Below are 70,495 nucleotides of genomic sequence, written 5' to 3'. Positions count from 1 at the left end.
GTGACAGAGAAACTAAGATCTTGGTAACCTCATAAAATGTCTAGAGTGCCTGATAGAGGCACTGAATTGTCTTTGAAAACTGTGAATTGCGAATGATCTCCCATGATGCAGTACAAAAACAGTATAAAATTGGGATAAGGATGGGAGAGAAGTATGTATTTTGCATAACCATAGTGGAAGAGTTCGTGCTTAGGAAATTCATATGGAGGTGTGTTTTCATGCTTCTCGGGAGGGTTGACATTTCTTGGCTGAATGTAGCATAGACCTGTGGATCACAGTTGAGATGGTGTCAACAGGTTGCTTGTTGTGTGGACAAGCTTCGTGTGCATACACTGACAGTACGAGTACATGGGTGGCGTTGTTCAAAACAGAAAACATTCTTAAGAGCTGGTACGCTCAGTATATAAAATTAGTCACTGGTTAAAAAAAGCAGCATTCGGCACCAGTGTCGCACTAGATCTCACCAAGGATTTCTCTGCCTCAGCATTAATAAAATACTGGAAATTGAAAGGAAAATAGAACAAAAGTGGAAGCCATAAACTGACTTCACATGGGCAGACAGATGGTTTAAGTGTTTTAATGTATTGCAGGATGTGAAATGTGGAATTAGGATCAGGAATTTTATAGATGAAACTTTCCGTTTGACTAGTCCTCCTGGGTCACTGATTAGATGCAGAAAGCATTTATCGTGGGGATCAGTTTTTACAGGAAATTTCATTGACATATCAACCACTAATATGTCTGCTGATAAATGCTGAAGACTTCATTTTTCCTATTGTTTCAGGAATAATATGAATTTCCTAATGGGATCTTGGTGGCCAAACTTGGAAGATTTGTATGAAGCCAATGTCCCAGTTTATAGGTTTATTCAAAGACCAGGGGATTTGGTGTGGATAAATGCTGGCACTGTTCATTGGGTTCAGGCTATTGGTTGGTGCAACAACATTGCGTGGAATGTTGGCCCTCTTACAGGTATGGTTGAATAGTACCTGTGCTGAACTACGTAATTAGGTAATAATATACTACATATGCCACAGAACTTGCCATTTCTTACTAATTTACCATGCTTTACTAGATTAAAAAAATGAACGTACTGTATTTTAAAACATTGTGTTGAAGCTGTAAATAATTCCATTGGTAAGAGGGGAGGGGAAAGCAGTAAGAATGCAGTCTTTGCACTTGCCCATTTAACGGACTTGTAAAAATCCAGTTGTGTAGCAAACACCAGCAGAATAAAATGTTTAGATGAATTCATACACTCTGTCTTGTAGGCCATTTCTTAACTTTTTCTCCCAAAATTTTTTCTACCCGGCAGACTGCGCTATAGCTTGTGTATGAGTTGAGGACTTGTCCAATCTAACTTTTTTCAGAACAACTGCTACTTAATTGCTCTTCAGTGAAAGCATCAGGAAATGCCAACAGTTGTAAAATCTTGTTCGTAAAGGAATACCGGGTTTTTCAGACCTACTATTCTAGAAGTTTTTAGTTTTGAACCATGGTCTTGGAAGGTTTTTAGAAGTGAGAGTAGAAGGAAATTTCACAGCTAAAATGAGATTCTGTCAAGCATTTGAATGGAATGTACTTCCAAAAAACTCCTGTTTTCTTAAATAGTTTAAGGTGTGTCTTTATTTCATTATGATGCAATAAACAGTATATCTCCAGGATTGTATGATTGACTGATACAGAGGACACATGTTCAGTCGCAGTAAATTTTGTAAAACATTTTTAAAAAAAGGGCGGGGTGAGTAGGCTGCTTAATGAAAAAATCTGACTCATTGCAACAAATCTCTCAATGTGCAGTCTTCCTTTTCAAGACAAATTATATACCACAGCATTGTAAAATTATTATAAAGAGTGACTAGAGTGAGATGCAGACATTTCAAATTCAGGGGGTTTTTTTTGTGGTTTGGGTTTGTTGTTTTTTTTTTTTTTTTTTAATCTGAAATACTTGAAAATTTATTAAGGAACCCTTTTTGAAATATTGCTCTCTCTTCACCATGGAAATCGAATGCTTGTCAGCAACTTGTTTTCACAGATAGTTGTTGCTGCTGTGATATTGCACGTTCTTTTAGCATCATAAATACTTTAAAAGAAATTTTATAGAATTCAAGTGTATTTGGAATGAATGTGTCATTGCGAATGAAGTTTAATCTAGCCCTAAAGGGTGTAAATTTTGATTATAATCAAATTATTTTGGCTCCAGTTGATACTTATTTCTTAACTTGACTAATTGCTTCTGTACTTTTGCTTTTGTATAGCCTGTCAATATAAATTGGCAGTGGAACGGTACGAGTGGAATAAACTGCAGAGCGTAAAGTCCATAGTACCCATGGTTCATCTTTCATGGAATATGGCTCGAAATATCAAGGTCTCGGATCCAAAGCTTTTTGAAATGATAAAGTAAGTTTTACTTATTTGGACATTTACTGTACCCATTTCCTCTTCAAGCATAAAGCAATAGTTGATTTCTAAGTAATCCTTTGTAAGATTCCGTTCCTGAGAATCAAGCCAAAATTATTTCATATTGTTTTTCAAAGAATCCATTTCGGATATCATTAGTTTTATTACGTTGTATTTGATGTTATTGTGGCATAGCTTTAGAATGATCTAATTAACTTTTTTGTTAAATACGCCATAGACTTAATACAGCAGTTTACAGAAACAGTTGACTGAGATGACAGAAGCTGTTCAGAGTACATACCATAAGAAATAACAAAATTAGGTCATCAACTCAAATATTAGAATTAGAATGTTTAGTCATTTTTACAGCAAAGTTAAACTTAATTTTACATTTATAGAACTTCTAATTAGTGCTCACACACTGTCTTTTGGAGATCCAGTATAAATGTTTTAAATAAAGGCAAGTAGGAATTTGAAAGCCTCCTTCCCTTTGCTCTTTCTTCTGAATAATGAAGTAATTGATGTGTAAAATGATGCTTGAGTTTAGTGACATTTCTCATACGCATATTCCAAAATGCAGGAATATTCCAGGCTCGGAGCATCTTTAGTAATTTTCTTTAAAGATTTCATTTTCAAGCAAATATAGATCATATTGCAGCACCATTATACCTAGGTTGAGGAATGAACGGACATTTCAGCATATATTGTAGGTTTGTCCTAAAGAAAGTGGGGGGAATTCCAACACAAATGGCTCATCATGAGAATACTCTGGTAGCAGCACTCTCTGTTTTCCTTAAGCCTACCAAAGGAGCTTCTAGCTTGAGCACTTCTTAGTCTTTTCAACATACTGGATCCACAAGCATTGAATCCTTTTATAATTTGCCAATTTAAATGGACCTTTAAAAAATGAGTGGGTTAACTTGCAAAAAAAGGGCAAAGAAAAAGAATTTCTGTTTTTCCCCCAGTAGGATTTATTGATGACATCTGAGTGAGACACCTTTTTACAGTAGGAATTTAATTTAGGCTTGAACATGTTTCAGAATGGTGGAATTGGTGAAACGGTAACTTTGTAAGGACCAAGAATGTTGGAAGTTGAAGACAGGGAGGGAGGTTTGTAGTCACTGTGAAGCTAGATTTTGGAATAGCATTTATGTGTGAATACTTTCTTAAAATCTAGAAACTAATATCTAGGGTAAAGAAAATCTTTGCTGAAGGCTTGGCAGTCCTGCCCCTTTAATTAAGCTATCGGTGCTCATAGTCAGGATGCCAGCTGTCATAAAAGGGAGAGGAGAAACTGAATACTTAAAAATGAGAAACGGGGAGAAACTTCCCTCTTGGGAGGGAAGAAGCCAAAAAGTCCATATATTTAAAAAAACCAAAAACAAAAAAACCCCACAACAACCCAAACTTATTTCACAATTACCTTTCTATATCTTCTCAAGCTCAGCAGGCATCTATTGTAAAGCTTGAAACAGTTCTGGAATGTTTTTGGAAAATATGATTTCGATATTTTGGCACCTGTATTTTGCATTTGCACAAGTTCGGGGGTTTTTTGCCATGGTTTAGGCTTAAAAGGAGAAAAACATGACTGAGCATAGCATCCTTCTCCAAGAGAATCTCTTAAAATGTTGTGAAGAAACACAGAGGACAAAATGGTTGTTCCCTATTGTCTTGCTGGCTGACAGCAGCTGAGCTTTTTCTAGTGAGACACCTAAATTTTAGGTGTACATTACAAATAAAGAAAGATGCTGAGGAGCAGATACAGACTTTGGTCTTGCATGAGTTTTGCTTTTTCCAGTCTACTGAAACCACTTCCAGTTTACTGGGATTAAGCCCTCCATCCAAGTTACTTGTCAGCCAGATCTCAAGTTCCATGCTATGTGTGCGGCGGGGAAGAAGATCCAATGATGAGCTCTGGTTTGTAGCGTCTAGTAGCAGTAACCTGAGATAACTCTTCATTGTGGTCATTTCTATAGTTACGGTATAGCTGTTACTAGAAAAGGGTGTCCCCAGAATAAACAGGTCTAGTATCTGACCTTGGCTTTGTAAGCATACTGGAAATGCAGAAACCTGCGTGAATCTCCTTAAGATAGGAAAGCAGTTGCATAATTTTCCTATGGACTGCTTGTCTGCAGGAAAATGGCACCAGTTGGCAAGTAGCTATTGTCCACTGCTTCTGGATTTTATTATGTACAAAATACAGACATTTGTGTGTTTATACGTGTGTGTGTGTGCATGTGTATAAAAACACTTGAGAAATAGTGATTTCTGATACAGCTGGTTGAACTTCATCTTGAATAGCTGACTTTTCATTTGTCATCAGGAAAAAAAAAAGTATCACTGACACAGCTGTCATCTTTTTGCCAAAATGCAGGTCTTTATCTAAAATTGGATGTCGAAGATACCTGAAGTAGTTTGATTTCTGTCTCTGGGGCTTCTTAGGTATCAGAATAGTACAAAAGACCAGCTCTTGGAAAACGATAAAAAGTAGTTTGTAATTCCAATTTGAAGATAAATACGAATATGTCTTACTGGGTTATGTGAGAGTAACCACTACATAGGCAATAAACTAAAACTTAAGCATACATATAAATACATACAAATATTGGGATTTATGGTGAAAAGATATAGAATAGCAGTAGGGAAAAAAATAATAGAAGGAAACTTTGCTTTTGGAAGAAATCTGAAGCCGCCTTATATTTTTAGTTAATGTGCAACTCCGTGCTGTCTTGCAAGATAAAAGACAAAGAGCAAAAACTGAAACTTTCTCATGAAATGTTTTTTAAAGATTTGATATTAACAGTAGAATCATGAGCAGGAACATGGGCAGACAGAATGATTTAAAACTTGACTGAGGGAGCGCAACCCTCAAGAAAAGAAAAATTAACCACAATCCTCTTAGATGAAAGCTGCAAGGACTTTTACAAATGCATCTGAGGAAGAGAAGAATTTTAGAGGTAGTGGGAACATGGTAATAAAGGCTTAAAAAATTAATTCCAAAGTAACTGAAATAATAAGTTCTTCTACAAAAATAGTTTTAGAAATGTAAAAGAACATGACATGGGAGAAATGATTTTGCACAAAATCATGAAGCCAGATAAAATACATTTCCGTATCAGTAGGGAAGATACATTACTGGAAGATACAAAGAGGTCAGTTTTGCGTTGCCATTGGGATGGTCTCCACACTTCCAGAAGTTTTACTGGATATCTAAATATTCAAACAGGTTTCTCACTGCTCTTCTAGAATAAATCAGGATGATGTCCATTTTAAAATCATCTTCTCTTAAATATTTGAATTTGACTGGACATGATTTACTCGTACTCTTTATGCCATACCTGTAAAGAATTTGAGAGAGAGATATGGTCCAGATTTTCTTTCAGCTGAATTCTTACCGTACAAGAATAAAAGCAGGCCTACAGTACTAAAAGCTGACATACATTGTGACACTGCTGGACACCTTTTTGGCTTTCTTTAGGCTTCCCATACTTTAGGAAATTGTGGTGCATTTTCAAAGTGATAGATAGTATGCTTTCTCCCATTCTTTGACAGCATGAAATAGTTAACGTTTCCATTTTCAAGTGCCATTACTAGGATCTGAATTTTATCCAAGGAGGAGGAATTCACCTTCTAGCTATTGTTTTCAGCTTTGGTTGCAAATTTGGCAAACATTGCAGCAGTGTTGTATGTGAGTTACGTTTTGGGCAATTCTTTCTTCACAACTGTAACGCTAGAAAACTCTTTGAAAATAACACTTTGAAAACTCTTTGGAAGTCAAGAGTGGAGAACAATGGTGGCAAGTGTGCGGATGTGCTTCCAGTTGCTCTTTGCCATACCCAGAGATTTTTCCAGTTAACAGCAGAAGAGACGAGAAGAGAAGAATGGTAGCTTTTAAGTTTATTTGAAATCAGGCTGTATTGCATAAAAGAATGCTATACCAAAGTTACTGAACTTGTCAGAAGCATGTCTACGTTAGCCCAACACCCAAGTGAATTAATGTATGATCTATTGCATATGGTTGGCCTTAGCATCGTAAGTCCCATTAACATCAAACTTCAAAAGTGTTGAAGGAGTTACAGCTAAATGAGCTGTTTAATTTTCTTGAAATTCAGTGTATGAAAATACGATGTTGAACAGAAACACGCTTTCAGTTTTGCATTATTCTTACAGTGAGGGTATTAACGAAGCCATAGACTAGTTTTTAGTGAAGATGAACAGTCTGAGTGTAACACATCAAGAGGAGAGTATCTCAAAGTAAGCCTAAGATTCTAATAACTACTTGGAAACACATGAAAGAAACTTTAAAAAAAAAAAAAACAGAACGTATATATTACATGTTTAAGGCTTTAAAATGGGAGAAGGATCAAGTTGAAAACATTTTGATAGAACTCTTGAGCACTTTGTTTTCTGTCCAATGTTTATTCTTCCTCTTACATTTTTTCAATCTTCCTTCTGCATCTAATGAGCATGTAACGTAACCACCCTGTGGAGGAGAAAATTAAAGGCTGCAAAGGCTGCAGCTCAAATAAATAGGATCGCTGAGAGCTAAAAATTACTGTAAATAACATTGTAATTTAGAAATCTGGCGACCTATTTTGCCAGCTCTTTTTTTAGAGAACTTACGTAGCTCATACAATGCAAGAAAACAAGTTTGATTTTCTAGTACAGAAGAGGACTGTCAGAACGTGGGTTTCCAGACTTTGGATAACTGGAAGTTTAATAGTGTTGAGGAAGTAACAGGGTTTTTAGGATGTTAAAACGGTTCTTTGGATAGGCTATAGTCATTTACACAAAATGTGAACAGATATTTTGAACTTGGCAGTTCAAACTAACTTATAGTTCAAAATAAAATGCATGAATTGCTTTTGAAAACACATTGTTTCATTGTGCTTAAAAGAGCGTTCATGTGTTCCAGTAAAAAATGAAAGATACAGCCTGTTTGCAGGGCAAGGGGCAGTACTGAAATGGAACAAATCTCCACAAAGCTCCATAAGCATGTGGTCTAACTTCTGCATAAGTCATGGGTCCAGTGATTCTTATTAGCCAGCTGTTTCTGAAATCCCAGAGGAAGAGGAAACTCCAGGTACAGGGTCTTAGAAGAAATTTAAGCCTACTTGAATCTTGCTATAAAGTTGAATATTGAACTGAATATACACCTGATTTTGGTTGCAGGTACTGCCTGTTAAGAACTCTCAAACAGTGTCAGACACTGAGGGAAGCTCTGATTGCTGCAGGAAAAGAGATTGTCTGGCATGGGCGAGCAAAGGACGAGCCAGCTCATTACTGTAGCATTTGTGAGGTCAGTAAAAATGTGTTGGGCTTGTGTACTACTGTCATATTTTTTTTAAATTTTGTCCTGTCTTTTGTTGTTGTTGCTATTTTAATTTTGCTTTTAAGTTGCAGCATCTACTATATGCTATAAGCACATATATGTGATGCAGTACTGTCTTCAGAGAGCTTTTCTAGACATAGGCTGTATTTTGCTGCAGTTTCTTCCACAGTACTTCCACAGCATTGTTATTCACTAGGTCGATTTTCAATTCTCAGTTATAAAAAGTTGTTATCCCTTCCTGCATATAATTTGATCTGCTGAGCTTCATTTTAAAGGTGTATCTGTCTTCGTTTCAGAAGTCAACAGCAGCCCCAAAAGAGAGAGAATTTAAGTACATTTTTTTCACAGGATATACCTTTTTGCTGAATTTTTTTATTCTACTTTCTGTTAATAGTTCCTTTAAAGTATTGGATAATAGTTCTCATGAAGCTTAAAAGAAAATAAAATTTTCCTACCCCCTGAAAATGAGTTTCTAGTTATCTTCTGACTGAGCCTCTTGGGCAGGATGAGCATGTGACTGAGTAGTAAGGAAATAAATCATCAACTACTTTTGCAGACAAATTTTGAAAAGGAAAATAGGTATAATTGTTATAAATCCCCACCTTACTGAATAACCCCTATTCAGAGTATGAATCCTGCTTTGTCAATATTGACCAAAAGCTTTCCCATCGCGCTGTTCATGCAGACATCCTAAGTGTGATGTTAGTGGTTTTACAATATTTCACTTCTCTGCCTGAGCCTTAGGAGGATAGATTTTCCCTGAACAAATCTAATTATTCTCTTTGCATGCACAGGGTAAGGGTGTAAATCTTAAAGAAAATAGTTTTCATGGTTTAACTTTTAAAAAATGAAATTGTAACGGTTGACTTTCTGTTTCCTATCTAATAGGTGGAAGTCTTTGATCTGCTTTTTGTCACTAGTGAGAGCAATTCTCGAAAGACCTATGTTGTACATTGCCAAGACTGTGCACGAAAGATAAGCACGAACCTGGAAAATTTTGTGGTGCTAGAACAGTACAAAATGGAGGACTTGATGCAAGTCTATGATCAATTTACATTAGTAAGTCAAATTAATAAGTGGGTGCATAAATACATTATTTGTAAAGCAGTTGTAGACTGTCTTGGTACTCCATTGTATGAGTACCGTGGACTTTCTGATTCAAATGGAGGTATGGGTTGTGTGTGATATTTACAGAACAAAACGCTGAAGAGTCAGAATTATGTGAAATAGTACAGTAACTTACTGCAGAACATAACCGCTGAGTTTTCAGGAAAAGTATGATGTTACAATTCATAAAGTTGTGGCTTTAAAAATCCAATAGAGATCACCTGAAGACCATAACTGGATCAGATGGAGATGGGAAGAATCAGGACAGTGAAGCTTGGAGAAACTAGCACCAGGTTCAAGAGCATCTCTAATACATTGGTTGTGGTATGAAGTCAGTATAGCAGCAGAGCATCCTATGCACTCAGACCCCTTCCTTCCCCTTCCCCACCCATCCCCTCCCAAATCAGCACTGTCCTTCTGCTTAGCAAGTGGATGCTCTCAAAGAGTTCTGTCTTTTGGCTTGGGGCCTCCTTTGCATTTCAATTTAGAGCAAAAAGCCTCTTTGCCATTATAGCTTTGTGCTATATATGGCAGCCTCCTGCTTTGAACTGTGTCAGCACAACTGTCCTAACATTTCGCCCAGGTTTCATTGTTTCAGGCAAAGATGGCTTGTTTGTAATCACAGTGAAAGCGATGCTGGATTTATTTATAAGCCTTGCCTTTCTGTCAGAGGAGACAAACATTGGACAAAGTGTTATGAGAATTTCATGTTGAATTAAATACAACAGCCCAGAAACGGCGGTGCCTTTTGATTCATTTCCAGGTGCTGCAGAAAACGTGTGTTTAGACAATTATTTCATGTAATGCTAGCATGATAGGTTGTGACCTTTTGAGCTAAGGCCTCAAGGTTCAGCAGTAGAGGCTGTCGAGAGTGCGGGACCTTGTCCTCTGAATATATTTCTCTTCATTGGTCCTACAGAGCCTGAGGTGGTTGAACTTCAATTCATACTTCTAGGAGCCCATTGTCGTTCTAGTTTGTGAAATACTGCAATTTCGAAGTGATGATCTGTTATAGAAAAGCATATAAGTAAACACCTGTTCTCAGATACGTCATCCAGTTGAGTGGAAATGGGCAAGAACGTTTCTGTATGGAAAAAAGGGGCAGGGAGGGGTATTTTGTTGTCTGTGTTTATAACGTTATAGAGGTAACAGTGATGATACTGTCCCTAGAACAAGGGTTCTCAACCTGTGAGTAGCTCCCTCCCCGACGAAAGCCTATACCTGCAGCCCTAGAGGGCGTTAATAATTGTTCTCCTGTGAAATTGGTGTGCACATTCATTTCTTTTAAAGGGGGTACAATCTCGATTGAGAAGAGTCAGAGCCTAAAAGTGACATCTCAGATCTAGGAGAAGAGTTGAGGTTTGTTGCAAGTCACAGGACGAAGATAATCTCAGATGGCAAAGGTGCAATAGGCCTAACAGAGAGAGGCTCTGTGTTTGGGGTAAAGTATTGGGAGCAAACGTGGCGATCAGCTAGTGTTAGTGTTTCATAGGTGGGTACCATGGCATGATTTAAAGTGTCTTTAAAGACTGTGAGCTGCTTCTTGAAGGGATTCCATGTCATGACAGGACTGATGAGAGAAGGAAATGCTATCAAAGATCCAGTATTTTGATGGTAATGCCTCAAAGTGCAATGTTGGGAAATAGGTATCTTCTAGACCTTGTCTCCTGAAAGCAGGCAGGAGCAAGACATCTGGCTTACTTCACTCTTGAGGCACTCTGGTGTTGTCTTCCAGGATTAAAAATAAATAAATAAAACAAACACAACCAACTTTGTCCCCATGTCAGAGAATCTGAGACCCTTTCCACAGATATCCTAACTTCAGGGTTACATGTTACTGTTTAGGTGGGGGGGAATGAAGCCCGCAGGGCATTTAGAGGGCCACAAATGGACAATCCCCCCCATTGGTAAACAGGTTGAGAATCCCTGTTTTAGAGTATATGAAGATATATCTATACTGAGCCCACATGGAGCTCTTTGCTGCCACAGTGGGACTTGCAGCTCACGTCGTGTTAACACAGACATCCCCACAGCATACTCCAGTCTGCAGTATAGGCAAAATCCTAATGGAGGGTAGTCGTAAAATGTGCGTTATATTTGAGTAAGTTGGAAAAAAATGCCAGTATCCACTTGAAAGGAGTCCTGAAGTGTAAAAACAGTAGTGCGTGTGACTTTAAACTCTCACGGTTACAATTTGTGCAGGTCTTGGTTAAACAACTGAGTTTTACACCCTTGTAGAAAAGGTAATTTAATGTTTTCTTTTTCAGGCTCCTCCATTGCCATCCTCCTCATCTTGACATTTTTTCATGGACATTAAATGAAAACTTTTCTGATATTCAGGAAGTGACCCAGTTCTGCACCACTGATTTTTGTAGCTATCCCGTAAGGCTGCTGGCTGAAAGCTGTGTCTATGCAACCTTCCAAGTGCGGAGTGTCAACCAACTGGACAGGAGAGAGCACTGCCTCCTACTCCAGAACTCAAAAACAAATAAAGCTCATCCAGCTGTACTTCAAAAAAATAATTCCATGTTTTGTATATATCTGACAAAACTGGCAACATTATACAGACTACTGACTTGAAGACCACCTCTTTTGTATTTCTCTGTTTCTGGGCTGATGAGTTGGTTTCACCCATTTTTCCCCTTCAGAATTTCCCTTGGAAAAAGTACTAGCTTAGCTGGTCATTTCTTTGTAAGGTAGTTAGAAATTTTAAGTCTTTCTTTGGGCAACTTTTTTTTTTTTTTTTTTTTTTTTTTTAATGTGAAGAGTTAGGTGATATAAATTTTTTACTGCTTTTATGTTTTTCTGTCTTGTTTTGAAACCATGACGGTTACACTTTTGGTTCCTAAATAAAATTTAAAACAATTAACAGCCAAGTCACAAAGATAAATGGGTTGCACATAGACTAAGGAATAAACTTCAGATTTGTGATTTTTGTTTCTAATCTTGATGTAAATTTACACTATTTATAAATACATATTTATTGCTTGAAAATATTTGTGAATGGAATGCTGTTATTTTTTCCAGATTACCTGCCATTGAAATTTTAAGGAGTTCTGTAATTTCAAACACTACTCCTATTACATTTTCTATATGTAAATAAAACTGCTTAGCATTGTACAGAAACTTTTATTAAAATTGTTTAATGTTTAAAGTTTTTCTATTGTTTGAGTTTTAAAAAGATTTTATGTACAGTGCCCAGTTTTTGTTCTTTTTTGAATCTGATTATATATATTTTATATATACTCTTGTGCTTGTGTATATATATAATATATATAGAAACTCGAATATAAATATGTGTATAAAGATTTAGAGACTAAATTTTTCTCGTTTTAAGTTTTACATCTATGGTAGATTTGAGGTGTCTACTGTAAAGTATTGCTTACAAAAGTATGATTATTTTTAAAGAAATATATGGTATGTATCCTCAAGACATGAAATGACCTTCAGACTGGTTTATTGTTAAATTGCACTTTTTGCAATAACAGACCAATAAATAGTTGCTGCCAAAACGTAGTAGTAGAAAATAAGTAACGGCTAAACTTTAAAGCTCTTCAAGAAAATACCAGCTTTGACAGGAAGTTTGGCGCTAGTTTTAGAGGAGGAGTGAAAAAGGTGAATTTGAGTTTGGGGGGGGATGTTCTCTAGAATTCAACCAAATTGCAACTTATATATATTACAATATGTTCTATTAACAATTGAAAAAGTTACGACTGAATCATCTTGGCGTCATTGTTGACCCCAAAAAAGGACGTTGTTTTGTGGTATTCTGTTGTATTTTCACATATTTTGTAATACGAATTCACTGGTAAATTTTTGAAGCACTAGGTTTATTTAGGACAAGTTTATAATATATCATTGTAACAGTTTGCAGTTTTAATGATGGTATTTATTTTAAATTGCTCCTTTCTCATTAGCTTCTTGAGAATGCATTAAATCTAAATTTCAAAATTGATAGCTTTCTTATCGATCAGAGTTGACTGATGCAGAAGGTTCTGCATCAAACAATTTCTCATAATTTCTCATTAGTGGGGTATGTTAGTGATTGCATTGTTAAATTTTTTGTAATCTGTGAAGTGTTAAAGGCACAGAGCATGCTAATAGTTTCTTTTGAACAAAAAGAATCGCCTCTTACATTTGTAGCTTCAAACGAAGGGTGTTCTAATGAAGAATCAGTACAGCTCGTCTAATGCTGTTACAACAGTTTAACCATAGTTATAAATGACTTTCGTGCTAGTTCTTACAACAGTTGGACAAAAGGGTACGGACATTAAAGAAAAGTATAACAAATGCTCTTGCCAGCAAAATTATCAACTAGCAGTTAGGAAGGCAGTATTTGCAGTTCTGTAAAGATGTAAGTCTCGGCTCTTGATAACAAACTCTACAAATCATAATTTTTTTACTTAATGTATTTTATGCAGTCATAAATATTGTAATCTTGACAAACCATGCTGCAACTGAAAAGCTACTCCTTTACAGTAGTCTTAAACCCAAATAAAAGCAAGATAACTTACCTCAACTAATGGTAAACAAAAAGTCCTCGTTTCTCAGTGCTGTAAAAGAATGTTGCTAACTAGGGAAAGAGCTACTGTGCGCTAATCAGAAGGGCTTTGTACCTTTCCTCCCCTTTGGAAAAGAGGATATGCCATTACCAAGGAAGAAAATTCGTATTTCACCAATGAACAAGTAGACCAAATCAGTAGAGCCTCAGGCAGTGTTGCTCGCTCTGCTTGAAGGTTTTGTCGTGGATTTGAATTGCTGCAGAGCTTTAATATTTTGCAGTTTTCGTACTTCTTAATTACACTATGCTCCTGACCGATGGACAGTTTTGACCTATAAGCTGCTATGATTTAGAATGCTTTTGTTTCATTTTATTAAAAAAAGCACAAGTTAATATTTTATCAATTGTAGTTATTATGAAGCACTTCTGCTTCTTAAATTACGAAGCGCATGGTGCAAGTGAAACACTTGCAATCTCTGGATATTTCCAAGCAGGGGGTGGGGGGGGTGGGAGTCCTAAGCTGAACAGAGGGGACTAACTGGCTTTCCAAGGAACCTCGGTCTTGGGGCCCTTGAGCTCCACAGCTGAGCCGTACTGCAAGTGATTCTGATTTGCTTGTGGCTACAAATTATTCTAGCAGGCAAATTAAAGATCGAAGTGTAAAAGGATGAAAATGGCCGAAGATGTCGCATTTATTGCAAGAGTTTTTGAAAGGTACAGACTAATAGAAAAAAGGCATTATTAGGGGATGGATAAAACCAGAGATACAAATGGGTGTTTAAAAAAAAAAGTAAAAAGTTGAATTGAAGATAAAAGGGAATTAGAAATAAATAGCAACATTTGCTACTGAACTGTGGATCTGAGAACTGTCCTGGAGGAGCGTGACAACAAAGGGATCCCATAAATGGGCAGAAGGAATAGTCAAATGTTTCTGAGCTTCATTTAAGTTCTTCTGTAAATACATTATGTTCAACAGAGCATTTGATTTTTAAGCTTTCCTTCAGGTACATAATCTTGGGAGCAGCATCTCTGCTTTTTTTTGGAGAAGTGAAGTCCTACCAGTGGTTACATTTTAGAAGTAGCGGCGTTGGTAGCTAAAAAAGTAAGAAGCATTTAAGAGAAAGGTCACTAGAAAGCGAGAAGAGAGAGAAAATTCCCCAAAATTCCTGAATTTATATGGCAGATAACTTGTTGATCCTAAAGACAAAGTATCCTGAATCCGCACCTTCCTAGTCGGAGGAAGGACTTTCAAAGTAGTATTAAAATGATGTTGCTTTGCTTAAATGAGCACTGCTTGGCTCAGTTCAGCATCGTACAGCAGATCCTGGAACAAAGGTGGGCAAGGACTGGGGACTCCACAGTTGGTGATATCCTGGCCACAAAGACATTTATTGGTTAGGAGATGGAAGATGCAAGGATTCAACTGAGATGATAGGGAGGAGGGTGCTCGTCCTTGGTTGCTGCCCTGATCCTGGGAAGGGGCTCAAGCAAAAATTTCATTTGGCGTAGAGGGCTAGAGAGGGGGCTTTTAACCCTGAGCTTCCTTAGGTCAGAGCCAGTTTGTCTGGATCTATAGCGGAGAGTCGTGGCCCAGTGATTCAGTGGCTGAGGTGGGGCCGACGGGTAAGGCTGGTAGGGAAGTTTCATCTTCCACGGCTGCTTTAGCCAGCGTGGGAACCAGGCAGAGGAAGCACTCCGGTTGGGAGATCAGTGATAGAGCACAGGGAAAAGGCTGATGAGGGTGACTGTTTTGCCCCTGGGGCAGGTCAAAGCCAACCAGTATTGACTGCTTCCGTTGTGACGATGCTGACAGCAGAGGAAGGAGGGGTGCAAGTGATGCCTAGACAAGTTCAAGCTGAAGCTCAAGTTCAAGCAAGGTCGGTGCAGGGCTGCTACCTGTAGGGCCCCGTGGAGGAAGGCATGGGATGCCAGGGAGGAGGCTGCTAGCAAGGCATGCATGCATGCATGCCCAATGTGGGCATGGGGCCCGCCAGGCCCCAGGGCAGCCTCCTTCCAGGAAAATAATGGCATTCCTCCAAAAAGGCAGGAAAGCAGGACGTACTGGGTAATTGGGAAAAAGGTCAGAGGGGAGGAGGAGATGACAGATTTCCTTGTCTGCTTGAGCTACGTGCAAAGCTGAAGAAAATAGCAGGTGGACAGGGAGAGCAGCCTCCGCGCTGCACCCGGGGCAGAGCCCACGCTGTGGGAGGTTACGTGGCGGGGGGGGTGCAGCGTAGCTGCCTGCCTAGGCTAGGAATGTGGGGACAACCCCTGAGCCCCACAGGCGTTGTCACCCTGGGTCTGGGGTGGAGCCCACGGGCTGGAAGAACTTGAGTGGATTTTAGCAGCCTTGCTCTGGAGGAGTGGTGCTCGGCCCTGTCCCAGCAGGCTGGGCTCTCCTACCGCTTGCTGCAGCAGTGCTGGTGATTAAGGGGGGAGGGAGGGATTGTTAAGAGGCGAGCACCCGTTAAAAGATTCAAAAGATTAGGTACGGGTGAGGTGCGTGTATCCTTATTTACTTCGGGAAGCCATAAAAACATACTGGAGGGATGGAAGAAGGGAAAAGGCACCTCATAGTGACAACAGCAGGGCGGGCTCAGCTTCCAGCTTCACCGCTTGGGCAGTAATGTCAGCGTTTTACAGGACGCTGCCAGCCCCCCCGTTGCCACGGGCCTTGTTAAAGCATTAAAATACAATTGCTGCTGCCCCTGCCTGGGGAGCGGCAGGGCGTTGGCTATATGCAGCAGTTGGGAACACACGTATGGAGGGTGGAGGTGGGATGGAAACGGATTTGTCATTAGAGCCCGCTGCCTCCCTCCTGTCCTGTCTCTGAGCTCCTGAAGGGCGATGGTTCCTCTCTTGCAGAAGGCAGCATGCTCCGGTTCCTAGCAGGATGGAGCACCGCCCTCAAATGACACATCCCACAGTTTTTTCTGACAGGAGGCGTTTTCAGGCCTGGTTTAAATGTGCGCTGTTGCCCAGGATATAGGGAGTGATACGTGGTTTGGGACTGAAGCTGGTAAAAAGGGAGACCAGGCCAGAACGGGCATAGGAGAGAGCAATTTAAAAGTAGTAAAGCCCAGGCAATGATTAATTGATGGGCTGATGGTTAAACGAAAGGGCTAAAGCACTAACTTCTTTACTTCATAGAGCTGGGAGATGCTTGAAAGAATCCCACGCACAGCCAAGACGTACAACCGAGCCATTGCCAGAGTCCATGGGAACGTTGAAACATGGTATGAAAGAGTTGGCTGTAAAGTACATGCAAAAACTTAAAATCATTGAAAGGGGCAGAAAGGACACCACAAGAGAAGATTGAGAGAAGTAGCAGCGTAAGATGTGTCCGGTGACATGTGGCTGGGCTATCATTTATATGAGCCTTCTGGGCACAGAGAAAGATGAACAGGAATAAAGAATATTTTCAGCCCTTTCCTCCTCTGTGTTTTTCAGCACCAAACCAGTGGGTAACTGAGTCGTCCTTTGAGGAAACTGGACTTTTCTTGTGGCAATGGTCAGGCATCTTTAGCTTTCAATGCTATATGCAAAGTGCAACGTGCAGTTCACGTCCTGGCTGCTGCTGGAGTTTTAATCTGTTCAATTTTAAGATATGGAAAGTTTAGGGGTTTGAGGGGGTTTTTTTCCAGTACATCATTGCCAGTGGGCCGTCCCACAGGCTGGCTGACTTTCGCAGCAGTAACTCGAAGGACTGTTCCAGAGCCTGGAGAAGGCTGAGGGGTGGGCAATGGGTGCAAACAGGGTTTGGTCACTTCCTGGCTGCAGGCAAGTTTCAGGTGTGTGCAAAAATGACCTATTTAAGAACTAAAGTGGACCTCAGCTAGAAGTGCATTTTGGCTAGTGGAGGATAAACAAGCCACCAGGAATAGCCTCACCTGGGCTGTGAAAAAAGCCAAGGAAAATAACTAGCAGCCAGTCACAGTTGCCACAGGGCTTTTTTGGGGGGGGCATGCAGAGGGGTTTTTTGAGGATGGTAGCACTGGGCAGGGTGTCCAGCACAATGCGAGAAGAGCATCTGCTGCGGTCCAGTTCCAGTAGTCCAAGGCCCCCCTCGAAGGGCAAATGTCTTCATAGCTGAAGGTCTGGAAACATATTCCAGGGGCTCAGGAGCTGCTGGCAGGCTCGGGGCAGACTTACGGCTCTGTATTTATGTGCAGGACCTTGTCTTGCTCATGAGATGTCAGTGTTATCTCTGCTGTCCCTAATGCATTTAGCATTAGCTAAATGCTAATGATCTGGGGATGTGTTCATTGCAAACAGGGCAGCTCTGCCAGCTCCTGTGTTGGGCATCAGGAGGAAGGAGGAGCGAGGGGGAGCTGGCTCTGCTGGGCAGTGAAGAGCGAATTACGCCGGCCCTGCCATCCGCCCTGCACAGCGGCTGCTCATGTTCCCCGTGGTGTAAGAGCCTTCTAGTAGTACAACAGCAGTTTTCCTCGAGTCCTGCTCGCGGAGAGCCCAGGGCAGGGCTGGGCGCTCACCCGCATCCCCTGGGGCTAGATCAGCTCGGGGAGGCCAATCAGCGGGAGCTGCAAGGTAAGTTGGAGCGGGTTTAGGTCTGTTGCTCCTTAATACTCTGCCCAGGCTTTTATCTGCTTATGCTTCCTAGGCTGATGCAACCCTGAAAGGGTTGTGACAGCACGCAGGAAGATGAGTTTTCAGGTGGCAAAGTGATCATGGTTACGCTTGAGGAGGTAGAAGTGCCTGGGCAGATCATCTTAGGGATGTTGATATGCAGTCATCAGATAAGGGTACGGATACCCGATACCTGGCTGGCAGATTTAAAAATAAAAAATAAAAAATTGGTTTTAGTGACAGGTTGACTGAGTATAATGTTACTGAGAAATGGAGGTGTGGGCTCAGCCCAGTGGTGTCCCATGGGGGTGCTGTCCCAAGCACTCACATGGCATGATGCTAACGTGTTTTGCAGCAAAATACTGCACTATGGCCAAGCACCAGCCTACAGCAGATCGGGGGCTGGTGGACATCTTCGGAGAAAAAGACCTCAGCTCCACATGGATTAGGTTTCCTTCATCATTATCCACCACAGCACTCAAATGCAACAGGAGATTTTGGGATTCCTAAACATGGATGAGGGAAATTGCTGTGTCTGTGTGCGCTGAACTGTGTTTGTAACTGTGTGGTTATAAGTAAAGTTGCAGCCTGATATTTAAATCCTGCTTCAGCATCTTTCAGCTTTTACCTGTGTGCCCCGATCAGGAATTCTACAGGGTTATCTCCGAGATAGATACAGCAGAAAACATTTCCCCTGAAAAAGAAAAATGAAAAGAACAGGGGAAAAACATCACTGGTTTTATAAGTGTCTTACAGGTGCAAGTATACAATTTTTAAACATGGGAAACCAAGAAGAAAAGGAACAAAGCCTAGCAGGGCAAAAGTCTGGGCAGCCAAAAACTTATTTGAACGAGTGCTCAGCGATCCGCCCTCAGTTCTGGTTAACAGAGGAACAATACGTGCGTCGGTAGTTGATGATACCTTTGAAAAGCCACTTCTTCATCAGCTACAAAGTAAAAAGCAAAGGTGGGATGAGTTTTCCAGCACCGAACAAAATGAGTTGGCAATTATCGTAAGTGCAACTTCAGTTCCTAATTTTCAAAATCAGTGCAAAATGCTGTTTACAGAGCTTGATGGAGCCTTTAGCAGTTATTGCTGTGTTATGAAGAGTACATGGATAATGCTGTCTGTGGCTTATTTACACAATTACAAGATGGGAGAATATAAGACAGCGTATGAATGAAGTGCTGCTGTGTTTGAATAGGTATTTGGTTGCCCCACGCGCACCAGGAGCTGGCTATTTCAGCGCTGTCTGGTGTTACTCCAGCCCGCCAGTCCCACCAGCACAACCCACTGCTTCCTTCCCTCTGGGCTGTAGCTACGAGATGTTTTGGGCGTGATGCTGGACAATACTAAGCTGTGCATTAATGCGGAGACAGCACTAGAAAAATCAATTTGGCCTTCAGCATGGAAATGTTCTTAGCCCCTGAGCTCCAGCGAAGGCCCGTCCCCTCCCCACCACCTCCTCTTTCTCAGCAGTTCACCCTGGGGGTGCTGGGGGTAGGGAGGCAGCCGCAGCGGAGGTACTGGCTGCCGAAGGAGGGTGCTGGGGCAGCTCAGCACCTTCTCCCCTTGCTGCTCACCACTGGCTGGGCTGCACCGCCCGGGCTCCCCTTCACGCTGAGCCGGAGGGCACTGCCAGGCAAACGGGGAACGTGGAGACCTGTGAGGGAAAACACCAAGTTCTGCTGAGAAAGGGTCTTGGGAAGGGATAAGGAGGTTCGTGCTGGCGGATTTTGGCACCTGAGGGAGGATAGAGGGGTGGAGCCTTTTGCTTCAGTTTCCTTTCCTCCTTGCCAGTGATAACCTGCGTTGAGCATTTCTGCCTTCAGAGCAAACCCCCAGGGAGCTCATGCGCTGCACGGGTGGTGGACACAGGGCAGCGGTGGATATATGAGTTAAGAAAGGGGGTTTTCTGTGGCTGGGGAGAAGGGAAGAGCATTTCTTCTCATTTTCCAGAAGCTGGGTGGTGTCTCTGCTTTCAAAAACTTGAAAACACAGAAGGAAACCTTACAGAGAGGGAGAGCTGCTCACTGCTCTGTGTCTTTTTTTGCACCTCCTTCCTTGTCCAGTTACTTTGGCAAGCTATCAATCTGCCATGGAAGAAACCCTCTTCCTCTCTCTTCTGGCAAATTTTTTTGCTTCTTGAATGTCTGGTATGCTTTATGTCCTAATTTCAGTGCTTTTTAGTGGTTGGGCTCATCTCTCTTCTCAAAATATACATCACCTTCTCTTAACATTTATTTCCATGCTGTCACTGCCAAGCATCCTTAATGTAGCCTTTCTTTGCATTGACACGCTCGTTGTGTCTCAGCCATGCTCATCACCTTCTCTCAGTGTATTTAATGCTCAAAGGGGAGCAAGAATTTGGGTTTGAGGAGCAGGTTGGCATTAGGAGAAACTTCCAGGCCAGAGGATATGATAGAGAGATTAGCTCAATACTGTACATAGATCTGTGCCTGTCACTGACAATGGCAAATCCACCGGGATACAAGAAAAATAGTTCTTTTTAAAATAGGCATTTATTTGTCTTGTTGCAAGGTGACTCATTTGCTTGGGCTGTCTGAGAAAGCACTAAGTGTCTTAAAGTTTTAAAGATTGTGAAGGCTTAATGTCCCTTCAACAGTCCTCCACCTTAGTCTCCATTACTGAAATGCTGTTTTAAATGTTGGTTTAACTTGAATTACTCTGTGGTTCTTTATTTGGTTTTCTTCGGTTTGCTTCTTGTCATGCTAAAATGCTCTGACTAGAGTCATCGCTTCCCTGCCGCACAGGTCACATCTTTCCCTCCCCTGCCTCCATCCTTTACTCCCTCCATCCCTTTACCAATCTTTATTTGGATAGTGACCTGAAAATCTATACTCTTCATCCTCACTTCTTCAGCTGGAGCTGTATGGTTTTTGAAGACACGTGTGCGCGGTCGCATTTCCCCTTCTCTGCTACAGCCTGCACATCTGGCCCCATGGGAGGCTGCTGCTGGCCCATGCCAGGCTGGGCTTCGTGCCCCCTGGCACTGCGCTCCTCCACCCAGGGTGTCCTCCCCATATCAGAGAGTGTCTCGCTCCTCTTGCTGATCACCTCTGGGTGCTCCTGACCTGCTCCCCTGTGTCTTGGCTTGGTTTTAGGTGGTTCCATACAGCAAGTCTTTCAGCTGGGAAATGCCTGAAGTTGTGATGTGCGGTGTCAATTTAACGATGTGCAGTTGACGTGTTGCGATGGACTCTGAGCTCAGCAGGCAGGGGCATCCCCCGCTTCCAGGGGGCTTGGGAAAGGGCCGTGGGACAGGAGCTTTGCTGGAAGGGACGTTATTTTATTATGGCCTTTTCCCCTGAGGTCTGCAGTGGTTATCAGGACAGTAGCAGAAGGAAATTGTGATCCAATTAATAGGAAACAGACTAGAAAAAGTTGGGCTGCATTTGCATTTTTTTGCGGTTTCTGCCCCCTGTAATGTATTTGCTGTATCTGTTTGGATGGCAAGCTTCCCCCGAGCAGAGTTTTTCTCATCTAGCTTGGGGTGGCACTGGCAGAAGCACAGCACCTCACGCCACGAGGTCCTCTGTCCCACCTGGGGGGGGGCACGTCAGGGTCATATAAACAACCACTGAGCAGAAAGTACTCGAGAAAGGGGGTCAGAAAAAAATAGAGTGAGAGAAGAAAGCATGGGGAAGGTGGGAAATATAAAGAGAGAGGAGAGAGTGGGGGTGGTTTTCTTTTAACATTTTCAATTATGTGGCCAGGCCGCACTCGCTTAGTTAAGTTGGAATTGGAGGACCCAGTGGTTTGGGTGATAACGACCTTTCCCTAATTCTCTTCACAATCCGCTTTTGTCTCCTCCAGCGTGCACCCAGAGGAAGTTTTTCCCCTGGCCCTTCTCCAGCGACGGCAACTTCTAGGAAACAGTTTCTCTTCCCTCTTCCAAGCTGCCAAAGCGGCCCAGATCTCAGCGATGCCCACGCAGAGCTCCTCTGCAGCGGGGCCCCTGGGGAAGAGCAGTGACCTGGCAGCTGGGGCCGGTGGCAAAGGGGATATCCCCTGGGAGCAAACAGGGTGATGGCTACACTTCATCTCAGGGCGGGGAAAGGTGTCCTCCTCCCCGGCTGCTTGCCCCCAGGCAGAGCCGGGGGAGCACCACTGGGTGCTCACCAAAGTCCTCTTTTGTTTCAGTTCAGAAAACACAAAGGTCTCTGTTTCTGGACTGAGTGATTGCCCCTTAGCAAGGAGGCTGGGGCCTCTGCAGTCCTCCTGGAGAAATGACTCGACCTCAGCAAACATAAGGGAGTGAGGATGGTTAGAAGAAAAAGCAGCCTTACGGCCACAGACGAAGCTGTTTTGGGTAAAAGACATCAAGAGAGCACGATCATGGTAGTTAATCTCTCAAAAAACCCAAGGAGAACATGAGGAGACAGGAGGAGGGACAGGTTCCTGAGCTACAAGGCTTCACCTGGGAGGAAAGCAAGTTCTCCGAGCCCAAGGTTTCCAAACCCTAAAAAGCAAACAAACATCAGATCAACTCTCTTGGACCATTTTGAATCTATCAGAGGAGAGAAACTTGTATTAATCCACGTACAGCCACTGAAAGCTGTTTCAGATATCTCTTGAGGGTCCCTGCCCTCTAAAATTAAACCAGATTCATTTTTGCCTGATGACTTGCTTTTGATTATGACGAAGGTTTGTTCTGAATGAACATTTCCAGGCATGCAAAGCGGCTAGGCTGGCAAACAAATGTTTTAATAGGTCTGGGATTTCAAAGCTCCCATGTGCCATTACGCAGTGCTCTCTCCCTCCCACTCACAACACTGATGTTTAAGATGGTTTCTCTGGATCAGGATAAGCTTATTTCCTGCAAGTTGTTTTTTTTTTTTTCCTCCAAAAGGCAATATCAGTGGAAAATTAGGGTGTTTCCTTGAGAAGACAGTGAGTCATTAGTAGCTACGTTGCAATAGCTTTATTCATAAATATTGTTAAATTCTTCACATCTTTAATTTTATGGACATCACAAAGCTAAAGACTCCTTTTCCACTGAGGAAGATGTTTCCTCAGTCATCAGAAGTGGGTGCCCGGCCACGAACTGCTGCTCCGCTCCTGTTTTTCTCCCGATGATAAACGTCTGCCTTGAACGGGGTCGTATCCACCCTGTATGTCCCCTGCCTTGGCAGCGAATAACTGAGCAGGGTTCCTCACTCGCACCCCCGGGTAATGTTTCCATCAGACCCGTTATGTGCCAACTTTCCTACGGAGCAGCAGCAAAGTCTTAGTCGAGGCAAGGTGCACGGCCTCCCACCCTCCCCAGGCTTCTTACCCTGACAAATGGGCAGACCGGGGTCAGTTTTACCTGATTTTGCTCTTAACAGATTCGCTTAAGTTACTACTAGTTCTTCTTCGAGACACCGCCTGTGAATGTAATTGGAAAATACTGATTTCTTCGTTGCTTGGGCCTCCTTGCGCTGAGATTGCGTGCTGGCCGCAGCAGCTCTTCTGGCAGGCTTGCTGCTTCTGATGTGTTTGAGAAAGGGTTTATTGTCAGCCTCCACGCTGTTAGCAAGTAGCTCCTTGGATTTGTCTTCTGGGGCTGCCTTATTGTAGTCTTGCACCTAATTTGCCTAATTTCTGCATTTCATTTCTACTTTTTGAAGGGTGTCTGTTTGCTTTGAATCGTTCCGTTGTGCTGCTGTTTAGCCACCTGGGGTATGTGTGTATTTATTTTTTTATTTATTGTTGGTACACATTTACTCTGAGCTTCTAATGTGGTGCCTTTAAACAGATCCCACTGTTGCAGGGCTCTTCAAGGAAAACTTGGGCAGACATCACAGCAGATCAGGCTTTCCTGTTGGCCTCCATATATGGCTTAAAAAGTTAAGTCATGAAGCAGCTCACAGCTGTCCTTGCAACCTGCAAACCCGGCCTCGACAAACCTCCCTCTGGATGAGTTCACTTGTCTGCCATGTAGCATCCCTCCATCCTCGTCCGGCAGCAGGAGGTGCTTTAGGGGGCTTTGCCCCCACGTGCTCCAGAAGAAGCTGGCCGGTATCTCAGAGCAGGAATGGGTGTGCTCACAGATCCAGGTCTGCAGCAGGGAAAAGAGGGACTTCGTAGTCACAGCTTTTCCAGTAATTCTTAATTTTTGCCTCTGTAGTACTGAGAGGCCTCTGTCCTCTAGTTCAGTCTGTGTTTCTGTCAAATTTATGAACAACCCTTCTCATAAATCCCATGAACAGAGACGTCCCTGGGGATGAGTCTTTTGAAGACTCTGGTCCAGGTAGAAAAGTCCTGGTTGTTTCCACGGCTTTTGGCATTTTATACTACCTCCTTGATTTGCCAGTGCTGAGGGGTTAGACTTTTTTTTAGGTAAATATATATATTTTTTGGTGGAACCTCAAGGTCGTATTTGTACTTCTGTCCTCCATTCAGAAGCTACTCTTTTCTGCCTTCCTTCCCTGGTAACTTTATATTGCTGGACATACAATCCTTCAGTCATGCAAAAGCTGTATTTTTAGAAAGCTCTGCTTGGCTCCTACCTAGGGGCGTGCAACCGTAAAGTTCAGCACTGCCTGGCCGGCCCTTCCCTGCTCTCGCTGCAGCCAGACCTTCACTCTCGTTAGGTGAAACACTCGGTCAGTCAGTAAGCCCAACACTACTGTTGGAAAAAAAAGTCGAACAGCTTAACTTTGGAGAGCCTTTCTCAAAGTGCGTTGACAAAGCAAGTCAATAGCTGTTTGTTAGATTTTCTGGTCATTTTGCTCACAGAGTTCAACAGAAGTTGAAGCTTCCTACACAGCTTTTTTCGTTCACACTTTTGTAGACACAAAGAGAAACCCCTGTCAACGTTTGTCCCCAGACAACGCAGCCATTAGATGGAAAGCCCCTGAGCACCGGGCATCACTTGCTCACCAGGCGGCTGCTGCGGTCCTTTGGCACGTGGGAGGTTTAATCCCACGCAGCCTTCATGTGCCAAAGGCACCCGGAGGGGTGCCCCTCTCCACAGGGGGGACAGGCAGAGCAGGCAGCGCCACGAGTGGAAAAGGGAGAGGATAAATAATTCATTTCCTGAAACCTGGACAACTGTTCCCATCCCTTGCCCACTTGCTGAAGGGATTTCCATTTTCAAACACCAGTGGTGATGACTCCCTTCAGGGACGTGTGAAGTGGTGACGAGTGCCCTGACTGGGAAAAGAGATGTTTAATCCCAGCACTTTCCCCCAGCAGCGTCATTCTTCCAGTGCCTTTCTCCTCCTGTCCTTCAGCAGTACCTGAACTGTACACAAATCCCTGCTTTGTTTCGCTAGTAGAAATAGCGCAAACATATAAGGGCACTTTCTTTTCTCTATCTCCAGCTTGAGGTGGTGGAAGAAAAAATGAGTAAATGTTTACAGCTGCTCCAGCCAGAGTGGAGTGAAAACCCAAAGGTGAACTTCTCTCTTGCTCTCCCTGTACCAAGATTATGAACAGAGGGAGGTTTTCATCCCTGTGAAAAGTCTGCCATTATTCCTAGTGACTTGATTATTTTTTCAGAGCAAGAAAAAAACCACTATTTTAAGACATCACTAGAGGAATGAATTTGACAAGCCTTTATCCAACTGAATGTTTAAATTTTGAAAGGAAAAAAAAAATCAGCATGACTGACAAGGTCCTTTTAAAACACATAATATGCTGAACCTTACATGACACTTCTGTAGGTGTTAGTCTAAAAAGCTATCTTTACATGCAATGTAGCAAATGAACTGTGTAAGGCAGGGGTTGTAGCTATATGCATCGTTGCTAAGTAGTACTACAGGATTGTAAAACCTGACAAACTTGTTCTCTTACAGCTCCATGTCCCCAGGGAAGAGGCTGTGTATTCTTGTTCTTTAAACACCTGAAAAGTTCGTTTTGGACTAACTATTGCCATTTATACTCTACAGTTGCAGGCAGTTGACCCTTAAAGAGGTGAGGGGCTTGAACTTCGAGAGGTGCTACGTGGGGAGCCAGTAGAGGTGAAGGATGACCTCTGGCTCTCACAGGAGCTCATCGTCCTTTTCCCGTTGAGGAAACGTTTGCCTGATCGTTCCCCTCAAAGGTTAGGAGAGGGCTGGGGGTTGCGTAGCCAGTCCCATCCCAGCTTGCTGGTAGGGAGAGGTGAGAAACTCAGTGGTGGGATTTTGGTGACCCTTAGGGCAGGAGTGAGGAGTGCCATCAGCAGTGGGGGCTATTTTACAGGGCAGGGAGCATCCTTCAGCTCCAACTGGAGACCTGTGGAGAATGGGAAACTTCCTCTCGTTGCTCCAGAAGAGCAAAAATCTAAAAGCCAGCAAGTAAAACTATGCCAGAAACACATACTGGCTTACTGCTGCTGCCCCATCCCTTCTGGTGGTTTATGCACAGATGGGTAACCCTACTATTTTACTCTCTGGATTCAGCCACCAAACAGTCACCTCTAACCTCTTCTCTTTTAGGAGGTCTTGTCTCCATGCGAGGTGTGTGGACGACAGTTTTAAGGGCTGGCAGCTCATCACACATGATAGAGATGATAACTGAGGCGAAGGGGTCTGGCCACCTCAATGTCCCCCCCTTCTACAGGGAAGGATCTCCAGCAGACTCAGGGCCAGCCTCCTGCCCAGTTCGGTGCCATGTGCAGCCATGGTGCTCTTGCTTCAAGTGTCCCAACGTTGTCCCACAAACGGGGTCCGGTACCCGGTGTGCAATAAGCCCATCTTACGCACAGAGCCGAGATACTTATTTAGTCCATGTTTGCGCCAAGACGGGTGCTAGGTGGTAATTCCACAAAGCTAGCACACCACACAAAAGAACTACAGCATATTTATATTGTTACATGATTAGCGAAAGCCCGCCTAAATCCATGCTCACTGGTTAGTTACGTTCAAATTAGCCTCGCTTGCTATGTAAATTAGCACGCATGATCCTTGCAGGTGTGGGGGGGCAAGTCTTTCCAGTCTTGAATTGAGTCGGTAGTCGCGATCCCCCCCTGCCGCCTTTACCTTTCCCCTAGTTACCACAGTTTCTTGCTGACTTCTTGGTTTTTTTGGCAATCATCTAGCCTCCGACGCCTTCTAGGGCAGGATGTTCCCCTTCTATCAGTCTTCTAGTTCTTCTTCAAAGGCATAGTCGTCGTAAGGCATGCATTGTTTATACAAGGTAATCAGGCTAGAAAAATGAAGACTACAGTCTAGGATAGGTATTAACCTAAACATATGGCTACACCAATGGTGGAGGCCCTGCAGCTCCTGTATCCATTTCTGTGCTCTTCTTACTGCGGCCCATGTAGCCCACTACCACATAAGCTCACATTCCTGTCCGCCACTGAAATGCAGAACAGCTTATTCCCATCCCTTTATTGCTTTTTTTAAATTGTTTGAAGATGTTTATCAAGTGTCCCTCCCTAGCTTTCCATCCATCTTTTCCTCTCTCTTCACTTTTTCTGGACTTCTGGGTCATCCTCACCCTTCCTTGGGGGTCTCTTGTCAGTTGTTCAAGTCTTCCTCGAGGAGCAGTGCTAAAAACCCACCAACAACCTCCAGCTGAGGCTATCCCCGTGCGGAGGAGAGCAGATGAGTCTGGCCGTTTTTTCTAACCCATAAGAAAGAAACTGTGCGCGCCTCCCGCAACCCTCCAATGGACTTGCCATGAGTAGTTGTTTTAATTTTATTTTCCTTTCCCTGAAATTCATGTTTGTCTGTTTTTAATTTCAGGATGGCTACCAAGCTCCTTTCAGCACTGAATTAGAGAAACGTAGGATACAGTAGCAGCTAGACTCCCCTATTAATCAAATTAATGTGTCTTGGTGAACCAATTCAGAATACCGTGGTGCTGGCTCTTGTGATTTCATAACATCTCACGACATTCAGTATTTTTGTTAAAGCTCTGCTTTCCAGATTCATGTGATAATGGGAGAAGCTGAGGTTTCACTTAGGCAGAATTAGCAATAAAGTATCTGGAGCACCTGGCTGTAGGGAGTAATTGGCAAATGGGACCCAAGTGCATCCTAAAGTCTCAGAAAACCAAAAGCCAAATAAAAAGCACCTGCAAACAACTGTTGTTGGCTGACCTTGCTGGAAAGATGCTTGTAATAAATGTGCTTGTCTGGCTGCTCCTGTGGTCAGGAGCTGCTGAATGCCGATCCCAAGTTCTCCAAAGTGCTGTGATGTTTTCTGGATAGCCCCCTGTGGGAAGCTGGGAGGGGGGTGGGAGACGAGATGCAAAGTGAGGCAAGAAATTATCACCCACAAAAGCTATGGAGTGGGAAACCTGGGCCTCCAACCCCCCAGGACCAATCGTAACGAAAGTGCCCCCTGCTAAAAGGCTTTGGGGTGCTCTGCGTGTTACCAGATACCTCGACTTCAAATGCCTGTGTGGGTTTTCCCAGCAATACCCAGCGTCCCAGCCAAGGTGCTGGTCAGGAGGTGCCAGGAGGTGTCAGAACAGCCCAGACGCAAGGGGCATAGACGTACCTGTGACGTTTGGGAGCACGAGGCCACTTCAGAGGCTTTGGCTCGGTGCCATTTCCCCTGTGCATCAGCCACGTCTGAATAAGAGGGTGGCTGAATGAAGACGAGGGTGCAGAGTGAATAGGCACCGGGTGTATTGCTCGTGGAGGGGAACCAGTTTTTACCAATTTTCCACTTTCTGTGATGAGGACCTGTTTCAGCCAACGCTGCCAGGGTGCTCTCTCTTCAGTGGGAGGAGTGCATGAAAAATACAATTTAATGCCACCGTTGGCTGCTGTTCCTTCCCAAGGAGCTGTGCGGGGCAGGGAGCAGCAGTGCGAGCACCACGGACACCTGCGAAGGCGCTGACTGAAGATGATACTTAGAGGAGCAGTGAACTACACTGGGTGCAACCGTGACTGTCGCTTGCTATGGGCTGCCCATACGCAGTCCCCATCCCCTGAGAAATGACAGTGTTAAAATATGCCGCCAGACAAAATATGGCAGAAAATACAGTTTTACAAACCTCTTGACATGAAAACTTTAAAAATATGTGGGATATGGGGCAGTAAGAGAGACACCCAATAAACAGCTGGACATAAAGGCGGCTGCAAACTACCCACAAATAAAGGAAGCGCTGAGGCTGACTGCGAGACTGGTGGAAGACTTCTCCTGCCATCCTTGTCCTGCTGCGGAAACGTTTTAAGTTGTTACCAGGAACAGTTTGCAAAGGCTCACACAAAGCCACCGTCAGAAATAACTCGAATGCAGAGAGGAAAAAATTGCTTGAGAGTTCTTTTGGGAAGGATTAGGTTTAAAATAATTGCCATTTATAAATTAATTTCACATCCTTTTGGAGCTTGGCCTACTAGCATTTCAAGGCTTGACTGGAGCTGGCAGACAGGGTGGGCATGGATTCTAGGGCCTGACTGCCAAGAAAAAGGAAAATATTAAGAGAAAAAATTGGCAATGAAAAAAAAAAGGCCAGGGAAATATAGGGAAATGAGATTTAGTTTAGGAAAATCATTGTTCTCTGAGCCATGGACTGATTTTATGGCTGGCATATTAGTCACAGTCTTACATGAGCCTGGCTTTTGTAATTGATGTCTGAAGAGAAACTGGTGGAGAACACAGCTCCCAACGCTTTAATAATTTTTAAATCCATGATTCTGTTATTTGTTATTTTTAATCATGGGGGGTTTTATTTAAATTCATATCAAAGTCTATTGAAAGCAGTGGGGAGACTCCTCTCAGCTTCAACAACTTTGAATCAAGCTGTGTAAAAATAGATGCCACATGCCTCAAGACTTCTGCTGCAGTCTTGCCAACTGAGTCCAAGCAGCAAAGTAAGACCACGACTCTTCTGTTTCTTACACCCAGCATTTCAGGGTCATGAGTTATTGGGGCCTAGCCGAAGCCCGTGTGACACCTCTCAGTGCTTTTGCCCAATGCTGGATTAGACCTGAGCGATCTGGGCTTGCTCCTGCTGTTCTCTACGGCGCTGAGCACATGCCTTCCCTCTGCATTTCCCTGGGCTGGTTTAATAGCAGAGAGATGCTCTATTGCCCAGGAGGCATTTTGCACAGAGCTGTACAGTAGACGAACGGCTCCTTTCCAAAAGAAAAATGTGCATGGTGAAAATAAAAATGCCCGGGACACATGGGAGAGGAGTGAACCCAGGGTGGAGCCCTGTTGCAAGGGCTGCTCCTCCTTTCAATGCAAGTCAAGCCATTGGTAAACTGGAAAGCACTGTAACAGACGCCAGCCTGAGTCACGGAGCAACTGCAAAGGCCTCTCCACAGACCACGGCTTGGAAATCATCTCTGCTGAGGCATGGGTGGACCAGGCCAGTTCTTCATCTTAGCGCTTTTTGGGCGTTTTGCGGTGTGCGTCTTTAGTTACGACTGCATGAAGAAGGCTGCCCTCCAGCACTGAGAGGGTGCTGGCAGCTTGCAGCCCAGGGTGGGCAGCACCTCACCGCTGACCCTAGCAGAGCGGTGGTGAAGCGGGAGCGAGGCGGCTGACATCCAGCACTGCGGGGGGGAGGCCTCGCTGGAGGAGAGGGCCCGGGGCTAACGCCCAGCTATCAGGTAAAATCGGAGACCGAGAGATCGGAGATGCAGACGGATTCAAGAAAAACTGTTGAAAACAGATTGTTAGTCAGCCTTATGGATCTCAGCGAAGGACATGTTTTTCCTACTGGAAGAGAGCCATGATGTAGAAATAGACTGAAATCAAGAAAGAGGGCTGCAGCCGTAGCTTAGGCTGTATATTTAAACATTTTTGCTGTCAGACCATCTGGGCCTGGAGCTAAATTTACCTACAAATTATTTTCAATGTTTCTACTTCTTGAGAGTTGAAAGGTGCACTTGACACTTTATGCCAGGAGGAAAGATAAAATAAATGTCCTGGGTCAGATTTTCCCAGTGTCAGACCTGTGTGTGGTTTTGGATGCCTAATCTGTCTGCAACTCCTCACTTTAAGCCCAGGCCGGGTGCTCTGCGCACACAGAGCCCCTCCACAGCCAACACAAAAACTTGACTTGCATTCTTGCTCCTCGTAACTCTGGGGTTTTTTCTGCAATGCAAATGCACTCACATCTTTTTCTGCCCTTTTTTTTTTTTTTTGTTACTGACTTTTTTTTTTTTGAACCATGGCTAAAGGAAGACTATGGGGGATCCAGAAAGTCTAGTTTCTGACTCAGCTCAGTCAAATTTGCTCGGTGACTCTCACGCACCTGGATCCCAGGAGAAAGCCTCAAACTCAGGTGAGGTCTGGCAGTCCCCTAGACATCAGGGAAGGTTTGGTGTGGGCCTCTGATGCCCCACGGGGAGCACACGGGACAGGGACTGACAGATGCTGGGTGAGAAAGTTGTGTTCTGCAACTCTGCAACTTTTGCAACCTTTCCCCACAAAATGAGGCACCTGCATCTAGCCTTGGGTTGGCCACTGCTGTGAAAAAAAGAGTCCACCGCCCCAAATTTTAGGTGCCTGAGTCACTCCTTTGGGGACTGGCTTACTGATTCCTCCTTTCAAAGGAAAATGGATGAAGATGGCTGTACCTCTTGCTGGTCAGGACTCCCCAGCTCTTGGAGGGTGCCCCAGCACCTACACTGGAGTATTGAGTGTTCAGCAAGTCTCATCGGGCTCAGGGTAAACTAATCTCTCATCCTCTGCCTGTGTTGTTTCTCCTCTTAAGGAAATTTTCCCATTTAAATGGTTTTGTGCAAATGGTTCCTTCAGTTTTCTTTAGAGACAAAAGTGTGAAAGTATCTACTGGACAATCACATCCCAGAGTTGGTGTTTTTCTGATCTTAAAACAAGAACCTTTATTAGTCTCCAATTACTGCCCATCAACTTGGGAAAGACTAAAAATAATTCTATTTGGGGAGTAGAGAAATTAAGTCTCAAGAGACATAGGGCCTTTCAGCTTTTTAATGCGGCTGATTGCGCCTTTCTGTTCTGTGTGCCATAAAAGTAATAAAATTTAAATATTTTATAAAAGTGATCTGTGATGGGTGATGGTACGGAACTGATCTGGTGGTTCAGTTTATCTATGATTTTAAAATCCCCACAAGGAAACTCTTAAATGCTGTTATCCATCCCACATCACGTATAGATCATCTCAATCAGAAAGACTTTCTTGGTAATAAAGCTCCTCTATCTAGCTAGTTGTGAGTGCGCTGCCTTCAGACGGTTTCTTTTTAACGGATGGCATGGAAAACTCTTCCAAGGCCAAAATACGTGAATAAGATTTATTAATCCTGTAGCCCCTGTCACTCACGATAATGCTAATAATCCATAAGCCTTACATCATGTCTAACATCCCATGTAACAAATGCATCTCTGGGAGATGAACAATAAATCCCATGTGCACTCTGCTCCCTTCTCCTCCGCCTTGATGAGGAAGCCCCAGATTTGGTGCAGCTCTTTCCAGCTACCCTGGTTCCTTCTTGCTTCCCGCGCTGGCAGGAGGCTGACACTGCCCCAGCCCTTCCCAGGGGACCCCTCCTCTGAAGCCGTCAGTATTTGTCACTGTATTTGCAGTCAGGGTAGCGGTAGGCAAAACGGGAATCGCACGACCGCAGAGGTTTCAGGAGCTCTGCCAGCTTCGCAACCGCCTCGTTGACGCCCTGGTCATCGGCGAGACCACTGGCACAGTGCTGCAGGAAGCTGTCTATTTTCTCCTGCACAGGTTGCAGGAATTTCCCCTTCAGGAGCTTAGGCAAAAGCTCTTGACATACCATGACGAGGCTGTGCTTCTCTCTGATGGAGTTACAGGACACAAATGCAGACTGGCAGTCCACAGTCAAACAGCTAAATATGTCTTTATACTCCTGCTGGCCGTCAGTCAGCTGGCTCCCTATTAGAGACAATTAAACCAGTTGTTAGAAGCACAGTAGCAAAATCTTGGATAATCACGTATGTCTGTACCTCTGTATTAACATGGGGTTTGTTACTATCTAAAGGATGCGGCTATCTTTCACCACAAAGTACTCTGTGCTGTAGCTGTGTACGGGCCAATTTTCTCACTCCTGAAATATATACATTTTTCTGAATGACAGAGCTCTGCAGAACCGCCTGACAGAGGAAGTGGAGAGCAGTCTGTTGAGTCAAACTGATGCAGAAAAAGCGAGAAGAACTGGAGTGCTAACCTAAATTGTGGAGTTCCTACAAAAACTACCACAAACAGCCGAACCCGTAATTTTTGCATGTTACCCAAAATCATTAAATTGCAACAACAGCTCATCTAGCTGGAGTCAAGTCAACAGTAATAGCTGTTGGGACAAGAAAAAGAAACCCAGTGGAAAATTCTCTGACAGCTGCTTCTGAATATTTGAGATCTACTCAGCTGAATGTGTGAGCTGAGCAAAGGCCTTTTGAAAATTTGAACATTCAAAATGAAATTGTTGAATTATTGGAGGCATAGTCTTTGACTAGCTCTACTTCCAGGAGTAGACCAATGTAACCTGTGAAAAGTGAATAGTAACTCTTGATTTTATGTAAAAATGACAAAAGGGGGATTTTGTTGTTATAATAATGATTATTAGTTAATGTGATAAATGCACCTAAAAAGAGTCTGATTTGACCCAATACTTAAAATAAATCAAGTTATGAAATTTCTACTTGCAAATATTGACATTTGTGTGGCAAAAGTTTTAAAAGAGGTGATTTAGGAAGACTTCAAATGAGAGCGTTCAGCACTGTGCACATTGGATGCTGCTGCCACCCACAGAGGGGGCCGGGCAGGACATAAGCGCCCACGGTCGGTTACCAAACCACCGACAGCACAAACAAAACGCCTGTCGCCTTCCCGACTCAGAGCCAGGTTGGCAGGAGCTGCTGATGCTTTTGCTGTCGGTAAACCTCTCCGTGAACTTTTCATTATTTAATTTTGCAAGCGATGTTTGGTTGATTAAAAAAAAAAAATCAGCAGCACGGCCGAGCGTAGCAGGTGAAAGATTTGTTTCCCCTGCCTCGCTGAGCCCTCCTGCAACAGATGCGCGGCCATGGAGCCTGCTGAGTACCTTCCTCCTTGTCGATGATCCCCAGCATGCTGGCATCCCGGATGAACAGATGCCCGTTGCTAAACACGCCGAAGGTGCCAGCGTCCACGTGGGTGAAGTAGAAGAAATAGTTGAGGTCGTTGGTGCCCATGGAGCGGAGGACGGCGAGGAGCTGGAGGGCCAGGTCGGCGGCCACCTCGGGGGCTGCGCCATAGAAGTCACGCAGGGGCCGGGTGCTGGCGCTGACCACCAGCCGCCCGCAGGAGCCCAGGTACCGTGGGAAGGGCCATCCCTCCACGTCGGGGAAGATCTGCCGGGGAGAGCGGGAACAGGGGGATTGCCCCTGCCCTCTGGCCGCTGTGCTCTGCCCCGCTCTGGACCCACCTCCCTCCCGGAGGACTTTCCAGTGCCCTGGCCGGCTTCAAGCAGCAGTGCCGGTGCCGTGTTTTGCTTTCTAAAGCAGGCTGCAACCCTTCCTCACCCCAGCCTGCCCCAGCAGCTGGGGAAAGCACTGCTCCGTCCCGGAGTAGCTATGCTGCTTTTTTTTTTTTTCTTTTTTTAATTAAGGAAGAAGAATCTGATACTTCAAGACTTATTTCATGAGGGAGACTAACCGGAAAGTCCAAGATAATAATAGATTTCAAATTCATGAAAGTTTTAGCCACAGAAGAGCTAATTTTAGGTGTCTTTATGGAGCCTTTGATGGGTCCCTCATGAGCGCTGCATAGCTGAAGTCACAGCTTGGAGGTGAGGTGGGGCTAAAGCAGTTTTCGCTAATTTGTAAGAACTGCCTGGCCATTTTGTAAGAGACTTTGCAGTCTCAGGGACAGAAGTGCTGGGTGTTTGCTACAGTGGGGACACTTGGGCTGGGCTCCCTGCATCACTGCAGCTCGTGCTAGCAGCGCAGTTTTCCAGGTGGAAAACAAACCTAATGACTTCTGAGCTGTACCAACACAAAGCTTTCTGCCATTTACATTATAACTTGTCTGTCTCCCCAGCGCCCCTGACCCTGCCAAGGCAGGGTTATGAACTCGTTCAGTTTCATGTTTAAGGTTGCTTCTCCCTTCTGCTGTGAAGGCATCTTGGGCACCCACGTAAAACCAAGCCATTTCTCTGCAGCATATTTTTCTCACCTCTTTAAGCTACATTCCCGTATCTTTACAGTGCTGAGAGCCGCAGCCTCATGCCCCAGTGAGCCGTGGCCGGGGTGGCTGACTGACCCCCGGGAGTCTCCCAGAGCACGAGCACCGTTCCCCCTCCCTGGGAGGGGGGCAGAGCCCTGTGAGCTGCTGAGGGCAGCAGTGGCCTGGGGCAGGAGATAGATGCTGCCGCTGCCTCTCTTCTTCGTGGAATCTCAAAGGGTTGAAAGAAACAGCAATGAGGACTAAAGGAGGGGCAGTGGTGGGGATGGGTGAGGATACTCCCTCAGAAACACATGCAAGGAAAGAGAGGAGCCACATGCCAGGCATGCCAGGAGGGGACCAGGGGAGGGGCGTGAGACCTCCCAGCTCTCTGCCTTCAAGCTCAGAGCCCAGTTGTATTTGGGATTCCACCAAACACCTCTGCAAAGCTACACGTTGCTACAGAGAGAGTTACCAGTGGCATGTAAATGGAAGAAACAGCTCTGGCTCATGGAGCCTGGGAAATCAGTGCTCCCCAAGTCCATGTTCAACCTCAACGCTGCGTCTTGGTCCTCCCGTGCTAAAGCATGCTCTTTCTCTTTCATAAATAGGCTGTGATTTTAAGTAATATATTAGCAATGCAAACATAACACTGTGAAGTATTGGGGACATGTAAAGCCCTGGCTTTCACAGTGCGCCAGTGCAATAACCTGTCTGGTTTCTGATTTATTTAAGGGGCTGGGCATCCGTATCTCTCCACAACTTCACAGGCTGATGCAAGGACCACTGCAGGAGTCTGCCTGACTTCAGCCAGCCAACCCCATAGAAGAAACTCGCTTTATGAAGGCTAGGGAGCTTGCCAAAGGGTAGGGCCAGGACTCCTCTGCAGCCAGGGGCTGGTGCACGTCTCATGCGAGGGTTCACTTGCAAGGGGCTGCAGGGTGGCGTTTCAAGCTGGGGCAAAGTGGTACCTACCTGTAACAAGATGGGGTGTGAATTCACTGACAGCGTGTACAGGAGGCGCAGTTTGTCCCGGTCGGTGAGGTGGTCCATGTAGATGCTGCCAGCGTCTGGCACCTCAGCGTAGCGCCGCACTATCCTGTCCAGGAGACGCTGGGACGGGCAGCGCAGCATTGGGCTAGACAGGCCCTGGTGAGAGGGCAAAACATGACAAAGGTGTTTATTTTCCAGCCTGAGATGTCGCAATGTGCTTGGCCCATGCTGGGGGTATGGGGACCTCTGTACTCTGCCCACTGCGCCTCTGACCCCTGTGGCACAGCTGCTGGTGGGTACGGGCACACAGGGGGATCTCTACAGCAAACCCCTCCCAGGAAAAAACGCCATGCCATCCAAAAATGCCTGTTCACAACTCAGGTTTCCAAAATGGCACCCAGTCTTTGCGGCACTGCCGCAGAGGCTGCAAACCCCGTTTCTCCCCGACTGCGTGGCACCACGTTGTTCCGTGCTGGCGGGCCTCCTCCCTCTGCCTGGATTTCCAGCCCTGGCATCCCGGCTCTCTGGTGGAGGCCTCCCTGTCATTAAGCTGGTGAGTCACTTGCCTCGTTAAATAATGTCTTCGGATCACTTCACTAGTTGCTTAACCTGTGAGCAGCTTTCTTGGAAAAACTATTTGCTAAGGTCAGTAAACAAGCTTTAAAAATGTAGATACACACTGTATGTGGGTACAAGCACAGGATATATTCTCCCTCTGATAAACTTGCGCATTAACTATCAAAACCAAATTTGAATAGCCTGTGCATATTTTTTGTAAATAGCAGCAACAAATAAAGAACTGTTGGGCTAATGGAGTCAACCATTACTGTATTTCACCTTTCAGATTTGGAGGTTTGGCTTGTAAAATTGCACAAGCAGCCTATGGCTGGGATAAATGGCGTAGAATTTTATACCTTCGTAGTCAAAAGAGACCTTTGTTTTGAAGTCAGTCTTCCTTAACAGCCAAGGAGAGTGGACGTACGGACAGTTGCCCATAGTGGCACAGAAATGCTGCCCTGCCATGCCTATGCTGGGGAAGGGAATCAGGTTTTTGCTAAGCTTTTTTCTTCCAAATGATCCGAGTAGCCAAATTTACTCTTTCGGTTTTTCTTTCTAATTTGATGGCTGGGAGATGTGCTTCGGAGGAAAGGGCACTGGAGCTCACATTGCTCCCTGCCATGCTTCACGTTGAGAGCAAAGATTTGACTCAGGATCTCCCCAAGTCATTGGTAACTCTAAGGTAGGTCTCTCTCAGCCCTTCCTGCGTGAGCTGTTCATTTGGCATAAAACATGGCTTAATTACCCAGCCATGACAAAAAAATGAAGAAACAAGGAAAGAAAGAGTGTGCCGCTCTCCCGGTGGTAGGTGAAAAGGGGGGACTGGACCTCCCACGTCCCCTCCTCTGCCTCCCTGCCAGCCTCAGTGAGGTCCCAACCGCTCCTTCGTTGGCCATTGGCTGCATGGAACAAGCCCTGAATGCCAACAGCTGGTCAAAACTACCTGAAAAACTCAACCCCAACTGGAGCATTGTTTCGCAACAACCGAAGAAACATTTCTTTCCCCAAGACAATAAAACATTTGTCAAAAATAATTCTCCCCAGTTCTAGTTACAAGTCTTCATACACTCCTCTCCTCTGGTGTAGCCTTAGCAAGGAAATATTTTTTCAACTAATTATCTAAAACCATAGAAGGAGGGGGGGAAGGGATGGTTACGGATTTCTGTCTTGCAGCACTTGCAGGCATGTTGTGGCTGACTCTGTCACTTTCCCTTTGGAGGAGAAGTGAGAAAAAATGGGCAGAACAGAGATGTGTTGAAGAAGAGATAAACGGTGGAGAAAGTCTCTTGCAGCTCGGCGTGTATGCAAATATTTGCAGCCAAAGTTAGAAAGCCTTGCTGCCTCCAGGAGTTTGCAATGCAAAAGCTGACACCCTTAAGAGTATACGGTAGGAACCGAAATCACGGTGGCAGAGAATGCATGAAAGTTGTAATTAGGATTTTTTCCAAGGTCAGACCTCATCCTGTTAACACAGACATGGACATGCGCTGCATGTGGTGGTCATGGCTGCTCGTTTCCCGAGGAACCATTTCAGGCATACCAGCGGCGGTGCGGGAGCAGAGGAGCAGGGCTGGGTGCTGCCATGATTATATCAACCATCAGTGCGGCTTCCTATGATTTAATGAAGCCCTGATCCACCAAAGCTGGACAGTGGGGCCTTTTGATTTCGGCAGAGCTGTTCAAATGCGTAAAGTTCAGCACCTGCTCAAGTGTTTCGGTGGAGCGGGGCCTCCCCTACCAGCAGACTGATGGAAACATCCATACAGCAGAAAAGGAGCTGGAGTTGTAAAACTGTCAGACAAAAACTGTCGATGGAAGAAAAATTTGAAGAACACATACTTGAAACACTGGAGATACTGATTTATCTGGGAATATCTTAAGTCCTTTGCAGCGTCTTATCACCCCAGAGAATAAGACCTGACAGACAGCCTGATGTACTGCTTGTGATTGATATGGAAAGCGTCTTATTTACTTTGATTAAATACCCACATTTTTATATCTGATAATAAGTAGTTCCTGCAAAGCCTACCTGCACTCAACTGTGATTTTTTTTTCCTACTGCACAGTATGTGATGCATTTTAAACTCCCATGTATGCATATGTGTGCGTATCTAGTGTGGATGCACCCAGAATTCACTCTGACGTAAAGACGACCTCTGGAAGAAAACCTCTCCTCACTCTGCTTTCTCTTCAGCCAGCCCAAGGAGGGACGGCACAGCTCAGGGGCACAGCTCAGGAGCACAGCTGCCTCCTGCCCCACGCGCTGCCGCCTGGGTGCAGCTTCATCAAATGAACAAGTTTGGGGTGGGTTCCAGGAGGAAACATTTGGATGTAGATTGTCAAGGCACCTGCAGCTCCTGGCTGCTTTGTTCACCCCCAAAAGAAGGAAACTGAGGACTCCCTGTGAAGCTATGGGACTCGTCCCCACTGCAGGCACCACTGCTATCGTCCTCCTCCAGCAGGAGGTTGGATGCGGTTGGTGCCACCAGGTTTACCGAAGCATGTCTCTGATGGTGAGGTGCAGGGTCAAAAAGGCGGCAGGTCTGGGAGGTGGCTCTGGGAGCCCGGTAATGCCCGTCCTTCCCTAGGTTCGACCAGCTGCCAGATCAGCGAGCTGCTACCTATGCGCTGTGAGCAAAGTGATGCATACCGGCCACATAACCACAGTGCCGGCACATCCGCCGAGGGCTGGCTGAGGGGCTGGTCAATAGTTTCAAACAGTACATCCTAGAGAGAGGGGCTGAAAATGGCTGGCTTTTCACCTGGGTACTGCTTTCGTCTCTCTGCCTTCAGCATTTTCCAGGCTATGCTTTGTAGGCGGGGCTGTAAATTTGCCCTGCGGGCGATCTGTGCTGAAACTAACCCGCTTTTTTTGTTGTTCTTCCCTTTGAACAGGAAAAGCATGCGGTGCAGTTTGAGGGGATGAGCTCCTGGGAGAAGCAGCCGATGGCTGGGGCTACTGCACAGGCTGAGCCCCAGCTAAAGCCTGCTCATCTCCGAAGCCGGATGGATTTTAACACTAAAGACTTTGCTGCGTCCAATAAAGATTTTCATTGTGGCGGGTGAAATAATCACTGTGGCAGGCAGCTCAGCTGATAGTTTGGTCAGGCAGGGCAGGGCAGGCAGCGTAAAGTGAAAAAACATTACTTCGTGGTCTGTAATTTTGATTCAAGCACGTTACGGTTTGTCGTAATTCTCTGCTCCATCAGACAAAATTACCTGAGCCCATTAGCTTTCCTCAGTGCTGCTATATGGGAAAAACTGTGGGGAGGGGAGTACAAACACCACTGGGGAACTGCAGCTTTGTGAAACCGGGTGGGCATCATGTTAGGCATCAACAGCAGCGTGCTGTTAACACCTCTGAGAAGAGAGAGGGGGCAAAAAGAAGCCAGAAGAGCAGTGCTGCAGGTAAGCATTTGCAGTGAAGTATGGTAGCCCCAAGAAACGCCCCCTCCGATGGCTCATGCTGGGTTACCAACATGCGTTTGCCTAGCCAACACCGCAGAGGGGCAGCAGCGCTGGGCTGGGGTGCAGGCAGAGGCGCTCCTGTGGCTTTCAGCTCTGAGGAGGGCAGGTGGGATGGGAAGAGAGGACGGGGATCCCTGGCTCTGTGGGGCCGGACAGCTTGGGGGGTATCCCTGTAACCTGTGGTGGCCCACACAACAGGGCTGGGAGCTGAGGAGGGTATCACGTACAAACTCAAACACACTGTATGACTGAAATGTTGTTGCTGCAGGCTGTTTTACAATTCAGACCACTGTGAGACCTGCAGCCATTTTGCAGAGCACGTGCCTGATCTTAAATAGTGATTACTGCTGAAATTTGGAGGGGGGGGGGGCTAGGCCCCAGGGCCTCTGGATTCCTATGCTCCTCTGTGTGTCCAAGCCTATATGCAGTTAGAAGGGATTTATATCCCGGTTTAGGTTTCTCTGCTTGATTTACAGAACCAAAGAACCATGAAAACACGAGTGGAGCATTCCTGAGGCCGGTGTGCAAAGGTCTGGGCCTCCCTGCAGCCTCCTGTGCCCTCTCCAACTAAAAAACTGCAGGGGTTGCTGAACTGTCCCAGGGAGTTTGTCCCTGGGCGCGTCCACCCAGGCTGGCCCCCAAGCTCACTTCAGAGGCACCCTGGAGCCGGGGTCAGCTCAGCTTCCTACTGCTGCATGGGGAAATTCAAGCACCCAGGAGAAACTGGACAGGTGCAAGGCCAGGGTGCCCGGCCAGAGTCTCCACGTGGTGCTGCATGTGCGTGTGTGCGTGCATGCGTGTGTGTGTACGTGTGCATGTGTGTGTGACCCAGCCAGCTCAACCGGGGATTCAGTTTCAGAGAGGATGGGGTAGGGAAAGCTGTATAGCACATCAAGAGCCTTTTAAGGAGAAGGATTTGGGCTCAGCTAATGACTTGACTTTGCAGCAGATCTGAGATACCACAGAGCTACATTTGTCCAGTTACTTTTCCACCCAGCAAATGGAAGTTTTAAGCTCTCCACTCCTCCTGTTTTACATAGCACTGCTATGGGGGCAACACAGTTTTGCACAAACCCCTTGGACACTCCAGCAATGCCAGAGGGCCTGGCACCCCGCCTTGCCCTCCTGCAGCCCCCTGCCATGCTGCCTTGGGGGACAGCGATGGTCAGTGGGTGCCTGAGAAGCTGCTGCCTGCCACCCTGGGAGGAGGTGTCCCTGCCCGCAGCCCACAAGCTCAGGTGAGGGATGCTCTGAGTGGAAGTGATGCATATCTGCCCCCTCTCCCTAGCCCCTCTCCCAAGGTTACTAGACAAAGTACAGTGTAGCTTTGCTACGAAGAATTTCTCCCTGCCTGGCACATGTCATCCTGCACCTCACCCCCTGGGAGGGAGGGTGCTGGCTTCAGGGTGACCTGGGGCTGTCAGTGACTCAGGTGAGTCTGTCTTGGAGCAGCTCAGGCACTAGCCGTGGCGCTGCTCCTGCTGCTGCTGCTGTAGCATGGGGTCTCCCGCTCTCCCTCCTCAGGCATGCGGCTCCATGGGGTAACAGAAGCGGAAAAACTAAAGCAGCATACCTCTAGCACTCAGCAAAGCTGAGCGGATGCAGCAGCATGCAGGAAGGAGGAAGCAGTTGCCTTTATAGAAAAGAAAAAAGTCCATTTTTCACAACCACTTCTCTCTTGGAAGGGGGAACTACTGGAATAACCCTTCTTTGCCTCTCAGGGTCTTGTTTAGAGTACATCCAGCCTCCACCCTGGCCCCTGCCCCTTGCCAGTGGATATTGCAATGCTTTGCTGTTGTTTGGATGGGCTGGGGGGATATGTGTGCATTTAGGGAGGGGACTTTTGCTCTCAGATGCAAGCCAGCTGCTGCAAAACACACTGGTGTGCCCAGTGGCCGTCCCTGGCTGCCAGTGGCATCCCTCGGCACAGGCAACACTCAGATGCCAGCTCTCCTCTGGACCCTGCCCACTCTGCCCACCCCAGCCCTGCCTGCGCGTCCGTCTCCCCGTGCCACGGCCGCCCGTCTGCCTGGTGGCAGTGACACCCCCCTGGCACGCTTGCCCTGGCTTCGCCTGTGACACCCCATGACTGCGACAGAAATGGCAGCGCGCTTCTTCGTGCCTGAGATCATCTGCTATAGATGGCAGGTGGATGAGGAATCGAGGCTCTGGCTCTGACTGCCCATGCTGCTCATGTTGAAACATGATGGAAAACTAGAAAAAAACCCAGAAGAAATATTCCCACTCGACTGTCACTATGTTTGTATGCATGGCCTTACGTTATCCCCATGCCTGAAGCCAGCGGGTGCTACGGCTTTCCACAGGCCTTCAGCCTCAGCCTGCACAAGGAGCTGGGATCCGGTGCCCTCCTTGCTGGGGCCAAGCCCCAGCCCTGGCCAGGCTGTGCCACAGTGTTACCTATGTCTAGGGGGTTTGGCCCTGGGCTGGGGTGCTTTTCTTCCCATCAGGGCCTCATTTTGCTTCTCCCCTGCGGTAGGTGGGCTCGGCTGGGGGGACATGGGGCTGCTGCCTCTCCACCGGCCGGGGCAGGAGGGAGAGGGCCGGCCATCACCCAAACTCACCCTCCACCAGGCAAGTCACAGCCACGTCTCCTTCAGACCCTTTTTTTCCCCCAAAACCACACAGCACCCCCCTGGGACTCCCTCTCCCCGCTCCCCCTGCTGGTGTGGGGTTCAGGGGCTGCGGGGCACGGACCTGGACCAGGTCGGGGGTGAGGCGCTTGGCCCGCAGCCACTTCTGGAAGCGGTGCGTGCGGCGCAGGGCGCGCTCCAGGCTGCAGGTCTTCGTCTTCAGCAGGGAGGTGCAGATGCGCTTGTCGGCCTGGTCGTGCCGGTACTTGGAGGTCAGCCGGGTGATGTCGACCAGCCGCCAGCTCTTGGCATCGTCAGTGTAGTTGCCCGAGTAGCTGAGCAGGTAGCTGGGGGGCAGCTTTAAACGAGAAGAAAGCCAGGTGTCAAACCTGCCAAACCAAAACGAGAGCCCCACGGAGAGCGGGTTAACAAGCCACACGGACACCCGCACAGCGCCAGCGCCACCGCGGTTGCTCCGCCGCACGCCGGCCCCAGGGGCTTTCTGTTGACAAAGGCCGGCCCCGGGCGGGTGGCCGGCCCTGGGTGCTGGGGTGAGGCGAGCTGGCCGAAGCCGTCGGCCAAGGAAACGCGCTTCGGAAAAAATGTCCGTCTTTGCTTCCCGCTTAAACCATCCCTTGTCATGAACAGTGCCATGGGGCGGGGGGGCGAAACGCCCAAATGAGGTCTTTTGGGCCATGTAGAGAGAGGGAGGGAAGGGAGAGGGCTGCAGGGTCTCGGTTCACGGGGAATCACTGGAGTTTATAAATTTCCTTAATCCTGTAGAAAGGGACCCAAAAAAGGAGTACTCGACACTTTAAGGGACCCCGCAGAACAAAACCTCCTGACAATAAATGTATTTGGGAATACCAGAATGACCTTTGGTTTTGAGGTGGTGTCCTTAGTACAACAGGTCCCCCCCTGACGTCACTGGCTGTATTTTAGCAGCCGGGATGAGTGACATCCCCAGGCAGCGGCAGAGTTCGGGGTGTGATGGGGGGCACGGGGGGCTCTGGGCGTGTGGCGCCACTGTAGCCATGGAGATCTTGCACTGATTTGCTCCCCCTACACAGGCACAGGAGGGGAGCATATGGGCCGGGTAATTAGGCTGTGACGATTTTTTTTTGTTTCAGCAGCCCCCTCAGCCCTGCCCACACACACGTCGCACACGCAGGAGCTGAGGAGCGCGGTGCCTGTTTTCTAAGTGTGTCTAACCTGCTCTTGGAAAGCGGCTGAACTCTGACCTTTGGTTTGGCCAATGTCACGCATTCGTTGCCTCTAAAACCTCCTGCCCTAACCTCCTTGCCTGAGCACGCAAGAAAGCACGTTCTAATTTAATCTCACCATAAATTAAAGCCGATAGCTCAGAATTGAAACAGGAGAGGCAAGAGGTTCCCTGCAGGATCAGCTAGCTGGAGTTAGATGAAAAGACATTAACATATCTGAAAGCTGAAGCTGATCTTTCAACTGCCAGTTGGGAAATCGGCACAGAGAAATTTTGGGGGGATTAATTTCCCCTGATTTCAGGCAAATAACTGACTCAGTGATGCTAGCCTCCCTCCGCGATCAGAGACCGACCAGCCTCCTCCCCATGACCCCTCTTGAAGGCAGTGCCTCGGTCCCCTTCCCCACCAAGGACCCTGTGCAGCTCAGCTCCGGGGCAAACACGGGTGCCCGGGGTAGGGGAAAGCCAGTCTCTGCGAAACACTGGTGCTTGCCCTGCTTTGGCTTTCGGCTCTAGCCATGTGCCTCCTTCAAAAAATGTGCCACGGAGATGCAGGCTGGCCAGAAGTCGAGGAGCCCGGCCCCTTGCGCAAGCACGTTGGGGGATTCAGGAATTTCGGTCATTTGGGCGTTTTGCCCAATATGAAATTAAAGCTTCCCTACAATTAGGGCATCTGACATGAAAATAAACACCTTGTTTGTTTTTGGGTTTTTTTTCAGTCTGGTTTTGAGCCAGGACTAAAGAGCAGAGAATAATTGCTATGCCTCACTGTGATTTGTTGTGCATCACGACCCCTCCCAGTGCCTAATCTGCAAAGCAAGCGCAGCGTGCCAGGCACGTACAGGGAAGACTTGGCTATGGGCTGGGTTTCTCTCTGTCTTTCTTTCTTTCTTTTTTAAGTTAAGCACAAATGTACCTTGTGATTTGGCTCAAGCGTGTGTGTTCAGGGGAGCTCACGTCAGGCAGATACCAGGAAAGCCCTGCCTCCCGCATGCAAGCAGCGTATGGATGTGTGAAATCCAGGGCTGAACGCTAATTTGAGCATGGATGGAGCGATTTCCTCCGCAGAGCTCCTGGGGGAGAGCCACGCGGGCCTGGGAACCCGGCATGGGGCCACAGCAATTCTGTATTTGGCATCATTTCTGGGCAGCGCAGCACTGGGCTGGCACACTTGCTAGATACTTTCAAGATTCATCATCAAGTTGTGCTGTAACAATAATTCACTCTCGAATGAAGCCTTTTAGCTAAGGGCCTGAATGTGCTTTAATTAAGTCTTTCAGTAAGATCTGTGTGAATAACTGAGTCACAGATTACAGATTTTAGATCAACCCAGAACTAAATGTTGAAGAAAATCAAACTTGTTTTTCTTTTTTCCTGGATGAAATAAAGTATTTTGTTTCAGCCAAAATAAATTTGCTTGCATTTGGAGTTTTACTTTTTTTTAAAAATTATGTAAGTTAAGACTTAAAACCAAAAATAAAGAAATGCCACATAAAACCCCATCAAATTGAAGCATTCCAGCTTTTTCAGACTTCCTTCCCATTACTTTTGGCCAAAGCTCATCACCAGTGTTGGCACAAGTCTGCAAATAGTTTTGGTCAGCTCAGCTTCAGAGTGTTTTGAAAATATAATATTTTATGAAAACTTTTGCTGCGCTCTGCTCTCAGGACAGTTGGTAGGCAGGCTTTGGTCTTCTCATTTACAGATGGATAAAGTTGGGCAAAGATAAGGGAAGTAAAGAACATTAGAGCATAAGATGAGTCACCAGCCGTTCTGGGAACAAAACCTACATCTTCTTACTTGTTAGTCGAGTGTGAATGCATGTCACAGCTCCCGGAAATGATGGAAAATTAATGAAGCATGTTCTAATGAGGATTAACACAAAGAAGCCCAAGTGCCATCCACCTTTGTGAACATGTGAAAAGGCACACGGGGTGGATCAAAGAGCGTAAGTGCCACTGAAATTTCCCCCGTTTAACCTTCCACTTGCCAAAAAATCCCGGCTGTTCAAGAAATCAAGTGGGAGAACAAGTTCAACCCCTGCAAAGAAAAGCCTGAAGCTGACTGACTGCTCAGGAGAACATTTTTAAAAGTTACCCTTTCCAAAGCGCTCGGAGCAGAACTGTGTGTTATCACTTATTTGTGTGCTGCACTGCTTGTGGGAAGCTGACTGCGGGCTCGCAGGAGAGAAAAAAAAGTCTCTTGTTTAGGAAGCCCCTCTACCTTCCCCGAAGCAGAAGCATTGTGCTGCCACACGTTTGTGGCTCTGCACTCCTGGACCCTGCTCGGACCCTCTGCACACCCACACCCCTTTCCCGCTGTCCCCTGGAGGAAAGCCAGCGTGGGGGCCTCCTGCTTTTGCTCACATAGCACCTTCTTTCCTGCGCCCCGGTGCAGCATGCAGCTGGCCACTGGCCAGCCAGAGGCAGTTGCTCACTGCAGAAGGCTACTGCTATTTTCAACAGGGCTGAAGGAAGCTGCGCGACCCCAACCTCCCCAGCAGCTAAGCAGGAGTAACCGAAATGGTGCACCTGCGACAAGCTGCATGTGCGGAAGCTTCTTTGTACCCGGTGGCAGGTCCCTAAAAACCCTGCACAGGTGAGTGGCAAAGGGGCTGCAGCAGGTTGGGGCATGGGGCAGGAGTCAGCTCCCATGCCGCCCTGCTGCAGAGAATAAAATGTAAGGCAGCCGTACCCTGAACGCACCCTTGGCCCCTGCAGACCCACACCAGCCCGTGTCAGCCAGCTGAACACGCTGATTGCAAATCCATCCTGTTTTTTGGGACAGGAGCCCGGGCTGGGTTGGGAGAAACCCAGCACTGCTGGCCTGGCCCTTCTTAGTTCCTCTGCACCTTACTTACTGCCTGCCCTGGCATCGCCCTCGGCACGAGCTGGGGGAGACAGAAAGCCAAGAGGGCAAAGTGCTGAGGGCTGGGACCTCCGGTGTGCCACAGCAAGGGGTGCCCTGGCATAGCAAAGCCACAAGCTGCCTTCTTCCAGCAGCAGTAAGGGAAGGATGGATGTTTGGTATTACAAGTCCATCCCAGACAAACCATTATGGTTTTACTATGCTACATTTTATAGGATAGTTTAAGATAAAAATGGTGATTTGTCCAATATTATCCTACTTACATTATAGCATTAAAAATACAATTTTACTATAATCATTTCTTCTCTCCCAGGCTTTTATATCTATAAAAGAAAGTGCATTTGGCTCTATAAATCATACCAGACCCAATAAACCCTTCCTCTGCCAAGCACTGCCTTTAACTTTCTCCTCAAATACACTGGCAACATCTTCCCTGCTGTCATCAGATACGCTCTGCTTTGGAGCCTAAAACTGATTGGATCAGTCTGACGACCGCTTGGACAGCATATGTCTCATCGACTTCGAGGCAGATGCAATTTCTGCCTCTGCCTTCAAGTTCTCGCAGAAACCTCCCAAAAGCGTCATAATAATTTAGCCCCATCTATTTTCGAGCGCGTAGGTAACCTGATGTGCAAAAGTCCTTGTGCCTCAGGCAAGTTTAGATCACTTTTGATCTTAGTTAATACGCACGTGAAATTCTGCACATTTGTGTTGTTACACATTTGTGTACCACACCTGGTACAAAATTATATAGCATGTTTATATGTTTGTAGTCAGCATAGTCCGTTGGGAGCATACAAAGCTAACCCCCCTTTGCCTTTACTCAGTTGCTCATAATAAAATATTTCCAGTACATCTAAACAAGCTGATTTCTTCCTTCCCTCTTCCCTTCCCCCATCACCGCCTTGAATTGTTTCGGAGCCACTCTCTATGCAGAAAGTTGTGCCTTTTACTCCTGCTTTCAAATTGTAATTCAGGGCTGAAGTCTGATCATGTTTGTGTGACTTTAAAAGAAAAGAGACAAAGCAGCAGCTTATAGACATTAATTAAACTAGCAGGTGCTGTAGTGGCAACCGGGTGCTAAGTTACTCTTTGCTCTGTCGTTCATTAAAGTACTTGGAAATACTAACAGGCAACTTTAGAGTTATTATGCAGAACGCTTTAAAAATTACTGTGCTGAGTTTCTGACCTTATTTCTTCTTTAAAGAATTTCTTGCAAATGGATGTCCCAATGCAGGCGTTGCATTTATCAAGTCCCAGGAAAGTCCGGCCAAAACTGTAGCTGGGTTTGATGTGGGGTGCAGACGGAGAAGCTGTCGCTGCTGTGGAAGGGTTACAGCTCAGAGCCAAAACCAGGAGCAGCATCAACGAATCTGCAACTCTGGAGCGAAGGCAACGTATCCAGCGCCCCATCTACAGTAGTGGAGAGCTCTGCCTTTTGCAAGTTACCCCTCTCTACGCTTTCAGTCTCTTTTTGATGACCTCAGCCTGCAGCGGTGAGCCCTGGAACACGGCAAGACACGCTGGATGCGGGAGACCCTGCCGCAGTCCCCATCCTGCCAGCTGGTCACTGGCTCTATCGGCTTGAGGTTTGGGTGGGAAAGATATGATGTAGGGTGGGGATAAGGAAATACATGGAGGATGCAGATAACTTGGGTTGCCATGGTTACCTTTCCTTTACTTGGTGCAGCTGCTTCGGCCCCTGCTGACCCTCCCATCAGCCGACTTGGAAAACAACACGAAGAAGTGCTCATCTGCACTTCGTGCAGACAAATGAAGGATATCCTGTCGTTGGAGCAAAGGGCATATGCAGGACACTTAGTAAAAACTGATTTGGAAGGAATAATAGTGTGGCAGAAATGCACATTTTACCAGAAGCCAGACCCTTAGCGTTGCTTTATTCCTGGAGATTTGCGATGGCACATCGCTTGACTTCTCGGATGCTTTCTTGGCTCAGTTTCCCCTTCTCATAGAAGCGTTGAAAAGACTGTCAGGTGGAATCATCGCCGTTTTGTTTCTTGAAAATAACGTTGTTTAGAAGCGATTGCACCACAGCGTTTCATGCCATGGAAAGCAGGATAGCCTGAAGCTTTCCAAAGCACCCAGCTGACGTAACAGCTTGGCCTCTAAGCCGCTCTTGAAAAATGGGGCTTTTTAGCAAGACCTGCAGGCTTTTGAATACCTTTTCCCAATGGTCCTGGCACTGGAAAGAAGCTAGAGAAAGGGACAGGGGCTAATGCGGGAGCTTGCCAGAGGTTTCAAATGCGCTTAGAAACAACTGTGATCACACCCAAAAGCTGTTCTCATTAGGCCAAAGACTTGAAAGCTATGGAAACTGCTGGCTACCCATCCTGGCCTGGATGCTGGGCGCAGGACTATGCCTCTCCTGGGCCCGGAGCGGCTGGGGTGCAGGCACGGGTCCTGGCAGGCTGCTGCAGGCAGCTGCTCCAGGCCAGGAAAGCAGGCTTTGAAGGGGCGTCCCTTGTTGTACCCTGGCCCCAGACAGTACAGCACGTAGTGTGCTGCTGTGGTGGCACCAGGCTTTGCTCCTCTCCTGTCCCCAGCTGTCATAGTTTGATTGATGCGGGAGGCTCTCCTGGGCTGTATCTCATCACGGGAGGAGTGAGGAGCAGACTGAGGCTTTGGAGATTTCTCACCCCCCCCCACCAGACCACTCACACCATATGGGCAAGCCATTTCCTAGTACATTTTTTTAAAGAAAAAAAGGGTGCGCTGTAGCCATCCTTTATTATCCCCTCCAGTGTTTAACTGCAGCCTGATGGGACTAAGGGACACATGAGCCGCAGGGGTGCGTGCTGGGCTCTGCGATCACCCCTCGCTTTCCGGAGGGGCTGCTGGAGGAGAGCAATCCTAACAGCGCAAGGCAGCTCTTTCAAACAGACGCTCATTAGTTGCGGCACTTGGGAGATATGGGGTCTCTCCTAGACTCTGTACCCTTGTGGGAGGTTGCTTCATCTCCCAGTGTGTCCCTATGCACAAAATGGAGATAGTGACATTTAGGGTTTGTCTACAGGGTGCAGCACAGGCAGATGAGGATAACAAGCCCTGCTGAGAGGTAAGGGGGATGTAATGAACCCTGCCAGCGCTGCAAGTGAGAGGGGCTGAGCGGTGCTGGTACGCTGGCCAGTGCATTCAGCACACAGCTCTGCATTGCGCCATGTTCACATTTGGCCTTATACTCCAGTATAAAGCTCTTTGAAATATGCTGGTGGAAAGAGCCATACCAGGGCTAAACACCACTATTAACCGCTTCCCACATCCAGAAGTTTATCCCTGGCATTTCCTATTGCCGGTACATTGCTCCTTTCCCCTCTGCAGAAATCAGCCCTTCCCACTGTTTCCTGCCAGTAGCTCTGCAACGCTGGCCGTGTGTTCACATTGCTCCCTGCCCAGCTATTCCCCGGATGGTACCGAAATTAAATGCCAGCAATCTGTCTTTATCTTCATTACATAATATATAAAATACATATCCTTCAGTTTCTTTAATAATTTAATTGCCTGCCTTCGGTCTTCAATTTTCCGTTGTAATTTTAGGAGTGGAGACCCAGGCTCCTGCCTCCCGGCGCCTCAGCCTGCACTGCCTCATGGTGACCCATGGAAAGGGGAGGGCTTCAGCCTCCGGGGCTGGTAACCGGGCCTTTCCCACAGCAAACCCCGTGGTCTGGCACGAAAAACCACTACATGGATAGCAGGGTTTCTGTTCTATTTATGATGCCTTGATGGCTGTGTTGTTCTTGCAGTTTTGCATAGTTTAGGCACATGTAAAGCAATGTTTATCTTTCCCTAGGAACAGCATGTCTAATTGTGTTTTCTTACAGTGTAACACACCTGCATCACCTTCAAGTATTATAAAAGCAACTTTTTATTCAAAGAGTGGGAGCTGGTCCATCATACCCACCTCGAGCTTGCTACTGGCATTTGCACTTGCCCCCAGGGTCTGAGCCCCCTCGTTCCCTCAAGCATTTTTGCTTAGGCTGGACTGTCCCTGAGCACAGACGATGTGTGTAGGAAACACTCAGTCACGTTCACGGCACTGAAAACAAAGCTTAAAAATGAGTACACATACCTCTGAGCTAGCCTAAAATGGCAGCCAGGAAGCCACAGCTTGCTGTATGTTGTGAGAGGGGCTGTGCTTCTGAAAGCAGCCTCTCTTTTAACGAGGTGGTTCAGCAGTAATGTCAAACCTGTATTTGTTTTCCTTTCCCTCTAGTAACACGCCAGATAGGTATTGTGGTCAGGTGGCAAAAGGCCAGGTCTGCAGTAGCCTTGTAGGTCTTCTGCTTGTGCCAGGTGGGGGTAGCAGGTCAGATTTTCAGGGCACTGATTGCAGTGGGATCTGCTGGAGCTGCCGATGGGTTGGCCCTAACGACCCGATGGGACCTTCACAAACCTTGTAACAAGACACTTCTATGCAACACTATTAACCACATGAGAACATGGAGCCAGTGGCCCTAACGGAAAAACCTAGTTAGTTTTCCAGAAGTTACAGTTTCTAGAAGTTTCTAATATGGACTAAAATGTATGTACTGCCCTATCGAAGTCAGACCAAGTGCAGAAAAGCTTTTGGAGTGGTTTCTACCAACAGAGGTAAAAGGGTTTATTTAGCCTCTGTGTCCTGATCTGTCCTTTCTCCATATGCCACGAGGGGTGTGGAAACCCACCTGGCAGCACAGCCACACTCCTGGCCACAACCCTGCGGGCAGTGGAGCTTTCAGGTCCCAAAAATGCCCAGTCTCTGCAGACCCCAGTGGCTGTGGGTTCGGAGGGATATGGCCGCAGTCTCCAACTGCTCATCGAGGTGGGAGAGGACCTGCCCCCTCCTGCTGCTGGCTGTAGAGGAGATGAGGGGAGGACAGGCTGATTTTCCCAAGTATTCATGGGATGAAATACACCTTTTACTTAACCCCACTCCCAGTCTCTATCCAATCCATTAATGCAATCCAGCTGTTCCCCACTGCCTCTTTCCACCCCAGTCCCTTGCCCACCTCCCCCTGAGCAGCTCTGGCTGCCCCCAGGAGTGGGTTTCATGCCAGCAGAGCTTTGCAGCCACCCCCTCCCCATCTCATCGGTGCTGCTGGCTGGCTCACCCCAAGCAAATGTGGTGCCAGCTCCGTGTTCTGGATCTAACTGGGACACTGGAAATGGCTTTGCAGAGCAGGAGACCTTTTTAATTAATTAGTTAATTAATTAATTTTGGGTAATCACCACTAAATGCTTCAGAACAGACCAGATGCAGAGGAGCAGAAGGTGCAGTGCTGCTCCTCCTCAGCTGACATTGCCACCAGGGTCCTCGCTGCTACTGACCTGCATCTGCTCATAGGGACCTTGCTGCTTGGGCAACCTAAGCAGCGTGTTTCGGGTGTCACATCACCTCATTTTCCTCTTCAGCCCAGGTTTACTCCTGCAAAAGAGCCTTCTCAGCAAGTGCGGGGTTGCTGAGCAACAGAGTATAGCTTGGTGGGTGGCGGGAGGGTTGCATCTCACTGCCACGCACAGAAAAGAAACAAAATACAGGAAAAACCAAACTTTTGCTGGAAGAGGAGAGGCTCCTGCTCTTCCTGAGGTCCTCGGTGGGCCCTGCCTGGATCTTGCTGCCTGCAGGGCCCGGATAAGACCTTGGCCGCTGCACAGAGCGGCTTCGTAGGACAGGGTGGAAGTCAGCTCAGGGTGTGGTGCAACATGATTATTCTTAATAGTATTTTTCATTAATCACATCCAAGATAATCATTAAACTAGTGCCAAGTAACCAGTACAGACTTGATATCGAGCTGCTTATCACTTCAATCCTAGTTTAGGCTGGATGTGTGGATTAATAGCTAGAGCGGCTTGACACATTTTCAATTCTTTCAAAATGAAAAATGTGTCTTTTTGAATGCTACAAAACTCGTAACATTTGGGAGGATGCGATCACTTCCTTTTTCTGCGTTTTCCTCCTGATTGCACGATTATGAAAGAAACATCTGTTTTGAAGTGATCTGCAACAGAAAATTTTTGTTCCAGTTGGATTTGTAATGGAGAACTTCTGTTATACACTTTTATTCTCTCCACCCTGTTTCTTTCCCTTTTTCTCTTGCTGAAAGATGAAAGAGAAAGGGAGAGGAGGAAAAAAAAGCAAGCAAACAAAACCCACTGCCCAGACTACAAATACAGACAGAAAAAGGGGCTGCTGAGGTGTGGGTGGTGTGAAACACCACAGCTGAGCTGGTAGAGCATGTTTGCACTTCAATTCACTACGAGAAGATTTGACGTTGTGTGTGTGTGTGTATGGATTTTTCTACATTTTGAATCAATGAAAATACCAAAATAGGAATAAAAATTTGACTTTTTTTTTTGCCTCACCAGGAAATAATTCCTATTGTTTGATAAGCCTGAATGTAATTAATCAGAAGCATCGATAATCTACTCTATTAGTAATACAAGAGAATAGGTATTGTTCTGTATCAGTGGTATTTTTTTGATTCTCCCTGACTCCATTCTTCTGCTGCAGAAGAGGAAACCTGCTGTTCAGAAATCCCTGCATACTGGTAGGCAGCTGGAAGAAAAAGCCAGCTAGAAGAAAAGCCTCAGGCACTGTGGCCAACAGATAAGGCCAGTTCTAGTTTGTGAGAGGCTGAAATGTCAGTACAAAAGGCCACCAAATGCTATCAGCTACTGTAGTGTTTGCAGCATTTATGGGAGATCGCGCCAAGCAGCGAAAATTGTGGAAGAGGATCCCAGATTTTGGTGCATCAGTGTCCACAGACAGAAAATGAGATACAGGGATCTTGAGCCTGAGGGAAAATGATAGTGAAAAGAAAATTGGCTGCACACCAGATCGGGGTGCGCTGGTCACTCCCTGCACAAACCATGCAGGAAAGAGGCGAGGAGGAGCTGTCTGGAAAGGGCACGAAGCTCCTTGTCAAGGAGCACTTGCCCTCCGTCCGTGGTGGCCTTGCAAACACAAGCGGCAGCAGCGCGTGTGCTCCTGGACCACTCGTTCAGCAAAGCAGCTCCTTAGGTGGAGTCCAAGTCCATGTGACTGCAATTGAAACACTGGCGCGTGCATCCTGATTTTCTTTGACAATATTGCAGCAAAGAAATGGAGCACCCCTCCCCAAGCAAAATCAATCAATAAATAAGATCCTCTTTCTATAGAAAACAAGAAATATTTTCACGTCATACAATTTTCCAGAAGGGAAAGACCTACCCACAATATTTTTCTTGGATATGTGCTATTGATTCTGTGTCCCAACAGTTAAAAGGATTAAAAATAATGCAGACTTTTTGGTGTTGTAACTTCAGATTTTCTATCAAATTCCTCTGTGAGGCAGAAGCAGGACAAAACAGGGTCATCTGCAATAAAAATGGCATGGCAGGGAGACACTCTCAGAATGGGCTGGCTAATGAACCGGAGCTGTTAAAATAGCAGCCTGGTTTCCAAGACCAAAGTGAAACACATTTAAAATATGGGTATGAAAAGATTCCTTCTGAACTAGTTACCTGGTAAAGGAAAAATATTTTAAAAAATATGCCCTGGAAGAATAAAACATGACAGATGTTTGATCCAGTGGCAGACTACTAACTTTGTCAAACCATGTATTTCTTTCTAGATACCAACTGTTTGGTCCCATTTGATTTCTGTCCATCAGATTGGAATCTCTGGTTAATTATTTTTGAGTGGGAGTACGGTAATCCATATTTTTCATCAGCTGTATTGTAACTGACATTTGTAGGTGACAATAGTGGGGACACTTTTTCCACATGCATTAATAATTTTTGGTATTCAGGCATCGATTCCTGTTCAGGTGGGATCAGAGCCGATACAGAACGGGTGCTGTTGCGTCTGGTGCAAACATGAACAGGTTCTTAAAAACTGGCTTAATCTAGAAGTGTATTAATTGGAAGGAAAAATGAATCAAAACATGAAATATATTGATTTTCTTTGTATTTTTTCATCTCTCTCTTAAAACCCTGGCTTCTATTCTCTTCTGGCTATAAATTTGGTATTTTAATGTTTCGGTAACTAGATGTGTGACCTAGGCCACCTCCCTTCCCTTTAGCCATTTTCTGCCACCAGCCTCCTCCTTCCATTTTATAAGAAAGAGCAATCGAATGAAGGAGGCTCCTCCAAAGCCCCCCAGGTCTAAGCAGACTTACAATCTGGAAAACCTTTTCTACATGTAAGCATTGGTGTCTGGGGTGCAACAGTGTGAAGCAGTAGAACATATACATAAATCATATTTGTTTCGGCTTGTGGAGGACTCAGGTACATGATTCAATGCTTTATTACATTGGGGTTTACATGTCTGGATCCAGATTTTCTAGGATAGGCACCAAAATCCCTGTTAATGAAGCAGGGTAAGCAAGTGAATCAATTCCCTGAACGTGATTTAATCTCGGATCAGGTTCAGTCATGAACTCAAAGAAAACCTGAATAGCTCATGCTCCGTGAGCAATGGTCGGCCCCAGCCTGCACAGACTCTGTAAGACAGTCTGTAATGCTTTGGCTCCACATTAAATTGCATATGTTACCAGGCACCTTTGAAGGCTTGTGACATGCTCCAGTACGTTGCCAGAATAGGAGAAAAAAAACAAAAAGTATGTTAAAATCTGAGTTTCAATGGTTTTATAGCCAAAAAGGAGACCATACGTGGCTTCAGAGGAGAAATACTCTAGAAAACTCCTAGAAAGCAATTAGCAAGGAGGTACCATTTCTTCTCATCAAATTGCTTTGCTCCATCGCCAGTTTATTACTTCTGCCTTTAACTTCCACGGGGGGCAATCGTGCATATCAACCTCCCTTATATCACACATTTATTTTTCCTTCCCCTGCTGCTTTTTCTACTCCCATCTCTGCTTTCTCACTTGCCATTTTCCCTGTGAAACAGCAGCCTTTATGCTAGCTGGGATGCCCTGGGAACCGGCACCGGTTGCAGAGCAGGGCCTTGTGGAGCCCCTTGCAGGCAGGATACCCTTGTGAGGGGCATGGCCAGGCAGCTCCAGGACTCAGTGCGCTCCTCCATCCTGGATACCTGTATGCAGGAGACTACAAACCCGTAGCAGAAAGCTGTCCTGTCGATGTGGGGACATAACCAGCTGCTCTTCCCCACTCTTCCTTAACTCTCCTGTACGTTAGTTATTTTCTTGTGATTTTTAGCATCCTTAAAGTAAATTGGTGACTACTTTGAGGATCCATGTTAGAAAATGGAGTGCACACACATGCACACATGCAAATAAATACACGCACGCATGCACAGACTCATGAAGGTATGTGGGCTGCTCTTCCTTGCATTTCCAGTGACTTTGTGCCTGCAGTTCTGGCACCAAACGAATCTGGAAGCGGAACATCAAGAAAGGGTTAATTTAAAAAAAAAAAAGCAAACTTTGCCTTGTTTGCACTGATCTTACATCAGTTTCCATGGAAATGGAAGCAGAACAAGCCAAGAGCAGTGGTGTAGCCAACTTCAGCTGCTGGCTTCTAGTTCTTGCTTCTGTTTCCATGGAAATAGATGCCAAATCAGCAAAAAATAAGGTAACTTGTTTTAAAATACTAGAGTTTTAAAGGCTTGTCCTTATTTAACCTCAGTCAGGAAGATAGCTGGTGAGGGGAGGCAGCCAGCAAGGAAGTGAAAACTTTCAGAGGCTCTTTCAACTGCTGACTGCTTGTTGAACTCTGTAGAGAGTGAATTCATGGAGCAGCTATCGATCTTTAGAAACATTTTGTAACTTTCCTCCATGTTGTAAATAAAATACATTTTTCTCTTGGGTTGGATAGTCACAGTAGTCTGTAGGAGGCCAAACTAACAGCTCTCTGCAATGCAGCCGTGCAACTGCCTCCATAGACTGTCTTTGCCTCTAAGAGTTCAGAAAGAGCCGTGCTTTCCTCAGAGTTACAGTATGCAAACTACCCCCATTCCAAAAGCAATACTTTGTGTCTCAAAGTTTCGAGAGAGAAGCAAAGGAGGATTAGCTGGGGGAATTCCTGACAGTGTTTTACAACAAGCATTCCACCTTCTTTTTTTCCTAATCCGGGAAGGCAAAATTTCACCAAGATAAAAGAAGTTGACCATAACCTATTGCTTATAGCAAAATGTGGATGGGGAAGCAGGGAAATATGAACAGAATCCAACCAAAAAATTCTGCTGCAATTTCAAGAACTGAAATTTCATCCAAAGCTCATTTTATTAAAACCAACTTTAATAGAAAGTTATTTCAAGGTTGGAGGTTGGCTTTGGATCCTTAGCTGTTGCTGTGGTGGAACTGTCTGTAAGGAAGAGTATTTCTTGGTGGGAAGTTGTGTGAGGACAGAGATGACAGTCCCATCCTCAGCCCCATTGTTCTTTGAGTTGGTTGTGAATTGGGATTGCTCCCAGATACCCTCCACCTCTCTCTTCCCCCACAACCGCTTTGCTTACATGCTCCTCAGGCATCTCTTTAATAGGTTGCAAACACACCCTAAGACAACGGATCCTATCACAGGTCACTTGTGGGCCCTTTTTTGGTAGCAGCATATACCTGGAAGCCAGAAGTGGAGGTATATGTTTAAAAAACATCTTGGCTGGCATTGGTGGAGAAGTAAATGCAATTCTAATGAGACATTTCTTCATTTGCAGTATTACATTTTTCCTTTTAATGACATAAAATCTGCTCTTGCAAGGGCACGTGCTTCACTTCACACACTAAGTATATTCCCTTGGGCTGCTGAGGGAGTAAATAAATGAAGAGTGTAGGCCAACCTGATTTTAAAGAAGTGGATCAGGCCTGGACTGGGGCCTAATAGTTGTTCATTTTAGGTATTACAAGGATTGCGCTCATTTTCTGACTGGTTTCTGCTGAACTTTGAAGAAAACCCAAGAAACCTCAAGACCTTCACGAAATTGCCAAAAAAAGGTAGAATTTTTTGCATAAGGAACCTTTTAAAACATGGGAGATCTTTTTTTTCTTTTCTTTTTCTACTACACACATTGTCTTAAAATTCAAGGAACTTGCTCTGGTTGCTTTATCAGACATTTATTGCTGCTGTTGCTGCTGTGATGTGATTGCTTCGAAGCTGGTTTTGAGCTGTTGGGGTCCTGCTTGAAGGGGAAAACCCAGTGCCATGTTACCTATAATCCTCCATGGCATTTCACTAATATTTCCCCTGGAAAAGCTTTAGTCTCTGCTGGAATGGAAAAAAATATCAGGGAAGCAATGGAAAGCCAATTCATACATTTTAAGGGGGGACGGGGGGGAGCTGAGCGAGCCACTGCTCCCCAGGTGTTTGTAATTACTCTTTCAATGTACCTTTTTGACTCTCCATTACACAACAGTTCATCATCCTTCAGGCTTGCACCAGTGCTTCCAGGCCTCCAGGTCACTAACCCGCATAAATGTCTTGCCCCTCGGCTTGCAATGGTTAAATCACACAGGGAGTGAAATAGAAGCTATTTGCCAACTCTTCTGCAAACAGCTCGTAGCACCACAGCATGACTCAAGGGATCATGAGAACAAACTACAAGAACAGCAAGTTGTGGAGCCAAAACCAAGAAAAAAAAGATAAAAACCAGAGCAAGGTCTGACATGAGGTCCTTGCGGCAAAAATTACACGCCTGCACTTTTCTGTGAGTTTCATAACGTTGGCAGACCAACCTTGCTGCACCATGCGCTCTGGAGCGTGCCGACAGCCCTGTCCTGGGCATCCTGCTCTGCCAGCCTGCCCGGCCGTGCTGCTGCCCCTGCCCCGGTGCCATCCCCAGGATGCCGCGGCGGGTGGGCACAGAGCACGGTGTGGCAGGAGGGATGGAAATGTCCAAAGCGAATACAGGCTATCCTCTGCTTTTCCTGTAAAGTGACCGTTCCTGGAGCAGAGACCGCTCTCATCAGGAGGGACTATCTCATCGGTAAAGCGGAGCAGCAGCAGCCGCCAGGCACTTGCTGTGGGCACAGGGTGCCACCACGCTGGGAATCTCCCTCCCCAGGGCTCTGGCCAGAAGTCGCTGTATGTGAAAACCTCTTCCCAGAGGCACCTGACAATGCTGGACGGTGATTGAATGATGCGTAAAAACACGATCACAGGCATCCCTGCCGGTACCCCATGCTGGGCAGGGAGAAGCGGACAGGCAGGATGTGGAGCCGCTGCTACCTGCTGGGTCTGGCACCTGAGGGGGCTCCTGGCCTGGTCCCTGCGGTTGGGAAGCCAGCCTTTCTTCCCGGCTCCGGTCCCAGGTCGTCACCTGCCTCGGGTCAAGCTCCTTCCCCTCCAGGATCTTCCTTGCTCTCCTACTTCTCAGCGCAAGATTTTTTGGGGCAAGTCAGAGTGGACGTGCACGACACCTTGCCCCGCGACAGCCCCCTCTGCAACTGAGGCAAGTATTAACAAAGAGCAAATGTGACCAGAGAAGCAGCATGATTGCTTTGCTCCAAAGCTCAGCCTTGACTGGGATGCGACCTTCGTCCAGACATCTCCCCAATGGACTCTTAGTGCTTATGAATTTTCTCAGTGTCTGCAAAATTTTTAGGTTAAAGTCTAATTTGTTCATGAGCTGAGATCATAGGGACAGTCATGGAATAAAAGGCATGTCACCTTTTTTTCCCTCCTTCATCCATGACTGGATAAGGCTGCCTTGTGTATGGCTTGCATTATGTGCCTGTACAGCCTTTTAATCTTTTTATTGTTTGTACTAATGGGTTTAATTCTGGAGGTTTTTGCATTGGAAATGGAAGGCCTGTAGCTTTCACAGCACAGATGGGAGATAAAAGCACCATAATCACAGAGCAGGGTCAATGAGACTTTTTCCAGGAAGATGCTAAAGGCATTATTTGGCATTAACAAAGAAAGAGATAATTAGAAAATATGCAAAGAAGGCTTTATTCCTGTAATTAATTTCAAAGTTGGAAGTTCCCTAGTGCTCTTCTGTTCAAAAGTGACAGCATACGAGCCATCGTAGAGGAGATGTATCTTAATCATAAATCAGAAACAGGGTGGAAATTGAAACTTGTGTTTCCACTGACTTTAAAAAGAAAAAGCTGTAGTCAGGAGTTAATGTGTATTCTGACTCTGTGTGAAGAAAATACAATTGTAAATAAGTATTGACACATTACATGAAAGGCAAGAGGAGGATGTAGTCAAACTTGGTTTCCTGGGAGACTGGGCATTCCTCTCCAGAGAAAAATAATGCTCAGAAGTCACTTCGATAGCTTGAGGCTGCCCCTATGTTTGCAGCTGCTTTTTTTGCACTAATTTCTTGCAATTTCTATCAGCTCCACTGATGGTAGCAACAATGGAAAAAGAGTTCAGCAAACTTCCTCTACCTCCCATCATTTCAACACTGTCAAAACTGTTTCTGAACAAGTCTAAATGGCTCTGCTTTAGGAATACCAGCAGCCACAAACATCTTGGTTACAGCCTTGCTCCCATCTGGATCTTCAACTTTTTAACAGGTAACCTTAACATCTTGCCATGCGGTAAGATCAAAAGTAAACAAAGGAAAATAGCATGCACAGCTCTCTCTATATATAGTTTTATGCCTTCTGCCCCCTAGCTCATGGCCGTCGCCCCCATCACCATGTCAGCAGTTGCAGAATTATTTGGTGCAAAGCGCCCTGCTTGTGAAGGCATCGGCCTTGCTACAAGAGATGTGGTTGGATAGCTTTAGCACTGTTGTTTTTACTTAGAAAACCTGGATCCCTCAAGGCAGCTGATGTTGCACACAGAACCACACATTTAATATTAAATTGTTTGGGTTTTTTTTTTGTTTGTATTGGCAGCTTTACAATTAGGCTTTTTAGTTTAATCTGGGTTGAATTGATATTGTTGGCTTTGTATCGTGGGTAGTGCTGGCTTGGCTGATGACTGGTGTGGGTGAACATAACTCTCATCGTGTCTCCTCACACCATGAGGAATGCACAACCTGCACACACTTGCAAGTTCACATTTGTGTACGTACTTTTAGCATTGACTCTAGAACAATCATCCCTTCAGCTCAATGTAACATATATATATATTCATATGTATCACCATTCACATGGCAAAATTTTGCACGTTCACACACACTCGCACGATCTCTTTGTAATAACTTTTGCACTCAGTTGCTCATGGGGTTGGTTAGGTCTGTTCTCTTACATTCAACTCCAGCTTTCTCTAGCTCTAGACCTTCAGCTTATTGGCAGGTGAACTTGGCATCTCGGATCAAAAAATGCACAAAGGTAAGAAGATTACATACAGGTTCTATATGGCTTTATTTTTTTCAGTTCATTCAAAGACAATCCTTTTATGTTTACTAGCTGCTTGTAGGTCCTACTCTAAGGTTTCTTTGCTTAATGCAAAAAAATATATGCATGAGCTTATCACAGAGTTATACACAGCAGTTCAGAACGTGCAGTTAGCATTCGCTGATGGCAGCACTGATGGTGTATTGAGCGCGTGTTTCTCAATGCATGGATAGAGTGTTTTAAACAGCAGTTTCCTTTTCTACTACTTGCTAACTTCTAAATTCTGTTGTCATTGCATGATCTTCAACACTTTGCTCTCAAGCGAGTCACGCTTTTTAAATTCTCCTGGAAATATTTTTTACGCATGCAGGAATTAAAAAATTATTTGTGTGTCCTCTGCAGTAATATCTTGTGGAAATGACAATGGTTTTCTTACCTCACAGCTGTGTCCAGGGAATGTTCCTGTATTTAACATTCCAAATCACTACAGTGATGCCTTAACTCGAGACGGATGAACTGCTCTCCTCCTTCCAATAAAATTATTTTCTCCTGACGTGTTTTGTTCAGTCTCATTCTTGAATGTAAGCTGGGAAAACCACCCTGCTCACTGTCACAAGTTAGTCTTCGGCCAGCGGTTGGTGCCTGCACACATTGCCTTGGGTACACAGCAGATGCCACAAAGGACCCAAGTGCTGGGATGCTGCCTCCGTTGCGCAGCTGAGGAGAGCGCTCGCCCCAGCTGGGGAGCATCAAGCTGTAGAAGACCCTTCAGAGAGGAAGGGGACACCCCGCAAGGCCCACGGGCAAGCAGGACGCAAGGGCTCATCAGCAAGAGAAGGGCTCTTCTCTTAGGACTTACAGAGCTGCCTTCCCCTATGGCAGCGTTAAACTGCTAATTTTTTCAAGTTCTGATCAGCAGCTTTGCCGTCTGGTTTTGGATTTCTCTCCAGTACACAACTATTGAGGCTCCCCTTTGAACTCCTCCCAGCTCCCTTTTTTCCTTTGCTTTTTGTCCTTGCCAGTTATTTTGTATTTTGTGAAGGACCTTATTCCTCAGTTTTTGTTATTCTGAAGACAGTTATAATGCAAATCTTTTTTCTCTTATTCATTTATCTCGTGACAAAATAAAGTTTATTAAATTTAGCAGTAAAATTTTTAAATTTTAAATGTATGATTTATTTTATAAGGTAGTGCCAATTATTTTTGAGTTATAACAATAAATCAAGTTTGCAGAAAGGCATAAATATGAATGTCAAGTACCTGGGGCATCTTATAAAAATACAGAATAAGACAAAGGAACAAGATGCCTGGTAGGAGAAATATCAATAACAATTTTAAGGCTCCAAAAATGACAATTTTCCAGAATATTTAGACTTTATACTAACACAAGCAAAAATCTTTGTTCAGAATACAATGTAAAGACATGACAGGACACAATGTCATTCTTTTACAGCCCATGTAAGATATGTTATGATACACCGCAGTAACTCTGAAACAAAAAACTTCAAAGACAACTTAGTAATACAATGATTAATGTAAGTTTTATGAAACATTCAAAAGGATATTAACAGAATAGGTCAAAGTATAGAATGTCATTTTTTTCAAAGATTTCATTCCTCTTTGGCAATTGTAAGCGTAACATTTGGCTAAATAATTTTTGAAATGTCCACATTCAAAACCTTTCAGTAGTTGATCAGACTGTGGAATAATTTTTGCACAAATCTTCTTGAACCTTTTGATTGGCTTCCCAATTGTCACTGGGAATTAATCATAAAAATTACAGTAGCAAGCTTAAAATCATTTGAATGTCCCTAGAGCTAAGAGGCAACTAAATTTTAATTTCTTTTTAGTTATTGCATTATTCCTGCTCTTTGCCCTTCCAGAAGACAGGGCAACGTTTTGGCCTGTCCTAGAAAGGAGTCCAGCTTGACTGCAAGCAACTCCTGCCTGTGGAGGCACCCAAAATAGACACCTGGCTCATACCCAAGCGATAGTTTCCAAGCGAACCAGCTCACAGCTCAGTCTCAGCGATCTTCCTCACACAGAGACAGACTCTGCCACCTCGTTCGGTAGCACATTACTCCTCAAGAAATAACACAGGCTACTTCCAGAATGAAGCATTATTCTCTGCGAATAGGCTTAACATGATCTAGATCTTCGAAACGGCATTTCTTCGTGGAAATAGACCCCATTTGCTCCAAGCCCCTTGGCCGTGGCTGTCCTATTCAGCCTCTGATAGACCACTGCAACTATCTTTCTTTCAGCCCGAGTTATCCCGGCGCTGCTGTGGTCCGCAGGCAGGAGGCAGGTCTGTGCGGGAAGCACAGTCCGTAGGCTGTCGCGGGCTGCTCCCATCCATTTCGGAAGACCTGACATACCGCCACGATTTATTGGCAAGGTGGTTTGGACTTCAAAGCAAGAAAAATAGTTCAAATTCATGGTTTTCTTTGCTGTGAAAGGGAAATTAGTTTCTTACCCACTCCTCCTTCTAGACCGGGATGTGACTCAGTCCCTGATAGTTTAAAGATGATCAGAGCCGATACTGGATTTCTTTTGTGAGATGTGTCGTTGCTGTACTAAATGCTTAGGATAAAAATACCTTCTGCTGCAGTCTGCTGCTGCACTGGAAAACAAACAGGACTTCTTCCTTTAGACTGACTGTTACGTAGCTGGAGGTAGATTGCTTATCATCTGGACTTCAGTCAAATTTATAGTTTTAGGACTTCCCATGTAATACAATCTAAAATTCTTGTAAAAAGAATGAAACATACTTGTGTGATTTGGGTAGTGGTGATAACTGGGGAATATACATCACGGGCAATGGTTTCAGAAAGGTTTACTTTTTTGCTCGGCTTCAAAATGAAAAATATCACAAGGAAACACGGGTTATTTGTGGTGCTAACAATGCATATTTTTGAGGGTCTCTGGTTTCCTGTGGCGCCTCATCCTTAATGCACTTTATTGTGAACGTGTTGGCACACGTCCTTTTCCCAAGCCAAAAGCCACCTGGCAGTTGCAGCAGGAAGAATGAAAAGCAACATCCCACTTTCAATGGTAAATTCTCAACCTATGCATGATTTGTTGTAACAATCTACTCATTTGCTCTCCTGCAGTGATAAATTACTAGTGTCTGGACAATGCTGTAGAAGGAAAATTATTTCATAATACCTCCTAAACTTATCCCCCAAAGCATGAAAGTGTCTCCTTTATTTTAAAACATGGGAATATCTAAAGCAATATACTCCCCTTGTAGATTTTAAATATTTTTGAAAGCCATAGTTTTATTTTGCCTCGAACATTACCTTTAACTTAAATTAAGAATACAAGCAAACCTGCATCTTATAGACAAAAAAAAAAAAAAAAAAAAAATTAAAATCATAATTAGTCGTTTTGGGTGCCTGGCTTAAAATACTTTGAAAGTTCATTAATTTTCAGATGGCTGGAACTGAACATAGTCTGAACACCAGGTATCTCCTAAGGCATTTCGAGTAGAATATCCCAAAGCAGGGTGCTCACTATTATTATTTGCTTTTGAAAATCTTGACTGGGAGTGACATTTCTGTTAGCTAGATCCCTTAACTCCAGGTAATACACAGCAGAGACGCACTGCCCCTCTGTACATATGTTCATGCCTTTTTAAAACGATACTTTAAATGCTAGGTGCTTGAGCTCACTAATAATTCCCTGACTACTAGTTCAATCAACATGCTAGTCCTTATATGTAGTAAACCTCAAGATGGCACTCTTGAACTACAGAGTTTTTCAGGGAAGCCGATTATGAATTTCTTGCAAGGAAAAAAAAAAAAAGGAATTTAATGGTGAGTGTGAACCTGTGCAGGAATAACCAAAGCAAATATCAAGTAGAACTGCAATATCAGACTAGGACTTCAAAGTCTACTGGAGTTAACATGACAAAATTTACTTGAAAGCACTGATTGCAATAAAAATGATTGTTGATAAAAAAACAAATTTTGTGAACAAATCCATGGTTTTTTGAAGCTTCTTCCAGTTTTTTTCCTTGCTCGCCGTTCCTTATTCACTACTTCCTTTTCTCTCACAGAGGATGTTTTCATATTTCCTCATGAGTATCTTGAGGTTTGCTTAGGTGTTGCTTGGATTTCGTTCAGATGTGAGGTAGAACGCATTTGGGTTCAATATTTATGCTAGTGGCAATGGCCTATAAAGGCTGTGCCTCTCAGTTCCTCCTTCCACAGGTGACTCATCATCTCTCTAGGTGCAATGGAGGGTGCTGTGCCGGTACCCGTAACAAAAGTCCCTGATGGCTTCGCCCTGGCTTTTCCTGCTTTCTCCTCATGCAGCATGGGGATGGGGGGAGGAAGCCCTGACATCCCCGAGCACAGAGGGGGAGGAAGGACACCTACCCGCCCCTCATTTGGGTGCTGTCTAGCTAACCTGTTCCTCGCCAGCCCCACGTGAGCTCCTTGCTTTTTTCTTTTTACTTTTCACGCATTGTAGCACCGTTCCCTGCATCTCCACCAGGCTCCTGGGTGGAAATCCTGCACGTGGCTGGAGAGAGGCTGTCTCAACACTGCCTGGGGTTGGACACGGCTGCTGTGCCGTGGCTCCCAGGCAGCTATGGAGCAGCTGGCTCCAACCTAAGCACTGCGGTGGGCGGGGAAATGCTGGCACTGGCAGGCAGTCACCCCTGTTTCGTGGGGTAAGAGAGGCCCCTCCTCAACCCAGGCTTATGTGAAAGTGGAGCTGGGAAGGGGGGCAGCAGCTCCCAGGCCTCCCAGAGCCTTTCTCCCTCTCTTCCTTCTCCTCCTCATCCTCAAGAGGAAGTTTTGTGGAAGTCAGAGAGATGCTCCATGGGGATCAGCCATGGGAGGGAGGAGGGAGACCATGGGGGACCTACCCTGGCTTGCAAAGACTTTTTGGGGTCTTTCTCCCATGGTGTTTGCTCCTTTCACAAGAGCCTTCCCTCCCTCAGCAGTTTTCCTCAGCTGTTGCTTGTCTCCATGTTGACTTTGGAGACTTGCAGTCTTGGCTGTGTCTTACGTGAGGTTAGGGTCACGGCTGGCACCCACCCAGCCCACCAGCCAGCCTGCCTTGCTCGCTGCCCTCGTAGCCACCGCGTTGGAGCCGGCTGCCGAGCACTCTTATGAAATCATCTGCTGACTCACCCTTCCCTTGCTTGCCTAAGTGAAATCATGCCTGCCTTTAAAAATCACATTGCAGCATTACATGACATATTTATCCACTTCTTTCACTGTCGTGAACTGCTTCAGATAAGCAGCTGTGAGGTTTCTGGAAAAGACAGTGGGTTTTTTTTGCTCTAGGGCCATTGAAAAAGGCAGGGCATTTGTTTCTGCTCTGCTTGCTGGTATAAATCTGAATCTGTTGGATCACTGAAGTCATTCCTGGAAATACTGGGAACTGCCTTCTCCAGACCTGGTACAGGTGGGTCCGAAGGTGGGCAGCTCTGGTTTTTTAATGCTGTCTGTGTCTCTCACATGCTGTTTCTCTCAGGTATGTTGTGTGAGCACAGTGGTGTGGCTGCTTAGGGCAGCAGATTGATGCCTCTGAGGATGTCGCATCGTGTCAGCATCCTTTCCTATCATCAGCCCCCATTGCAACATGGACTCACACAGACAAATCTCTCTCGGCCAGGTTTGGTTTTGGTACCAGTACTGTGAGGTTTTTCAGTTACTATGCCTAGATCGGAGACCTTATTTACTTGCACCCTATTTTGCAGAGTCGCTGTGTCATGCATTGAATCTTTGTCCAAGCCAGGCTCTGGCACAACAGGGAGATTAGCTACCCAAGGCAAGGGCCTGATGAGTGGATTTTGGAGGTGGACAGGCAGGAAAAAAAATGAGTGGGATTTTGCTTAGATTGAGCCAAAACACAAAACTTAGATTTTTTTAAACTACTGAATAAGCCATTACACTACATTTTGATCAATCCAAGTATTGGTTTTGATTCTGATTTAATTACTTTTTGATTCAGTGTTGGTTTTGATTCTGATTCATCCTACACTTTAAAAAATTTTTTGCTTTATAAAATAGTAGGTTAATTTTTAATTGGGAAAAAACTAAGAGTTAAAAGTTCTGATGTTTCCAAAATTTAACAAAAAGAAGGTTGCTTTTTCAGAAGTAAAGCATTTCAATCTGACTTTAAGAAAAACACCACCTCATTATATTCTTCAGGAAAAACTATTCGCCAATTATGACAAATCTTATTTCTTTCATTTTTTGATGATTATTAAAACAGTAATGAAAGCATGCTTTGGTAAGTGATATACTACACCTTGTTTTTTACATGCTACAGAGCTGAGTAGAGCAGAGACATGGATATTTTTGGCTCTTCACAGACTGGTTATCTCAAAGGCGCTGAGAAAACCTTTTAAGCACAGCAGTCAAGAGGATACTTTTCAGTCCTAGAAGTCTATGTTCTACCATTAGAGAACTTACTAAGTAACTTGGGCAGTTTTATGATGTGGCTGGCAATCTAACAGCTAACTGCTTCCAGAAGGACCTGTGCTGCCAGGCTCTGCCTTCCCCAGGTCAACTCTATAGTCCCACCATCATTCCCCCTGCGCCAGCACCAACACTTGGCCAAGCCTACAATGAGGAGGTCTGGAGAGAGAAACTAGCAAAAAAATAGTTCTACCAGAAATAAAGAGTAGCTTTCCGCCAGTTTAGCCCCCAAAGTCTGCTCTTCATGGAACCCCTGCCAGGTACCAATGCCAGTAAGGGAAAAGGACCATGAGCAGGACCATCCTGAGCAGCAGGCTGGCTCGTCTGCAGCAGAGCCCAGTACCCCAGGAGGCAGCCATGCCGCGGAGCAAGAGGACAGTTTCAGACTTGGTGTTGCATCTCTCCTTTTCCTTTTGTGGTGCTGCATCTCCCATTTTCCTGTTGCTTTCTTCTGTCATTTGAATTGTTTCGTATGCTTGGTCCTGTGACATCTGTGTATCTCTATAATGTTTTCTAGAGCTTAAGTAGATTGTCAAAAGCATTAAGAACCTGTGGAGTACCCATGCAAAGGTGCAATTCATCAGTTCAGGCTGTTGACTTTTGGGGGAGGCTGAAGGTTTCTTCTTTACTTTTAGAAAGTTACAAAGGCATTTAACAGTCTTCCAAGTGAAAAGCATCATTTTTCTATCACTCCTGTTACGCCGGTCATTCCCAGATCTCAAGTATTGACATATCCCCACATTTCTACCTGATGTGAATAAATTCTGGGTTTTTTTTCCATGTACAACACCCCAAAAAATTGCAAACACTCTTTGAGCTTTGACACTAGAAATTTTTACTTTCACTAGCTGCAAGATGAAAACTAATGCTCCCCTCTGCCTTCGCTTGGAATACTGATTTGCAGAATTTCTCACTGGAGGACATGGTAGGTATTTTTAAATCATGTTTCCTCTTTAATGTGGAGAGCCATCTCTGGGAAAAGTTTGCAAGATCAGGCCCACGGTCATCGTTTAGTCAAACTGCATAATTCTTAGGTCTTTTAATCTTTTCTCATAAATCAATCCTCCAATCCCCTTAATCGTATTTGTTGCTCGTCTCTGAATTCCTTCCAATTTTGCAATTTACATTATAATTAGGGCTTAGTGAAACTGATGAGAAAGTGATTTTTGGGGCCAATTTTTATGCTGCTTGTAAATATTCAAAATCTTGCTTTCTGCAGGATTGTGAGGGCCCCCGAACTGCGTGGCAATGGCAGGGACCTGAGGAACTCCCACTCCTGGGGCAAGGACAGATGTTTTCCCAGATTCTCCCACTGTGACTTGTCATTAATTAGTATTCATTATCCCATTGATTTCCCTGGGACTATAAGTGCCTACAGCACATTTCACAGTGAATAAGGACAGAGGATCTGCCCCAGCCTGCACCTAGTATCACTAAATCACTGCTGGATTTTACTCAAGGTGAGTAGTGCTAGGCAGCAGGCAGGGCAATGGGTTGTAGTTGGGCTGTTGGGGGAACATAAGGCAGCAGGCAGAGAGGTTCGCTGAACAAATGGCTGTGCTGGTGGAAGACATTGCTGGGCAAAACACCTTCCCTGGGTGTTTTTGACTGCAATTGCATGCTCTGCAGGCAGCTGGGACAAACGGTGAAGTTAGAGCCTGCACTCTGCTTTTGCTGCCCCGCACCCCTCCTTGCTCTCAGATCTGCTGGGGTGCTGCTCATCCGCGCTCCCTATAACCACTGTCTGGAAGAGTGTTTACATAAATCCAGTGGGACCGAAGGTGGTTTGCAGATGGGAGGCCTGAAACTGGCAGAGGAGCAGCTGCTGCCACCGCAACCACCTCCCCTGTTGCTGCTGGTTTGTCATGGGGACATCTGCCCACGGCCAAAGCTTGCCCCCGCACTGCACATGGAGCGGATGAGAGAACACGCATGATCCTTCATGCTGGGGAGAGAAGGTGGCCATCATAAAGACCTGATGGATTGAAACTTTCTCAGCCAGCACAGCTGACTGGGGTGTATGCTTGTCCATAGGTGAAGGGGGTGGCTCAGGGTAAGGCCATCTGTGAGCCTTTGTAGAAGAAGCCTCTGCAGAGAGTCCTTGCTGTACCTCTCAGATCAGCTGCCATCTACACCTCTCAAGGACCCAGAATTGGTTTCTGATTCTGTTTTTCTACCTTAAGTTTTTCTTTTCTTATGTGATGGCTGCAAAGAATTGGAAATCTGCCCCACTGGCAACAGACTGAAGACTCCTGTGAGGGTCTTAGCTCAAATGCAACCTACAGAACAACCATTAGAAAATAAATAGCTGAATCCCTGCCTGCCTATTTTGTGCCCATAACCATACCAGCCATATTGTCATTTTGGTTCTGCTTCCTCTGAGTGCACATATGAGAAGCTACCAGCGTATGTTTCTAGTCTCAGTCACACAGGTCAATGAAAATTAAGATTTTCATGTGCCCTCTGCTCACTTTTCTTCAAACATTTTGAAGATTCTTATGGGGAAATATCTCATATTGCTCTTATAGTATCGCTTTATAATAATCATTATTCTGTTACATTAAAATACCCTTTTCCTTACAGTATGGATACTGGAACCAAAAGCAGAATGAATGTTCCCATGTAAACAGAAAGTAAGAGACAGTGTACTCTCCAATAAACAGGCAACACCGGTAAGGGAGAGCAGCGTCATTATCTCCATTCTGCAAACAGGAACATAGAGAGGTGCAACATCCAGCTGATGTTGAACAGGAACTGGGCATGGGGAGGCCCTGGAACTGAGTCAGTCCCAGCTCCGTGACTACAACCCAAGCAAGCCATTTTATAGATACTTTCTCACACATCATGTGCGGTCCAGGCCTCTCAACCTTCTCAAGCAAAAGTGTCACCAAATTCACTGAATGATGCCCCGAGTAAGGACTGCGTGGTTCTCTCTGTGCCATGCTGCCGGGAAGAGAGACCAAAAAGTATATTCATTGTCCAAATGTATCACCATGGCAACTAAAAATTATAGTCAGGAGTACTGTAGTTCCTTGGTTTTATCATGGCCTTCAGGTTCTACTTAGTGATAGACACAGTCAATTGTTTTAGTATTCAAGTATGGATAATAGACTAATGGTAAGAGCACTCTGAATATGTGAAACCAAAGAGCTTTTCTCATTTTTCTTAAGTCAGCCCTAGAAGATAAGCAAG

General features: G+C 45.5%; 2 protein-coding genes and 3 long non-coding RNA genes across 14 annotated transcripts in view; 4 read left to right on the top strand and 1 right to left on the bottom strand.

Moving 5' to 3' along the window:
• KDM6A (lysine demethylase 6A) overlaps nt 1–13,733 on the top strand; it is a 158,238-nt gene extending 144,505 nt beyond the window's left edge. For 3 of the 10 annotated variants that reach the window (XM_076355062.1, XM_076355044.1, XM_076355026.1), the window contains 5 exons: nt 785–972; nt 2,259–2,400; nt 7,573–7,699; nt 8,621–8,791; nt 11,107–13,733. In XM_076355062.1, the coding sequence (XP_076211177.1) occupies nt 785–972; nt 2,259–2,400; nt 7,573–7,699; nt 8,621–8,791; nt 11,107–11,136 (658 nt within the window). In that variant the 3' untranslated portion in view covers nt 11,137–13,733. The other 7 variants (XM_076355053.1, XM_076355034.1, XM_076354995.1 and 4 more) reach the window with 5 other exon arrangements.
• Nucleotides 13,734–17,671: 3,938 nt separating this feature from the next.
• Nucleotides 17,672–33,479, top strand: LOC143168511 (uncharacterized). The gene is made up of 2 exons (XR_012996726.1): nt 17,672–17,888; nt 32,911–33,479. It is a non-coding gene; the product is annotated as an uncharacterized LOC143168511 (long non-coding RNA).
• On the bottom strand, nt 32,087–48,240 carry DIPK2B (divergent protein kinase domain 2B). Its single transcript, XM_076354963.1, has 5 exons — nt 47,863–48,240; nt 42,708–42,972; nt 35,949–36,122; nt 33,874–34,162; nt 32,087–32,708 (listed from the first exon to the last, which is right to left on the bottom strand). The coding sequence occupies exons 1-5, from the start codon at nt 48,084–48,086 to the stop codon at nt 32,368–32,370; spliced, it is 1,293 nt and encodes a 430-aa protein (XP_076211078.1). The 5' UTR covers nt 48,087–48,240; the 3' UTR covers nt 32,087–32,367.
• On the top strand, nt 37,103–39,582 carry LOC143168509 (uncharacterized). Its single transcript, XR_012996725.1, has 2 exons — nt 37,103–37,206; nt 39,420–39,582. It is a non-coding gene; the product is annotated as an uncharacterized LOC143168509 (long non-coding RNA).
• Nucleotides 48,241–60,697: 12,457 nt separating the features above from the next.
• Nucleotides 60,698–61,416, top strand: LOC143155911 (uncharacterized). The gene is made up of 2 exons (XR_012994502.1): nt 60,698–60,857; nt 61,307–61,416. It is a non-coding gene; the product is annotated as an uncharacterized LOC143155911 (long non-coding RNA).
• The last annotated feature ends 9,079 nt before the right edge of the window (nt 61,417–70,495 follow it).

This window comes from Aptenodytes patagonicus, chromosome 1, assembly GCF_965638725.1.
Source record: "Aptenodytes patagonicus chromosome 1, bAptPat1.pri.cur, whole genome shotgun sequence".
In the NCBI taxonomy this organism is placed as follows: domain Eukaryota; kingdom Metazoa; phylum Chordata; class Aves; order Sphenisciformes; family Spheniscidae; genus Aptenodytes; species Aptenodytes patagonicus.
Note: the sequence above shows the minus strand (reverse complement) of the source record. Positions and strands in the feature narration are given on the sequence as shown.

What these genes read in the sequence shown, in the direction of transcription:
- DIPK2B (XM_076354963.1), bottom strand. Translation starts at nt 48,086, where the DNA reads ATGGGGCGCTGGATACGTTGCCTTCGCTCCAGAGTTGCAGATTCGTTG. An exon ending in TTCTTTAAAGAAGAAATAAG is followed by an intron (nt 42,973 to 47,862) that starts GTCAGAAACTCA and finishes TTGGTTTGGCAG; the next exon opens with GTTTGACACCTGGCTTTCTT. An exon ending in GATCATCGACAAGGAGGAAG is followed by an intron (nt 32,709 to 33,873) that starts GTACTCAGCAGG and finishes TGTCTCTAATAG; the next exon opens with GGAGCCAGCTGACTGACGGC.